The 72,089-nt window shown below is 42.2% G+C and overlaps 1 protein-coding gene and 1 gene segment (V, D, J or C); both read left to right on the plus strand.

Annotated features, from left to right (window-relative positions):
- Window positions 1-5,410: 5,410 nt before the first annotated feature.
- LOC102928988 (uncharacterized) lies at window positions 5,411-32,821 on the plus strand. 3 transcript variants are annotated; one of them, XM_076548516.1, is made up of 10 exons: window positions 5,411-5,923; window positions 6,471-6,509; window positions 7,151-7,333; window positions 19,372-19,780; window positions 19,872-20,356; window positions 20,728-21,032; window positions 21,137-21,290; window positions 30,491-30,609; window positions 32,058-32,251; window positions 32,371-32,821. In XM_076548516.1, exons 3-6 carry the CDS (start codon window positions 7,287-7,289, stop codon window positions 20,759-20,761), a joined length of 975 nt encoding a protein of 324 aa, XP_076404631.1. In that variant the 5' UTR covers window positions 5,411-5,923; window positions 6,471-6,509; window positions 7,151-7,286; the 3' UTR covers window positions 20,762-21,032; window positions 21,137-21,290; window positions 30,491-30,609; window positions 32,058-32,251; window positions 32,371-32,821. The 3 variants fall into 3 exon arrangements, with proteins under 3 accessions (XP_076404631.1, XP_076404632.1, XP_076404633.1); XM_076548517.1 differs by lacking the exons at window positions 5,411-5,923; window positions 21,137-21,290 and having other exon boundaries at window positions 6,398-6,509; XM_076548518.1 differs by lacking the exons at window positions 5,411-5,923; window positions 6,471-6,509; window positions 7,151-7,333 and adding an exon at window positions 9,859-9,987.
- LOC143268184 (putative non-functional immunoglobulin lambda variable 11-55) lies at window positions 32,206-57,108 on the plus strand. The segment is given in 3 exon segments: window positions 32,206-32,251; window positions 32,371-32,682; window positions 56,915-57,108. Coding segments are annotated over 3 exon segments (552 nt in total).
- The last annotated feature ends 14,981 nt before the right edge of the window (window positions 57,109-72,089 follow it).

A 72,089-nucleotide genomic window follows, 5' to 3' on the forward strand; every position in this document is an offset into this window, starting at 1 on the left:
ATCTGAGCTTTTTTATAGAACTCCACAGAGACACCATCGCCCCCTGAACAGCAGGAAGCAATTCTAAGAAAATGATGCTCTTTTTTTCCCAAAAGTTTCATGTTTCTGAGGGTTATGGATAATGGTTATAGGGTTGGGGGTGAAAGAAAACATTGGACTCGGTATTCCCCTTAAGAAATGAAAAAAAGGGGAATGGATAGGTATAGGATATTAAGGTAGATTATTGTATATACTAGTAAACTAATTTAGTAAAATATCAGCCTTAGGTAAATTGTACTGTTATGGATTCCTGTGTATTGATGTAATAAATTAATAAATGTAAGCTATTTTTATATTCTTATTCCAGATAATTTGTATATTGATACAAATACAGAACTGTATTTGTTGTAATATACATATATTTCTGTTGTGGATATCACTCTATATAAATAAAACACTGATGGCCAGTGACCAGGCAGGAAGTATAGTCGGGACAAAGAGAGAGGAGATTTGGGGAAACAGGAAGAAGGGGGAGAGACACTGCAGCCACTGCCAGGACAAGCAGCATGTAAAGACGCCGGTAAGCCACCAGCCACGTGGCAAGGTATAGATTTATAAAAATGGGTTAATTTAAGATATAAGAACAGTTAGCAAGAAGCCTGCCATGGCCATACAGTTTATAAGTATAAGCGTCTGAGTGATTATTTTATATGTGGATTGTGGGACTGTGGGGCTTGGTAGAAGCTGGAGAGACGTCTCCAGCAACAAATGGTGCCCAACGGCTCAAGTTTCCACCTTAAACCTGAGAAAATTTAATAACCAATTCTAAAAAGAGCCAAAACCAGGTTCCTGCTTCTTGTCTCATATGGGCAGCTAGATGCTGCAAAACGCAGGTTTGAACACTGGCGGGTTCCTGACCTGTGTGTTTGACCAGCAGTATGGTGGGCATGAGGCGTCTGCCAGCGGCACATTATGCTGTGTGGTTGATTTAGCCTTTACTACAATAAAAAAAAAAAAGAAGAGGTTTCTGGGCTACACCCTGCTTTGATAAGAAGCATAGACCCACTATTTCTGAAAATTGATGGTTCTCAGAGCTGGTGGAAAACGTACCACCGCCATGTTGGGAAGGTGAAGTGGGCGGAGCCAGCAGCCACAGTGCTGTTTCAGGCTTAAAAGGCTACAGTTTAAATCAATAAGTTCGCAATAAGACTGATTCAGATGAAATAGTTTATAATGCATGTAAAAATGTACGTAGGCTTAAAAGAAAAAAATATACCATTATATAAACAAATAGTATCTAAAAATAAAGTGTTTTAAAAAAAAACAGTGAAGGTAATAAGCCATGTAAAGATGGCTATCACACATAAAATCTGGATTATGTTGTCTTTGATATTCGTAACTAAAGAAAAACATTTGATTGTAAAAGCTGTTCACTTATGCCAAAATGTAAATTTTAAAGGTACCTTGACTTCAAAATTTGGATATAAGGATATGTTACTTTGGAAAAGAGGTTCTGCTTTTGTTTCCACAGAAAGCCAGAGGCTGTGGATTTGTTCCAGATTAAGATACATCAGGTTTCACCAGCTAAGACCCCCTGAAAGCTCTAGGATGACACCATGGCCCAGATGATCTAACATCCAGAGTGGTTTCAAGGCAACTGGTTCACACAATACAGCCTCACGGACTACCCCATAGGCCTAAAATTTTCTTTACGTCCCCATAAGATACAGCGCCCCTCCAGCAGGAAGTAGTAAGATGCTATGCCCAAATTCCCAGATATACCAAGCTGGCTTTAGAGATGGAATTGGCTTACTCCCCCTCTAAACCCAGACATATTGCTTTTAAAAAAATGGTTAAGAGATTCTTGTGTCCCAAATCAGAAGAGCCCTCTGGTGTGGGACAGAGAAAAACCAATATATATTTTTTAAACAGGTTGATTATAATTGTGATCTCTTTCTAAAAAAGAAAAGGGGATATGATATAGATATATAGGAGGATATAGAGATGATAAGATAAAAGGGTAGATTAATGAACCTACTTTTAAAGAACAACTTGTTTAAAATGTTTTATATTGGTATAGATTTTAGTTTATGTTTAAAATGTTTTACATTGATATAAATTTTAGTTTATTGATAAAAACTTAAAGTTAATTTTGTTATACTGTACATATATATTTCTATTCTTGTTTGAGGTATTATGTTTATGTAACTCATTTAAAATTGTAATAATTAAAAAATAGATTAATAATTAGTCATCTATGATAATCATATTTGTAGCCATGTTAATTAAGTCTTCTAGGTATACATAGATATATTTCAGATAGATAGGTAATCTTCAAACACTTCATAGCTCTAGAGAATATGGCATTTAAATAACTTAGAATTCTGTTGATGTGAGACACAATTGCTCCTGGCTGCACCAATTTGATCCCGAGAGAATGTTGGGCTTCTAAGACATTTCCATTTGGAAGTTTGTCTTCTTGGCCCAAAATGGCCTACTGGGCAAAGAACTGCCCTTGCCTCGACTGCTGAAAGTAAAATAGTCTATCAAATACTCTAAGCCTGTAGCCAATTTGAATGTACCAGAGATGCTGAGAAACTTTAGGTGACTGTCCAGGCTGCCAGCTGTCTCTGTCTACTCTCACAAGACTCCCAAAAGTTGCTTGCATCCTTCTACTATTTCTAAGGTATTATTCTACTCTTCTCAGGTCTTTGATGGGATTGAAGACTAACAGTTATAGTTACATCCTTCTTGTATCTTAGCTAGAACATATTAAGTATTAGATTTAGATTCTTTAGGATAGGACACCTTTTGGAATGATCTTTGTAACATACCATTTACCTATGCTCCAGATTTCACTGGATTTCAGTATGTGTCTCTTGTTTGATATTGTTTGTGTTGGTTGTAGTTCAATCTTGTCTAGGTCATTATCCCTTATTCCTCTTGGGTATGTGTTCCAGCTTTACCACAGTGAGGCTTCCCGTAATTGCCACACCTACCTATGGCCTGCTCCTTAGGTGGGGCCTAGACGGAAGCCCTTAAGACTCAAGATTCAGATGTGCTGGCTCTTTTGGTTCCTGGTGATCCTGGATGCTGGATGGTAGACCAAGCAGAGTTCTCCAGAAATCACCTCTCCTGGATCCTGTAACCTATCCCTTTACTTGCTGTAAATTACCTCGAAATAAACCTCCCTTAAACTACGTGGAGTTGCCTTAATAAATCCCCCATTAGTGACATGCCCAGTCCTTTGCAGGGGTAGTTCAGGTAACTATAGCAGTTGCAAGTTGAAACGATTGCAATGGCTGTGTTCCACCCAGTGATGACATTGTGCAGCCCCTCTCCTTATCATATAATCTCTCTGCCCATAGGCCACTGTGTTCCTGAGCTCAGAGGAGTCGGTAAAAATGTCTTGTTTAAGGCTCAAAATTCAACCATCACTTATTCTCAGCACCTGAGAAGTCATGGATCTCTGCATTTACCATTGTTCACTGCAAAGAGAGGGAGGCTTTTCTCATTGAGGCTGATGGTAGCATTTGTCTATGGGTATAATATATAATATAATATAATATAATATAATATAATATAATATAATATAATATAATATAATATAATATAATATAATATAATATAATATAATATAATATAATATAATATAATATAATATAATATAATATAATATAATATATAATATAGCTGTTTAGAAGATCCTTAGATGCTATGTCCATTTAACTAGACAACAGTATTAAGTTCCCCCTATGTCCTATGATGTCCCCAAGCATGTGCTTTTGACCAGATTTACAGTACCGTGTGTGGGTTCTTTTCTGTGGAAAGGACTCAAATGTAATCAGAGTGTAGTTGGTTGCTCATATAACAGTTTTTCATTGTAACAAAGAGGGTGTATCTAGCCCAGGAGGATCACAGCTAGGTGAGACTGCCGGAGGCTTTTCTCCTTCAGTAGCCAGTGTGGTATCTTCTGGCACTATGAAAGCTAGCCAGCATGGAGGAAGCATTCAGCTGTTTTCTCTGTATCTTCCAACCAAGATGGGTGGCATCTTCAGACATAGGTTCTGCTCATCTAGTTGTAGAAGGCAACCAAGGTTAGAACTTGTGGCTTTATAGGGCTGGGAGGACAAAAGCAAGGCAACTCTTCCTCCACAGCAAAAGTGGCTCATCTCTGTGATCACCTCTGTGATTCTGACACATTTTGAATTTCTATTTCTATTTGGTGCTTCAGTTGCTGTCACTAATGGGGTCACATAGTTCCCCAAGCATTGCAGGCTACAGCCCATACTCCCTGTTACTGCTCCCCCTAGAAACCAGCTTTTCTTTACCTCCTTCCTACACTAATCATAGTAGCATGGTCAAAAAGCCAATTCCCAGGTTCTCACATCACTGACAACATGGTTGTCTATCTGAGCAGTTGGTTTGGTATAAAAGCCAATAACCAATGATTTGTGGATCAGAATCTGAGGAGCATTCCCAGGTCAGTGACACATGCGCTTGGTCCTGGAAGGACTGAAGGCCTGAGAACTGGAGAGGCTGCAGGCCTGAGGAAAGGGGTGGCCTTGTTTCTGTTCCTCGCAGAGAAAGGAGGGCCATAGAGGCCAGACAGACACACATGAGCAGAAAGAGGGTGGGTCAGTGAGTGTGTGTCGGTGGGCCACTTCAGTGGGCCACTTCAGTGGGCCAGGTTGGCACTTCCCCCCTCTGGATGCCTTCCAGTGCTTTCGGGCAGTTAACCAGCAGTGACTCTCCATCCACTTGCCTGGGTGGACAAGTTGTGTTAAGAGTGTTCCAGCAGCCAAAGAGAACAGATGCACCAGGTAGATGGGTAGGTGCAAGGACCTGAGCTCCCTCTGTCACACACTCTGTTACCACCATCTGCTTATACACCATCCCAGTCATGTCCACAGGACCAGGGGAGCCCTTCGCACTTGAGCCCGGGCTAATCTTTCTGTGTCCAAGGCAGTCAGATGGCTCCAGTCCTGTAACCCAACTAATCCCCAGACGGGAGGTGTGCAGGCCTGGCCTGAGATGAAGGGGAGCTAGACCAGGCCTGGGAAGGGTAGGTAAGGAGTTGTCTGCCCTGTTCTCTGAGTCCTTCCCTGAGGCTGTGATTGTCAGGTAGATGGAGACCAAAGCCATGTTTATTCCAGTACCTGTGGAAGGAAGGCATGATGAAGAGGTGGGAAGGTGTCAGACAGAAGGACCCTAGCCTGCTAGGACCAGTCCTTGATCCAGCAGGACAATCCAAAAGGTGGAGCCAACTAAGGTCCCTGGAAGTTGAATTGGTCTGCAGACCCTGGGTGGAGACACACAGACAGGCTGAGCCGATCTGAGCCAAGCCAGACTATAGTTCCCCGCCCCTCCCCCATGCCTGCCACCCTTGGCTGGAATTCCTGCCCCATCTCTAACCTCCAGTCCCTAATGTAGACAAGAATATGGACACGGAGTCGTAGCAATCATTAGCCAGTGGCTGCTCAGTACACATGGACTTCAGCATCTGGAAGACAAGGAGGGGAGCCACATCAGATTCATCAAGTTCACCATGATCCTCAGGAAACAAATGCCGTACTTAGTGAAACCTGCAAGTCTCGGGGCAGACTGCTCCATGAGCTGGGGCAGCTGGGCCACCACCCTGAAGACCAATACAGCGATGTGAGAGTTTTCATAGTAGCTGATGGAGGCTCTGAGGGGTCCTGAAGCGGGCCTATCTGCAGGGAGTATGAACTGGAAGCCCTGACCCTTGCCTTCTCACTTGAACACCTGAAGGTCGATGGTGGTGCCAGCAGCCTGTGCAGCCTCACACAGCTTCATCACCTAGGTTCCATGCACCTTCTTCCGCCAAAGTGCCAGCCTTTGCTATATCGCTGCCTCCAGCCTTGTGGATGTCCCGAGTCCAGCACCACTACCAGCTGCCACCAATAACTGGAACCTGAAAAAGGTGGGCATAAGGGTGGCTGCCAGGAGATTCCACATCGCCTCCTACTGGCCACCCGTTTCCATGCAGGGTCCCCTCAGGTCCCAGCCAGGCAGCTCCAGCAAGGAGGGCAGGGGTTGGGAGCAATCTTCACATAGCTGATTGTTTGACTTGTACTGAGCGATTAGTGTGCACAGAGCAGTGTGTTAGACATGGGGATAGTGTGGTGCAAAGCAGCACCCAGAACCGTGCCTGGCATATACTGGGTTCTTGGCAAATGCCTGTTGGACAAGGGGTATTCATGATTGCATGTAATTATCTCTTCTGCCGAGGGTCCCTCAACAGCTTTTACTTTTATGCGCAGACTCACTCTTTCCCCCTGGAATGCATACATTTAGGCCAAAAGGGAAGCGGACGCCATCAATGCACATGCGCCTTTGTGGCCAACTGCTCTTTGTTCCTATGCTCTGCGTTTTGTATTGCACATGCGCGTTCCCCAGGCAGTTGTGGCGGTTTTCCTACTAGGCAGGGGGCGTGGCTTGATGACTCATTTTGATGATACTATTTCCAGGTAGTGTGACTGGCTGGAGAGTGGCATCTATTTCTGAAGGTAGGTGGACTCATACAATGACCAGAGACGAACTCAGCAAGTCAGCTTGCCCTGTGTGATGAGAATGGAAAATGCCTGACCGGCCACCAGGAGACAGGTGTCACTGCCATCTGTGCAGAGTGACCCGAGGGGCCAGTCCAGGAGGCCCATGAAGGGGGAATGGGATGAGGGGGGCATTTAAGATCTGTGCAGATGTTCTGAGAGATATTTGGTTTCATAATGCTTTGTTTGGATATTTTTAAACCTTACTGATCTTTTGCTTATATATTATGGATTTCATTTATGTGTTTTCATGGATTTTGTGTCTGTTTCTTTTCCTTTAATTTTTTTCTCTTTGTTTTTTTCATCTTGGTTTGATTTTTTTTTCCAATGGACCTCTTTGTTTGCCAGAGATAGAGAAAGAAGACCTTGGGTTGAATAGGTTAGGAAGGTGAATAGGTTAGGAAGGTGAGAGGATCAGGAGGAGATAGGAGAGTGGAAACCAGCATCAGATTATAGGGGATAAAATTATTTTCAATAAAAAGAACAGTATATGAGAATGAATAGTCTCCAGTCTTAGAAAAAATTGCCCATTACTGGGAAGGGGAGGGTTTAGAGCATCTATTCAGTCCTCAGCCTATCTCCTTTCTTCCCTGAACTAGACACAGCATCTCCGGATCTGCTGCTCTTCATTGCTTCACACCACCTATACTTCGTGGACTTTTGGCCAGTCACCAGGGTCCAGACCTCAGGACTAAACCCTGGGGTGGATGCTCTAGACATGGCTGTCCATGATAAATGGGGCATCTGTCACCAATGAGGATCATGGTGACGGGAAGCTGCTGGTGAGTGTAAAGAGCCAGTGCTGGCTGTGGGGACCGAGTTTATCTCCAGGAACAGACGTCACATGATATATGTGCATCTAGTCTGGTACCCACTTCACAGAGTGGGACATCCAGGTGTTTGCTTGCAGGATTCCAGAATATTTCCACAGGTTTTTGCATAGCTGTGGCCATGGTGTACCTGTAGGCCCTGCCTCTTTAGTTTCTCGTGGGGTTGTTGGCTTGAGTAGGTAAGCTGGTGATTCCAGGATGCAGCTCCTATTGCTCAAAACCCCCTAGAGTATAAAAAAAGAGGCAAATCCAGATGTTGTGCAGTAGTATCCTAGCATAACAGCTGTCTTCATGAGACCAGCTGTGCCTGTTTGTAGGTGTATCACCTCAGCCCACAGATGGCAGGTATTCCTTCCTAGAAGCAAGGTCAAGGTCGGGTCATTGGACCCTCACTTGATTCACTCCACCTGGCCATTTGCATATAATTCTGCCCTAAACACACATGGCCTGGACTCCAGGAAATGCCAGAGGGTGAGATTGAATAGGCCGAGGGAGGTGAATTGAGGGCACTTGTACTGATACACACTTAGGCACTCAAACATTTACACACTCTCTCACATACATTAACATGCTCACAGATAATCATGCACACACACACACAGACTCACTCTTGTACTTGGAGTTGGCTCGTGTTTTGTCAGCATAAGATAGAGCCTTTTGGGAAGGGGACCCTCAATTGAGAAAATGCCTTAAACACATTGGCCTGTGGCCAAGTCTGTGGTGCATTTTTTGATGGATGATTGATGTCAGAGTGCACAAAAGACATGTAAACATGGTCGTATACACACATAATCAATCGCACAATCATACCTTTAGACATTCTTCATAGTCCTTGCACTAATGATACATTCTGTGCTAGTTAGTTTTTATCAGCTTAATGCAAACCTAGACATTAAAATAAAAGAGATAATCTCAGTTGAGGAACTGTCTCTTTCAGTTTGGTATGTGGTCATATCTGTGGGGCATTTTCTTAATTACTACTAATGAATTACTACTACTGTGGGTGGTGCTATTCTTATGCACATGTGCATGGTCTATATAAGAAAGGTAGCTGAGCACACGAGAAGATGCAAGCCAGGGGAAGCAAGCCAATAAGCAGCTTTACTCCACGGTTTCTGCTTTCAGGTCCTGCTTTGTGTTCCTGCCTTGGCTTCCTTCACTGGTGGATTAACCTGCAAGCTGAAATAAACACTTCCTTCCCAAGTTGCCTTTGCCTTGATGCCTATCACAGCAACAAAATGTTAGTTGATCATGCTGCTACATGCTTGCACACTACAAAACACACACTCATATACATTCTGCCACTGATACTCATGTGAACTCACACACTCTTCCATACTTTTCTTCTCTCACCCACATCACACATTCACACTTACTTTTGTGCTCATAAACACATGTTCTTGCATGGTGTCACTAACTCCTTACATGCACAACTACCTCACTGACACTCGCTTACACTGAAGATGCTTATACAGTTGTCTGCTATACACTGTCACTTCTATGCACTCTTACACACACACACACACACACACACACACACACACACACACACACACACCACTGTAATGTACTTCCAAGCACATACCCAGAGAAACACAATCCTATACTCAAACCCATGTTTTTCAAATCATGCTAGTATAGCCATAAGCAAACTTATGATCATATAAGCACACACATCATGATACCTTAATGTACTATTGTACTCACCCACACTCATGCTTATACACACACAGTCTCACATAAGCTCACAGTGTCAATCAGTGTCTTAAAATCACTGACCCTAACCTATCCCTAGCCCAGTAATGATCTTAACCACAGCTCTAATTCTAAACCAAACCCTAACAGTATGACTAACTTTGACCCTATCCCTATCCTGCCTGCAAGATGCACTAATGTCATAGTGACACAAAGCTTGTGGGAGTCACCAACCAGTCTGATTGGATTTAAGGCCCAATCCTTGAGATGGAACTATCCCTGACATAGCTTGAGGGCCAAGAACCTGAGACTGCATAGCCCAGGGGCTTAGGAAAACAGAATAGCACTGTTCTGGCAATGGAAAATAGCAATAAAAACACTCCTAATGACTGTGCCCTTTATCTCACTTTCCCTTGTCTGGCCGCCTGTTCTCCATAGTTCTTCACCCCCAAGCACCACTTGTACAGACTGGGGACCAGCCCCCTACCCTGCCTGTGTCTCTTCCCCAAGCCCCTTTAGCGGTGGTGAGAAGGGCAGGGGGGAAGCAGACATGATCCCTCCTCAGGCATCTGGGAGGGCCTTGCCCCCATGGGCTTCACCCTTTCCTGCGGCTCTCTCCCTGACACATTTGTTAAAAATCAAACCTGAATAAAACTACAAGTTTAATATGAAAAAAAAAAAAAGAATCACACCCAGAGCCCTTTAGCGCTGGAATTCACATACTTTGCCCAGGGTGGTGTTGCTTCGGGAGTTATTGGCATTGCATTTGATGGCATTCTACCCTGAGCTTTCCCTTGTACCTATGGGCCACTAGACCTGACCTCAGCTTTCAAGTTTGCAGAATGGATGCTCCACTGAAAACAAACAGAGCAAGTTTAAATGATCTGATTGGTTCTCCTCCTATCTCCTAAGTTAGTGTGAATATTTTTCCTGTTTTCTTAGCCATGCTCTTTTTCCAGGACTATGGTTCTCAGAAGAGTCAGGATTTCACCAGGTAAAGTTATATGAATGGAAAGAATCCCCAGAGGAGAAAACTGAAATACCTTAGACACTTCATAAGTAAAGAGCTAGTTTTAGCTGTTTGAGGAATTCTGGCTAAACCCTACATTGAAAACAGTAGGCTTTGTTCATCTGTCCTGGGCCACCTGAGTGGCAGGATCTCAAGATTGCATTTCCCCACTGATTTCTAACCCTTAGATTAGTCGGGTAAAGGAGTTCCAGTAGCTATTTCTAATCTCAGGTGCCCCGAGCAGACCTATTGTTCATGTAGGTCTTTTCCGCTCATTGTTTACAGACTCTTTTTATGTCCAGTGACGTTGAGGTGGCAGACAATCTATTCTCTTTGTTCACTAGAGCTGGAAAAACAGCTGCCATCCTGGGGCTGGAGAGAGGAAACAGGAGGCCGTGGAGAAATGAGGCCATTTTCATTTATCATGTTCCCAAAGGACTGTTCCACCAGAAGGCCTGATGATTTGTTTAGGATTTTCATCAAAATGATTGCATGCCACCCTCACAACAGCCTCTGAGGACACCAAGGCCTGAAGAGATTCAGTGACTGGGCCAACATTACAGTGCAGTGACAGCACCCCTGTGCTAGGATTCCTTTCCCTACCCTGGATGGTGACAAGTTCCAAGGAGGTGGAGGATAAGAGCCTCAGGACAAAGACACTGATTCTGACAGATGATGGCCATGCTTTCCAGAAGTCAGAAATGCAGGGACAAAGAGCAAGATAAATAAATCACTTCTATGCTGTGCCATGATTCCTTCTAGAAAGATGGGGTAGAAGGAACATTTGGGTAGTTAAAGGACTGGAGTACTGCAAAAATGTGGGGATTAGAGAATTTGCTCTGACCTTCACGATTCTCTCCTTGAGCTCCTCCTTCAGCTAATACACTGCATCCAAAGAGGACAACTGAGTCACTGGGGACATGGATTCTCCACACTGGGCTCTAGAGGTTGAAGCCAGAGATGTGGGAAAAAGAAGTTCTGAAAGGGAATAAGGATTCCTCTACCTTAAACTAAGCATGAAAGGTAGACCCTTGGGTTATAAGCATCTACACCAGTGTTTCTCAACCTTCCTAATGCTGCGACCCTTTAATACAGTTCCTCATTTTGTGGTGATCTCCAACCATAAAATTATTTTGTTGCTACATCATAACTGTATTTTTGCTACTGTTATGAATAATAATGTAAATATCTGTTATGCAGAATATCTAATATGCAACCCCTATGAAAGGGTCGATTGACCCCTCCAAAGGGTTGTGACCCACATGTTAAGAACAGCTGATCTGACAGTGTGAGGGTCTTGAGCAAGTTGACAAGTTGACTCCAGGTTCATTTTCTTAATTTGTGTGCCTGCTTGAAGATGCAAGAGAAAGCAAAATAGCTTATTTCTGACCTGCCAACTCCTCTGGTGGGCAGCAACATGCCATAGAAATACCTTTTGTTCATGGTCTGAGAATTAAGAATTCTGTAAGGGCAGGGCATTTAGCTCTATGGTAGAGTGCTTACCTAGCAAACACAATTCCCCAGGTTTGGTTCCCAATACACACACACACACACACACACACACACACGGGGAGAGAGAGAGAGAGAGAGAGAGAGAGAGAGAGAGAGAGAGAGAGAGAGAGAGAGAGAGAGCTAACAGCACAAAAGTACAAAAACAACAGGGAACTAGGAATTCTTTAAGAACTGGAATTTCATCAAGGGTGCATTAATTTAATACTTCCATCATAGGTAACAGAGGTTCTCTTAGGATACCACAAGAAAAAATGGTTATGGGGAGCTTGCACATATCTTAGGAAGCCACCAGAGATCCCAAACTATCTCTAGGCAGCATTACGCTGTTTTCCACATATGTGGGTGTCAGGCAAGTACTCTACCAACTGAGATATACTCCCAGCCCCTCTTTTCCCATATGTAATTTTTGTGCTTCCCTCTTATTTTTTTGTTCTCACTACTGACTAGAAAACTCACAGTAGATAGAAATAATTCCACAGGATATTACTCTTGTTCTCTCAGTTTGCTGCTATCTGTCCAATTGGGTAGGGTCTTCTGTGTACCTTTATCTGTTATCAAATTGTGTGGTTCATTCATGACATAGCCAAATATATGTGTGTGTATATTTCCTGTATGTATCTATAAGAGAAAGCATATATGCAAATGTTGTCATGTTAACAATTTAGAGATAAAGGGCACGCTGGTGTTTATCACCAAAAAAAAAAAAAAACCACTCCTAATAATATTCTGCTATCTCATAGATCAGTGTCTCCTAGGCAGTCATCAGAAACTTCCTCCTGCAGTGCATGGGAACAATAAGGAGCCCCAGATCTAGACAATGTGCTGATAATGAGAGACATTCAAAACTCAGTCCTAAATGGGATGTCTCCACCAGAACTCTCCACTCAGGCCTCAGAGAACTCTTCAGAGGAGAGACAGAAAGAGTGCAAGAGCCAGAGGGATGGAGGACACTGGGAAACAACAATGTCTTCTATACACAAAAGAACCCATGCACATATGAACTCAGACTGTGTGATCAAGCAAAGGGCCTGCATGGGAGAGGGCCAGATGGGGTCCCAGGGCTGAGAGGAGAAGAGGACACAATCTCACATTCTTACCCCAGTTACCTCCACCTGATAACTGCTCACAAATGAAAAATTAATTATCTCTAATCTTATCTCCATGGGTATACAACCACTTGTGTGGACAGACCCTACGACCAGAAGTCAACACAAAATGAACTCAGTGGCCTTTTTGGAGGTTCTTTGCTGCATAATGCTTTTTTGGGGCATTTATTCATTTATTTGTTTATTTTTTTTAACTTATTGGTCCTTTGCATATATATTAAGTTCTCCAGTTTTGTGCTTTAATGGGATTTCTGTGTGCAAGTGTGTGTGTGTCTGCATCTATATGTGTTACTTGTCCTTTTCTATTCTTTGTTTATTTTGTTCTGTTTGATATGTTTGTTTTTACTCTATCAAAGACTCAAGTCTTTCTTTCTCTCTGTGACATTTGTGCTTAGAAGGTACCCTCTATCCTTAGGAGGGGACAACTGTCAAGAAACTCCTTCCACTCAGCTGAGCTGAGACTTGGCTCATGGAAGTGGCACTATTCTGAGGTGTACTTCTGTTGGAGGAGGTATGACATTATTGGAAAAAGTATTTCACTGTAGGGGTAAGGTTGTGATCTTCTATATGCCCATGCCACACCCAGTTGCTAAGTCCACTTCCTGTTGCCTTCTAATCAAGAAGTACCCAGCACCATGTCTGCCTGCATGCTGTCCATCTAACTGCCGTGTGATGATAATGGACTGAACTTCTGAACTGTAACTTGCCCCCCAAAAAGATATTTTCCTTTATAAGAGTTGCTGTGGTCATGGTGTCTCTTCACAGCAATGGAGACACTAATTAAGACATTCTATAACAGAATAAGAAGAATGTAAGACAAATAATTAAATGACTGAGTTCAGTCCTTCTGTTGAGTAATTGGGGAAAACAAAGATGATTTACAGAGAGGAAAAGCAGCCCCCTTCCACCCTTCATCTCTTGGAAGGGTGGTCCTGACTTTACCATTGGTAATAAAACAGGAAATCAATTTCCACAGTTTAGTAATAATGCAAAGGTATTTTGTCAGAGGGCAAGGATGGCAGGGCTCCATCTCCCATGGTACTATAAATAAAACATCTTTGTATATAGTACTCTGGAATGACAAGACTTTCTCAATAATATTGCAATCATCAATCACCATCTTATGAGACCTATGGATTCTGATGAGAAATCAGGCCAGGGTCTTAAGGGACATTTGCGGTGAAATTTCTTCCTCATATACCCTTGGGTGTCTTGGAACAGAGCATCTTAATACAGCATCTCAGTGCCAGTGAGGAACCACATCTTTTAAATCCACCAGTCTGAGTTTTAAGCAAAAGGAACTGAACATCCTGAATACAGAGATGATGAGGATTGTAAAAGCCAAGTGTTGATACAAAATTTTAGGTCACAATTCTCAAGTCCACTAAAGAACCCTACATAACTTCCTGACAAGTAAAAACCAGTGACCCTAACCCAGGGAACCACAAATCTTCCTGAGTCTATCATTTTCTTTGTTATTATTTATCATTACCATTAAACGCAAAAGGTCATTTTGTCATGGGTTGAATATGATATGTCCTAAACTGTCTCATGTGTTTGGTCCCTTGATCCCCTTAGATAGTCCTGCTTGAGTAATTAGAGAATGCTTGGATGTGTGGCCTGGCTGGAGGCAGTGGGTCCTTAAGAGACTTGGGAGACTGTCAAAGCAGTGAAAACAGTTGCTTCACATGCTGCTGGCAATGAGAACCCACCACCAAGCTGTGCCTGTTAACTCAGAAAGCCTCAGACAAAACAATCTCTGCCTCTCTGAAGTTGTTTTATGGCATAGATTTGAGAGGAGCCATGAAAAGACCTGGAGAATGATGATGCATTGCGGCTAGCTGTGATTTGTCTACAACTCATATGACCTCATAGGGAGCCACTGTGAGGAATGATGGTCCTCCAGCCATATAAGGCACCAGTGGGGCCCGAATCTGTCCTTACGCTGCAATGAGGCTGTCAGTAGGCTACAGAGCAGATGCACTCGTAGTTTTCATTAGAGCTTTATTTTTAGCATCCATCTTTGGAATTGAACATCTGTGATCCCCACTGACCTGAACATAATGAGTTTGCTTCCTGGGGGGCGGGTTTGGGGGCCTGGATTTTGATTTACTGTTTGTAGTTTTGGATTTACTTTGTGCATTTGCTTCAGTTTTTTTTATTACCAGCCATTTTCTATTGTCTACTCATATATCTTTGCCACTTTGTACATAGGTTTATTTCTATACCTTAAAACTTTTGTCAGTATATATTAGCTGCAAAAAATCAGGAGTTTGACTATGTCATGCACTTGGATCCTACCCACCAGCTTTGTTACTTCCCACAGCATTTCCCTGTGTTTATCAATTCCCTTATCATAGTAGGAATCTTCCCCTGCCACCATGCCACTCATGAGAAAACATCCTTTCCATGATCTTGAGGGAGAGTACATTTCCTCATGGCATCATAGTGTCAAGGAAAGGGTACCATCCCTTGATGCCCATAAATACGAGTAAAGATAAATGGATTGAGTATCATGACTGCAGAAACTAGGAGGTCTGCAGCAGTCAGAGTCATTAGAGAATTTGAGGGTCTAGGTGAAAGGGATGTTGAAGAAGCCTGTGTGATCACTCTCTACCTAGTGAATAACCACATCTCTCAGTCAGGTCAGTACAAAGCTCACTGAGTCCATTCTTGGTGCTACTGCTGCTCTCCTTATAGTCAAAATACCCTCCTTCAACTTTGAATGACAGTGGTCTCACATTGTCTTATATATCCAAAATCCTGATCTCTATCAGGAGGTGCTTTCTGTGGAGGTTGTGAAACATCAGGGTGTAGAACCCAGAATGAGAAATTGGGTCATCAGAGGTAACAGAACCTGCAAAAGCCATGCAAGCATGCTTGAGATCCATCTTCCCAAGTCTCCATCCATGCCTTTCCTGTCTGTTGACAGCCAGAGCAAACATAAACCCTATGTACCTTATGTTGCTTCTTCTCAGGGATTTGGTCATGGCCATGAGAAAAGAAATGCAGTACTGGCAGATACAAAGGGGGGAAATTCTCTGGTTGTGAACAGCATGGTTGGTCTCTTGTAATGACCTCATTGGAGCCATTGTGAGGACTTTCAGACCCTGCCCATTTTAGGCACTGGCTGGGTCTGAGTCTTGTGCTCACACTGCAGAGGAGGTGTTGCTTTGTTGGTTGCAGGAAAGTTGGACTCAGAAATTGGGTCACGTAGACTTTGTTACTATCGATCACATGGAAACAGACATAATTGATCTGATTTGATCTCAAGAGCTACAGTTTCTTCCCTGGTTTGCTGGTTTTTATCTATAACTCTTGAATGATTTTTGGATTAATTTGTGATTTTAATTTAATTTTTGTTTTCTACCACCCAAAATTCTACTCTTTTTTTAAATTTTTTAAAAAAAATTTATAATTAATTTATTTTTACATATCAGCCACAGATTCCCCTGTCCTCTCTCCTCCCTCCCCACAACCCCATCTCCTCCAGGGCAAGGACTCCCCTGGGGATTCAGCTCAGCCTGGTAGATTCAGTCAAGGCAGGTCCAGTCCCCTCCTCCCTTCACCCAGGCTGAGCAAAGTGTCCCAGCATAGGCCCCAGGCTCCAAAAAGCCAGCTCATGATAAATGAAGACCCCATGGGAATAGGAAGAAGCAAAGTGTTAGACAGGTCCTCAGAAATCCACAAAGATACCTCCACAATAGACTACTGGCAATGGTTGAGAGAAAGCCCGAACTGATCTACTCTGGTGATCAGATGGCTGGAACATCCTAACTGTCGTGATAGAACTCTCATCCAATGACTGATGGAAGAGGATGCAGAGATCCAGGTCCAGGCCCCAGGTGGAGCTCTGGGAGTCCAATCAGCAAGAGAGAGGAGGGATTGTATGAGCAAGAGATGTTGAGACCATGATTGGAAAAAGCACAGGGACAAATAGCCAAACTAGTGGAAACACATGAACTATGAACCAATAGCTGAGGAGCCCCCAAAATTCTACTGTTAAATGAGCATGATTCTTTGACATTTTTAAAATATGTGTTCTGATTTTAAATGCTTTACTCGTATGAAATAATTGTAGAAAATAAGGAGTTTCACAATGGTGTGAACTTTGAATGCACACCTATATGATTGTATCATAGTGAAAAAGCCATTGAAGCAGCCTGTAGGTTCACACTCCAACTAGTCCAGACCCACATCCCTAATCCAGGTCAGCTCAGCATTCCTGAGTCTATCCTCCTTTATAGTATTGGGTTTACCCCAAGTAAAGACAAAATGTCCTCCTGGAGGTTAGATATGAAAGGCCTCACACTTCCTCATGTATTTAAATGCTTGGTCTCTAGGATGGAGTGCTGATTGGTCTGAGAAATCACAAAACCCTAAAGCACTGGGGAGGAGCAAGAGGAATTAGGTGACTGGATGCAGCAAGGGCCTACCAAAGCCATGTAACCAGCTGCTTCAGACTCATCTTCCCCAAGTCACCTTCCCCAGCTCCTCCAACTGCCATGCCTTCCCTGTCCTCTAAGAACATGGAGAAGGGATGCCTTTTGTCCCTTAAGTTGCATCTTGTTGAGGATTTGTTCACTGCCATGATAAAAAGCAATGCAGTCCCTGGGATCAGATAGAGAAACTACTTTGGGTTATTCCCTGCTGTTGCTGGTCCATCCCTGGCAATGACATCATTTGACCTCTGTGAGAAATGATAGAAATCTGTTCATACAAGACATTGCAGGATGCTGGGCTTAATCCTGAAGCTGCAGAGAAACTCATGTTGATGGAGAACAGTTGGATTCCAGCATTGGTCCTGATACACTTGGGCTTTCCTAGTCTCATGGACCTTGACATTGGGAGTTCTCCTCTGTCGCTGTGGGTTTCATGTTCTGTTTCTTTTTGATTCACACAAACACTGCTTGTGTATTAGACCTTGATTTCTGCTTGTGTTCATTTGCTTTTTATTAACTGGTCCTTTTTCAATAATTTTTCTTGGTCATGTTGTGCTCTGATTTCTTTTGTTTTTTTATTTGAAACTTCAACTGTGCAGAGTAAGAAATATCCCTGTGACACATGTATATGTGCATATAGTGAACTTGAATCATTTTCACCTCCTGTGTCATATTGCAACACCCCTGGCATGTGCTTATATTCTTCCCCTCTTGATTAAGATTCCACCTACCCATCCATGGCTCTAGTTAGTCTCAGTATATCTCTGAGACTTTCACATTACAACAAACTCTATGTCCATGTGTACTTTTCAAAATAACAAAATTTCATTCTTCCTGGCTGAGCATGGCCTCTTCCCTTGACCTTGCCTGTTTATTGTTGATCAGTTTTTGTATGGACTTATCCTAGAACTCCATGATGAACCCAATGTGAACATGAGGTATCTCTATCATGTGTTATTGAACAATGGTGAACAAGGAATCTCATTTCAGATGATGTTCATCAAGTATATTATATTATACACTACGTGTGTGTGTGTGTGTGTGTGTGTGTGTGTGTGTGTGTGTGTGTGTGTTTATGATTTTTAACATAGAGGAATAATGGCTTTTTAGAATATTTAGAATGATGTTTCCTTGTTCTTTGGTGAAGCACCTTGAGTAACATTGATCCCCACTGTTCTTTACAGCCAGCAGGAAGATCCATTATGCAATCTGTTGGTGCTGGGTTGTCCTTACTGGAAGAGATTAATTACATTACTCTTTCAATCTTGTACTCATATCGATCTCTACATGTTTCATAAGCTCTTGAATTTATCATCACACTCAGAATGTAGCAGTGGAAAGGCAGCAGGTGGTGCACTGTGATAACCTCTTCTATCAATGTTGGTGTCTTTTGTGAATTGAGCAATATCTCTCTGTAACTGAAGTTTTCCTGTGTCCCAGCTGGCCCATGGTCAGGACAAATCTCTCTCACCCACCAGTCCTGCAGCCACTTGGACCACACACAGAGGCGTATATTAACTAAAACTGCTCAGCCATTAGCTCAGGCTAACTATTGACTAGCTCTTACCATTAAATTAACCCATAATTCTTATTTATGTTTAGCCACGTGGCTTGGTACCTTTTCTCAGTTCTGCCTTCACATCTTGCTTCCTCTGTGTCTGGTTGGTGACTCCTGACTCAGCCTTCCTGTTCCCAGATTTCTCCTTGTCTGTTTAACCCGCCTATACTTCCTGCCTGGCTACTGGCCAATCAGTGTTTTATTTATCAACCAATAAAAGCAACACATTCACAGCATACAGAAAGACATCTCCAGCATCTCTCTTTGCGGATTGTCAACACTCTGGAATACACGGTTGTCTTGCATCCCCTACGGTTCCCATGGATCTTACTCATCTCTTCCCTGTCTCACATTTCAATAATTTGTGTCTTCCTTTGTGATTCATATCAAGGGTTTGTCAGATTTGTACATCCTTTCAAAGGACCAGATCTTTGTTTCTCTGATCTTTGTTTCAATCTCTAAGTGTCCAGTTATTTCCAGCTCCGATCTTTCTTATGCTTTCTCATAACTGCTTCTGGGTTTGGGTGGTTTTCTTTATTTTAACTTTGACCCCAACATGCACCATTAGGATTTTTGAGAGACCTTTGCTTTTTGTGATGTACAAATTGATAGCTATAACCTTGTCTTCTAGAGCTGATTCTGTTTTTTTTTTTTTTTTTAACTTCTAGTGTCTTGTGGGGGTGCCATTCTCCACCCGAAAAGCTAGAGGACATGGCAGAGGAATTATCGTGGAGGGATCTCAGCGATGACAATTTACAACCAGAATCCATAAAACTAGGATCAAGATGGTCCATCTCCACCCTGGTAAAAACTATGTGTTCCCTTAGCCACATGGCAGAGGACAACTTTGAAATTCCTGGAACAAAGAGACTTTTTGAGACCCTCGCCGAAAATGACATACTGTATGAGAGAAAAATTACTTATGTCATTGGACAAATGGAAAATCATCCAAAGATTTTCTCCACCAAGAGATCTGCACATCGTCTCATCCTCCCTCCCTTTCCCTTAAAGAGGAGATGGAGTGAGCTGGCTCTGCCGACGTTTGTGACAACAGAAGAAGGCAACCAAGGGCAGGAGGTAAATGAAAAAAGTAGCAAGGGCTTCCCTATGTCCAGCTCACCTGATTTACACATCAGATATTAACTCACCTGTGAATTCTGCCCCACAGGGTGATGGTGTGAAGGCATTAGACACATCTAAGGAGACATCTGCCTCACTGGGTGTAACATCAGAGAGGACACATGTGGAGGCTGAGACTGGCCGTACCATCACTTTCAGTCACACAACGCTGGATGTCTTGTACTTCCTAGAGGACACCACGTGCCAGAAGTACCATGGACCACCAGATGATGCTGGCATTATGGAGGAAACCACCAATATGGATTTGAATGACAGTATCAGCCAGACGACAAGTGATCTCATGTTCACTGTTTCCCCTCCACAGCATGGGAGCAGCCAATATGAAACAGTCAAAGACTTAATAAGTAGGGAATCACCATCTACATCTGCCAATGAACAGCCCCAGGAGGTACCCATAGCCTCCAACAGGCACAGGAGAAGGGGCTGGAAGGGCCTGAGGAGGCAGGCTCAGAACCTATTTCGAAGGTTATGTTTCTGTCTTCCCACCCCAAGGAGAGGAGGCACGGCATCCAGGTAAGGGATAACAAAGAATGGAAATGGGAGTCCCAGGGAAATGGAGCAGGTGAGGCCACTAAATTCATATTTGTATTTGATCTTTCCTTTTCAAAGGCACTTTACCACTGACAGGCTGCACCCATTTATAGAACATGAACCTCTATGTGTCTGTGACCCAGAAGCAGCTTTCCCACTGAATCCTGCTCATGAGAAGTCTGGAGAAGCTGAGCCGGGAGCAGACAGCAGAGGGAGGGAGGAGGGCTTTGGGAAAGGGAGCAGAGTTTAGGTGGGGAAGAGTCCTGTAGGGAGCTGTGGTACCACAGGGCAGCTCTTTGCTAGGCCCTTCTATGCCAAAGTCACTAACACTGCTTTGCTTGTGTCTTTCCAAGGGCTGAAGATGAGGCCCAGGCCCGTGGTTCCTAAACCACAGGTCTGTGTTCGGCCTGGTGGGGCATAACAGCCATAGGAGGGAACCAGGCCAGAACGAGAAAGGAGGAGGTTTGCCCCAAACCTCTTGTTAGCTGCCAGACACTGCCAGCAACCAGGGCACAAGCTCTGTAACCCTCCTCTGCTGCAGAGTATGAGGCTTAACTTAACTGGTCCCAAGCACTAGTGGCTGGACAGAGAAGCCAGCCACAGAATCATCTGGTGATGAAGAGGCATCCATCCTGCTCCACAGTCCACATGGAGAAAAGTAAGTGCCCCACATGACTCTGGGTTCTCATCACCTGCTCCTCTCATTTCCAGCAAGAATCAGTGGAGCAGATTCAAAGAAGTGCTTGCACTCTTTACTCCTAGGTGGTAAAGAGGCACAGAATGAGGAGGGGAGAAGAGGAGGCAAGTGGGAGATGTCAAGAGAGAAAAGCAGTAAGAGCGGGAGGAGGAAATGGCATGAAGCAGGACGAGGAGGAGGCGACTTGTCCAGAGGAAATTCCAGTCTGGCAGCAGGAAAGTAAGGGATGAATGTGTAGCGTGACGAAAGAGGCCAAGCCAAGCAGGAGAAGGAGCAAAATTCCCCTCAAGAGGAGAGTTGGGGCTCATGGGGCACAAGACATGGTCTTCTCCTCTTGTGTACCCTCTGCTCTTGTCCTGGGGTGTTCAGGCAGGGTGTGGCTGTAGAGAAGAGAAGCCACATGGTTCCCAGGAGCCTCTTCCTCTTTCTGCTGGACCCTGTCTTGGATTGATCTGGTGACATCTGTGTCTTTGTCTTCACTGCCTTCTTCCTTCAGGGCCAAGGTGCTTGCTGTCCACCCATCCAAAGACTACTCAAACTTATAAATTTCATGTCCCATGGGGGACTCCTTGAATTTGTGAATAGGTGAGCAGTGCTTGACAGGGCTGTGGAACATCACTGCCCAGACAAGGCCAGAAAACTTGGGAATTCTTTAAGCCCAGTACCACCTTCAGGGTTAGGATTAGAAGGAAACCTAATTGTCAAGACACTGTAGATGACAGCTGGTGGTGTGGTCTAGAGCCTTGCTGAGTGAGCTGTCTGCAGTCTTCTCCTGCCCACCTTTCACATAGGGAACATCTTCTTGAGTCACCAAAGGGCACCCCAGCTGACAGAGGGTTGCAGGAGTCTAATCTTCCAGGATCATTCGGGTATAGTAAATTTGTGCCCACTGTGTTTCTCCTTGTGGTGGAAGATGAGTTTCTACATCCTGGTCTTGATGTACATCAACCATCCCTACTGTGTTCCTTTCTTGGCAGAGGCTGATGGCTATGGTCAATGGGAGTATGGTCCTTTGTGACACCTTATTAGTTTGTCTGGAATCCACTTCATTGGCCACATCTTGTACCTGTAGCCATGACCAAGTCCTTTATACAGCATGCTCACCCTAGCCCTAGTGACAGTCATAGTATAATGGGTCAACATTATATATAATTTTACAATACCATTCAGTTCTACATATCAGCCATGGTTCCCCTATTCTCCCCCCTCCCACTCCCTCCCCTTACCCCCAGCCTACCCCCCATTCCCACCTCCTCCAGGACAAGTCCTCCCCCGAGGACTGCGATCAACCTGGTAGACTCAGTCCAGGCAGGTCCAGTCCCTTCCTCCCAGACTGAGCCAAGTGTCCCTGCATAAGCTCCAGGTTTCAAACAGCCAACTCATGCAATGAGCACAGGACTTGGTCCCACTGCCTAGTTGCCTCCCAAACTGATCAAGTCAATCAACTGTCACACCTATTCAGAGGGCCTGATCCAGCTGGGGGCCCCTCAGCCTTTGGTTCATAGTTCATGTGTTTCCATTCATTTGGCTATTTTTTTCAATAATTGAGTAAAACCGAAATTTATTATAAGCCACAGTCGTCCTAGGGACCTCCATGTTATATATATAGCCTCTATGGTTCTATGGGTTGTGGTCTGATTGTTCTTTATTTTATATCTAGAATCCACCTATGAGTGAGTACATACCATGACTGTGTTTCTGGGTTTGGGTTGCCTCACTCAGTATGATTTTTTCTAGTTCCATCCATTTGCCTGCAAATTTCATGCTTTCATTGTTTTTCTCTGCTGAGTAATACTCCATTGTGTATATGTACCACATTTTTTTCATCCATTCTTCTGTTGATGGGAATCTCGGTTGTTTTCAGGTTCTGGCTATTACAAATAGTGCTGCTATGAACATAGCTGAGCATGTATCTTTATGGTATGAATCAGCATTCCTTGGGTATATGCCCAAGAGTGGGATGGCTGGGTCTTGAGGTAGTTCGATTCCTAATTTTCTGAGAAACTGCCATACTGATTTCCACAGTGGTTGTACAAGTTTACATTCCCACCAACAGTGGAGGAGTGTTCCCTTTGCTCCACATCCTCTCCAACATTGGTTGTCATTGGTGTTTTTGATCCTAGCCATTCTGACAGGTGTAAGGTGGTATCTCAGAGTCATTTCGATTTGCATTTCTCTGATGATTAAGGATGTTGAGCATTTCTTTAAATGTCTTTCAGCCATTTGTATTTCTTGTTTTGTGAATTCTCTGTTTAGCTCTCTAGCCCAATTTTTAATTGGACTGTTCAATACTTTGATGTCTAGTTTCTTGAGTTCTTTATATACTGTGGAGATCAATCCTCTGTCAGATGTGGGGTTGGTGAAGATCTTTTCCCATTCTGTTGGCTGTCTTTTTGTCTTATTGACTGTATCTTTTGCCCTGCAAAAGCTTCTCAGTTTTGAGAGGTCCCATTTATTAATTGTTGTGCTCAGGGTCTGTGCTGTTGGTGTTTTATTTAGGAAATGGTCTTCGGTGCCAATGCGTTCAAGAGTGCTTCCTATTTTCTTTTCTATTAAGTTTAGTGTAACTGGATTTATGTTTAGGTCTTTGATCCACTTGGACTTGAGTTTTGTGCATGGTGACAGATATGGATCTATTTGTAATCTTTTACATATTGAGATCCAGTTATGCCAGCACCATTTGTTGAAGATACTTTCTTTTTTCCATTGAATAGTTTTGGCTCCTTTGTCAAAAACCAGGTGTTCATGTGTGCATGGATTAATGTCAGGGCCTTCAATTTGATTCCATTGGTCCATATGTCGGTTTTTATACCAGTACCAAGCTGTTTCTATTACTATAGCTCTATAGTAGAGTTTGAGGTCAGGGATGGTGATGCCTCCAAGGGTTGCTTTATCGTATAGGATTCTTTTAGCTATCCTGGGTCTTTTGTTTTTCCATATGACGTTGAGTATTTTTCTTTGTGGAGTCTGTGAAGAATTGTGTTGGGATTTTGATGGGTATTGCATTGAATCTGTAGATTGCTTTTGGTAAGATTGCCATTTTTACTATGTTAATCCTACCTATCCATGAGCATGGGAGATCCTTCCATTTTCTGATATCTTCTTCAATTTCTTTCTTTAGAGATTTAAAGTTCTTATCAAAAAGGTCTTTCACTTGTTTAGTTAGTGTTATCCCAAGGTATTTTATATTAATTGTGGCTATTGTAAAGGGTGATGTTTCTCTGACTTCTTTCTCAGCCCTTTTATCATTTGTGTATAGGAGGACTACTGATTTTTTTGAGTTGATCTTGTATCCTGCCACTTTACTGAAGGAGTTTATCAGCTGTAGGAGTTCCCTGGCAGAGTTTTTGGGGTCACTTATGTATACTATCATATCATCTGCAAATAGTGAAAGTTTGACTTCTTCCTTGCCAATTTGTATCCCTTTGATCTCCTTTTGTTGTCTTATTGCTCTAGCTAGAACTTCTAGTACTATATTGAATAAATATGGGGAGAGTGGACAGCCTTGTCTTGTTCCTGAATTTAGTGGTATCGCTTTGAGTTTCTCTCCATTTAATTTGATGTTTGCTGTTGGCTTGCTATAAATTGCTTTTATTATGTTCAGAAATGTTCCTTGTATTCCTGATCTTTCTAAGACCTTTATCATGAAGGGGTGTTGGATTTTGTCAAAGGCTTTTTCAGCATCTAAGGAGATGATCATGTGGTTTTTTTTCTTTCAGTTTGTTTATATGGTGTATTACATTGATTGATTTTCATATGTTGAACCATCCTTTCATCCCTGGGATGAATCCTACTTGGTCGTGATGGATGATTGTTTTGATGTATTCTTGGATTCGGTTTGCCAATATTTTGTTGAGTATTTTTGCATCAATGTTCATGAGGGAGATTGGTCTGTAGTTCTCTTTCTTTGTTGCATCTTTGTGTGGTTTGGGTATCAGGGTAATTGTAGCCTCATACAAAGAGTTTGGTAACATTCCTTCTGTTTCTATTGTGTGGAACACTTTGAAGAGTATTGGTATTAGTTCTTCTTTGAAAGTCTGGTAGAATTCTGCACTGAAACCATCTGGTCCTGGGCTTTTTTTGGTTGGGAGACTTTTGATGACTGTTTCTATTTCTTTAGGGGTTATTGGTCTATTTAAATGGTTTATCTGGTCTTGATTTAATATTGGTATGTTGTATTTATCCAGAAAATTGTCCATTTCTTCCTGGTTTTCCATTTTTGTGGAGTACAGGTTTTTGAAGTATGATCTGATGATTCTCTGGATTTCCTTGTTGTCTGTTGTTATGTCTCCCTTTTCATTTCTGATTTTGTGAATTTGGGTGCTCTCTTTTTGCCTTTTGGTTAATTTGGCTAGGGGTTTGTCTATCTTGTTAATTTTTTCAAAGAACCAACTCTTTGTTTCATTGATTTTTTTTTATTGTTCTCTTGTTTTCTATTTCGTTGATTTCAGCCCTCAATTTGATTATTTCCTGGCGTCTATTTCTCCTGGGTGAGTTTGTTTCTTTTTGTTCTAGAGCTTTCAGTTGTGCTGTTAATTCATTGGTATGGGATTGCTCCATCTTCTTTATGTGTGCTTTTAGAGTTATGAATTTTCCTCTTAGCACTGCTTTCATAATGTCCCATAATTTTGGGTATGTTGCACTTTCATTTTCATTGAATTCTAGGAAATCTTTAATTTCTTTCTTTATTTCTTCCTTGACCCATTGATGTTTCAGGTGGGCATTATTCAGTTTCCATGAATTTGTGGGTTTTCTATAATTTTTGTTGTTGTTGAGGTCTAACTTTAAGGCATGGTGGTCTGATAAGATACAGGAGGTTATTCCAATTTTTTTGTATCTATTGAGATTTGTTTTGTGTCCAAGCATGTGGTCAATTTTTGAGAAGGTTCCATGGGGTGCTGAGAAGAAGGTATATTCTTTTGTGTTAGGATGGAATGTTCTGTAGATATTTATTAGGTCCATTTGAGTCATAACATCTGTTAGGTCCTTTATTTCTTTGTTAAGTTTCAGTCTGGTAGATCTGTCTTTTGGTGAGAGTGGTGTGTTAAAATCTCCCACTACTAATGTGTGGGGTTTGATGTGCATTTTAAACTTTAGTAGTGTTTCTTTTATGAATGTGGGTGCTTTTGTATTTGGAGCATAAATGTTTAGAATTGAGACTTCATCTTGGTGGATTTTTCCCGTGATAAATATGTAATGTCCATCCTGATCTCTTTGGATTGATTTAGTTTGAAGTCTATTTTATTAGATATTAGGATAGCTACACCAGCTTGTTTCTTAGGTCCATTTGCTTGGAAAGCCTTTTCCCAGCCCTTTACTCGGAGGTAGTGTCTGTCTTTGAAGTTAAGGTGTGTTTCTTGTATGCAGCAGATGGATGGGTCCTGTTTTCTTATCCATTCTATTAGCCTGTGTCTTTTTATAGGTGAGCTGAGACCATTGATATTAATGGATATTAATGACCAGTGATTGTTAATTCCTGTTATTTTTTGTGGTTGTGTTGTGTTGTCCTTCTTTGGTGTATGTTGGTGTGGGATTATCTATTGCTTGATTTTTCATGGATGTGTTTAGCTTCTTTGGGTTGGATTTTCCCTTCTAGTGCTTTCTGTAGGGCTGGGTTTGTGGACAGGTATTGATTAAATCTGGTTTTATGCTGGAATATTTTGTTTATTCCGCCTATGGTGATTGAGAGTTTTGCTGGTTATAATAGTCTGGGTTGGCATCTGTGGTCTCTTAGTGTCTGCATGAGATTTGTCCATGATCTTCTAGCTTTCATAGTCTCTATTGAGTAGTCTGGTGTTATTCGGATAGGTTTGCCTTTTTATGTTACTTGATCTTTTTCCTTTGCGGCTCTTAATATTTTTTCTTTGTTCTGTGTGTTTAGTGTTTTGATTATTATGTGGCGAGGGGACTTTTTTTTTTTTTTTTGTATCCAGCCTATTCGGTGTTCTGTAAGCCTCTTGTATCTTCATAGGTATTTCTTTCTTTAGGTTAGGAAAGTTTTCTTCTATGATTTTGTTGAATATATTTTCTGTGCCTTTGAGTTGGTATTCTTCTCCTTCTTCTATCCCTATTATTCTTAGGTTTGGTCTTTTCACGGTGTCCCTAATTTCCTGGACGTTTTGTGTTATGACTTTTTTGTCTTTAGTGTTTTCTTTGACTGACGAATCTACGTTCTCTATCGTGTCTTCAGTGTCAGAGATTCTGTGTTCCATCTCTTGCAATCAGTTGGTTATGCTTGTTTCTGTAGTTCCTGTTCGTTTAGTCAGGATTTCTATTTCCAGCATTCCCTCAGCATGTGTTTTCTTTATTGTCTTAAATTCATTTTTCAGATCTTGGAATGTTTCTTTCATCTGTTTAATTGTTTTTTCTTGGCTTGATTTGATTTCTTCCCATTTTTCGTTCATTTTTTCTTCCATTTCTTTAAGGGAGTTTTTTATTTCCTCTTTAATGGAGTTTTTCATTTCCTCTTTAAGGGAAGTTTTTTATTTCCTCTTTAAGGGAGTTTTGCATTTCCTCTTTAAGGAAAGTTTTTATTTCCTCTTTGAGGGAATGTTTTATTTCTTCTTTAAGGACCTCTATCATCTTCTTAAAGTCATTTTTAGGGTTGATTTCTTCTGTTTCTTCTGTCTTGGTATGTTCAGGTCTTGCAGGTGTAGAATCACTAGGTTCTGATGTTGCCATATAGGTCTTTATGTTGTTGCTTGTATTTTTGCACTGGCGTCTACTCATATCTTCCTTTGTGCGGTGCTGGTGGTGTCTGTGTCTGAGAGTGCCTCTCTTGTTCTAATTTTTAGTCTTGGTTTAGTAGGGGTTCTTGGTTAAATTGGTACTATTGGGCTATTTCTTCAGGGGCAGCTGATTTCAGTCAGTGAAGCATATACTTATGATTCTGGTGATCTGGTTTGGTGGCTGGGTAGCACCTTCTTCTGTGTTCCCAGGTCACGTTTTGTTCATTTGTCAACTCCTCAGATGATCTTCAAACTGTAGGCACTTGAATCCTCTCCCAGATGGGTTTTAGCTGAGCTGGGTAGTCTCACCAACACCTCCAAGTTGTTGGGTTTCACAGGATCAGCAGCTGGGCCCTGGGTTGTCCTCAGACGGAGTGTTCAGATTTGTTCTGGTTCCGACCCACGGAGATAGCTTCTTCCCCAGGTGTTGGGGTTAGAGGCGTCCTGTTCCAAGCTGTGTCTGCTTGTCTCCGTCCCTGGGCCTGTCTACCTCTGCGGTCCGCCGCCGGGCCTGTATGTCCCTGTCAGCTGCCGCTGGGTCTGTCTGCCTCTGTGGGCTGCCGCCGGGCCTGTATGCCGGGCCACCGCTGCGGACCTACCTGTGTCTGTTTGTCTCTGCCACCGGGCCTGTCTACCTCTGTGGGCCACCGCCGCGTCTGTATGTCTCTGCCGGCTGCTGCCGCCGGCCCGTCTACCTCTTTGGGCCACCGCTGCGGACCTACCTGTGTCTGCTTGTCTCCGCCGCCGGGCCTGTCTGGGGTCAACATTTTCTTCTAATAGTTCTGCCTTTATATGTTATTTGGTCTTTTTCCATGACAGCTTTTAATGTTATTCTTTGTATTGTTTTGATTATTATGTACCAAGTGGAATTTCTTCTATGGTGTAGTCTATTTGGGGTTCTGGACCTCCTTGAACCTTAATAGGCAGCTTATTCTTTAGGCTAGGGAAGTTTTCTTCTATAATTTTGTTGAAGATAGTTAACTGTGCCTTTGACCTTGGTTTCTTCTCCTTCCTCTATTCCCATTATTCATAGATTTGGTCTTTTCATAATGTCCCAGATAGCCTGGGTGGTTTGTGCTTGGAATTTTATTAGATTTCATATTTTCTTTGATGGGGGAATCCATTTCTTCTATCTGGTCTTCAGTGCACTTCTTAAACAGTTTTCTTTATTCAAATCCACTGTTTGTGTTACAGTAGATTTCATTAATGGATTGATTCATGTCCTCCTAAGGTCCTTGACCATGTTTATAATAACTATTTTGAAGTTCTTGTTTTGTGCTTCAGCATTATTGCCTTTCTCAGGAACCATGGTAGTCGAACCATGGTTACTGAGCTCTAGTGTGGACACAGTGTCAGGACTATTTTGATTGTGTCCTTCTGCTGGCATTTAGGTATCTGTGTTTAGGAGTATTTCACTTCTAGATGTTGATATCTGGTCTTGCTTCTGTTAGGTAGGCTTTTCATTGCTTAGTTTCTTTTGTCCTCCCCAGATATTGGCAAAGTGTATTGTGGCTGTGGGTTGCCTTGAAGGGAGTGCTCTGAGTCTCTTCCAGGTGTGGCCACTGGTGGCCCAAGGTAGAAAGTGAGTCTAGGTATTGGGAGCTTGCAGGAAAGAATGGGATGGGCTAGACTGGCAAGGGGCTGAGAGGGTGCATAGGGAGGATGGAAATATGAATCATGCAGCTGGATCTGTAGAATCCACAGGAAATGGAGGAAGAGGGTGAAGTCAGGTCCCTCCTCAGCAGGGTTTCTGCTCCAGGGCTGGGCATGAGACTGGATGTTTGAAAACGGAGGACAGAACAGAGAAGATTGCCTTCTTGCTTCCCTGGCCAGCATGGCCAGTGAGGTTGCAGTGGCAGACAGTGAAGGTGGCTGAGAAAATGAGAGGAGATGCGGAGTAGGCTGCAAGAGAGGATTTATTTACTCTCCCAGGATTTGGGAACAGGAAAAAGGAGAGGTCAGAGCAGGCACCCTGCTACAAAGTTGAGAATGAGACAGGGGAAGTAGAAATGGAGGATGGGAAGTAGATTGAAGTTCACGTACCTGATTCCTTGCTCAGCATGCCAAGTGTGTTTGCAGGTAGAGAGTGTCTCTGGTGTTGCTGATGAGGACAATGTGATGGGATATATGGTTGGGGGAGTGTATAAGAAACAAGAGTAGCCGGGCGTTGGTGGCACACGCCTTTAATCCCAGCACTCGGGAGGCAGAGGCAGGCGGATCTCTGTGAGTTCGAGGCCAGTCTGGGCTACCAAGTGAGCTCCAGGAAAGGCGCAAAGCTACACAGAGAAACCCTGTCTTGAAAAACCAAAAAAAAAAAAAAAAAAAAAAGAAACAAGAGTAATGGTTTTTAGAATTTCTACATCGACTGAAGAAATACAGAGACACTTGAAGTGAATGCAGGAAACTCAATAATGGCTGTCTGATCATGCATGGGAAGGACTGGACATTACTGGGGCATATATGGAACATTGGAAGTTCAGAGGTGTAAACTAAGAGTCACTGTTGTAAAGGCCAAAATGTGGAGATTGTAGTGAAGTTAATTTATTTGATAGTAACTGTAATATATTTCCTTAATAATGGATGCTGTGAGGAACCCAAAATATATATCTTCATGTTAAATTATATACCAATGAAGTAATCGGATATTTGCCGTTCTTCTGTGGGAGAGTTGACACTTTATTATTTCCCTAGATTTTTGTAAGAGTGTCAAAGATTTCTTCTGGATGTGACAACCTTTACATCAGATCAAAGAATATCCATGTCAGATTTAAAAATCTGAGTCTGGGATTATGGGTTCAGACAGTGATCTGGTGAGTAGTGGGATCCAGCTGGATTCTGAAGTCTCTGCATTGTGGTAAATAATGATCCTTTGGCTAACAGGGGGCATTGTGTGTCTGTGACATACCACTTCCACTTGCTGAGAGAAGCTGGCCTTAGGGCTCACCCTGTGCTCACTGAGGACACTGTCCTGTCAGAGTTCAGGGAGAAAGGGGCTCCACTCTGTCTTAGCTAGTGATACCTCCCAAGACTCTTCCTCTCCTGAAAGCCTAACTGTCTCTGCCCCAGACTGTCATGTGAGCTGAGCCCCACAGTAGGGCTCACAGATTCTTCTCAGTCTCAGTGGAGACATGACTGAGGGAACAGCCACTTCTCTGCAGAGGTGGGAAAGGAGGCCTGGGGCAACCTAGACTCCCTGTGGAGACCAGGGGTCTGTGCCCACTTATTCTCTCTTGAACTGCTTCTTTCTCACTGCAGGGGTAGAGACTGGCCTAAGAGCTGTGGTGTCACTTGCTATATCTGCTCTTGTGCACAGATCACTCAACACTTTCCCACAGCAGCACCTCACCTGTCATCTGTTAGTACCTATTTACTGCAAGTAACCTTTCCCAGTCCACCATCCTGCCCTTTGCAACTCTGCTAACTTTGCTGACTTACCTGAACCTTGAGCATCAAAATCAGTGCTATTGTCTCTAGCACACAATGATGCAAATAAAAATAAAATAAAATAAAATAAAATAAAATAAAATAAAATAAAATAAAAGTCAGACATCCATCCCTCATATCTCCTTGGCTGCCCCTCTAGTCAATAGGAAGTGGTCCTGCAAGAAATACTAAATTCTCAACTTTCTTATCAAATACTATAAAACAAACCTTGTCTTTCCATTCTCTTCTGTCAATACTGAACTTCTGCTTTCTCAGTCCTTTGATGTCCCTTATGAAGTGCCCACTCCTCTTCAAGATTTAGAAGGTTTGCCCAGCCAGACATAAGCAACCTCATTTATTTAAATAATGCCTACAACAAAAAAAGGAATGTTCATCCATACAGGGACTTTCTCTTCCCTCTTTAGCCCCTTGGTGGTTCACAAGCTCTCCTGGGTTGACTGCTGTGTGCTCTCCCTGCCTGTCCACATTCATCAGACAAATATATCAGTAATGGCTCCACTAGAACACATCCTTTCATGTGTCTGAAATATAAGGTGAAAAAAACACAGCAGAACTGATATATTGAACAATTGTGAAAGGTGATGGTTGCTTTGGGACTTAAGGGAGTGTGCTAACACTCTCTTTTTGGAATTTCTTCAGGCCAGGTGCCCACATGTGCTAACCTTAATAGACATGGGGCCAATGACGGAGTCCTCCATTTGTTTTGAGAATCTACTGTCCTACTGTGGATCTGAAAGAGGTCTTTGCACATAGTCCGGCATGTGTTACCACCTGCTTCACAAAGTAATTTACTTCCCCTGACTTACTGTTTCAGGAACTCACACTGTGAATCAATCACTAGGAGGAGTTAATGAGAACTCATTTGCATGACTAACCCCTTTTCTGAGAGGCCCTGGAGATGAGATACTGAGACAGACCAGATAGAAGGCCCTGGTGTAAGGAGAAGCTGTGCTGTGCCTACCATGGCTTGGACTCCTCTCACCTTCATGATTCTATCTTACTGTACAGGTAGGGACAGGTCTAAGAATACTGGGGAGGACTCCTAGACTCAATGAGTCCATTTTGCTTTAGATCCCTGAGAATTTGCACCTTAGCTCTGCTGTTCACTGTGGTGTCCTCTTTTGCAGGTTCCTTTTCTCAGTCTATGCTGACACAACCACCCTCTATCTCTGAGGCTCTTGGATCAACAGCCAGACTCACCTGCACCCTGAGGAGTGGCATCAGTGTTGCTGGTAAATACATTTACTGGTACAAGCAGATGCAGGGGAACTCACCTCGGTTTTTCCTGTGCTACTACTCAGACTCAGACAAGAAGCTGGGGCCTGGAGTCACCAATAGAGTCTCTGGATCCAAAGATACCTCCCAAAATGCTGCAAATTTGCACATCTCTGAGCTACAAGCAGAGGATGAGGCTGACTATTACTATGCCATCTGGGAAAGTAATGTGTCTAACAGTGATACAGGCAGATGGGGAAGTAAGGCATAAATTCTAGCTTGTGATAAAAAAAATCAGAACTATTTCTTCATTACCTTGCAATATTTGTACACTATTAAAGAAAAAGATAATGAAAAAGTTCATTCAGAATTTTTGTTCCATGTTTTCACCAAATAATAGAGAAAAAAGAATCAAACTATCAAAGAAAACCCCCAGACCTACAGTTTAGTTGACAACAAATGCTGGTGAAGATGAAGGGGAAGGAGAATCTTCACCTAGTGTTGGTGAGCTTGCAAAGTATAGCAGACGCCCTGGAAATCAGTGTGGAAAATTCCCCAAAGGTCTTAGATGAGAAATACTATATGACTGAGATGTATGACTCCTTAGCATATGCTGAAAACACATGATTTCCCACTACAGATGTACTTCTGCAGCCAATGTTCCTCAACATTCTATTCACAATAGCTAATAAAGGGAAGTAGCCCAGTGATTATTCAACTGGTTAATGGATAATGGAAATGTGGTACAAGTATACAATTCCATTCAACTGTGAAGAAAAATGAAATCTGCAAATGAATCGGTGAAACTGGGAAAGATTATACTTGGTTAGATCACCCAGGTGCAGAAAGACAAATGTTGGCTGTTTCCTCTTTTTTGTAGATTCTAGAACCGAATCTTCTTGGTTTGAATGTAAAACCTTGAATAATCATGAAAGCCAGGAAAGTAGAAAGAGAGCACTGTGGGAGGAGTTGTAGCTTCTGAGAGAGAAATAGCAGGGCACAGGTGCTATGAAGGGAAAAATAAAGGTGGGGCTTGACCAGGGAAGAGGAAGGAAGTACTCCATAGAGAGAGGGAAGGGGAGGGAGAGATACACAGTGAGAGGGAAGAATAGGGAGAGTAGCATGTAGTGGGTAGCCATTCCAGCTTTGATCTGGAAGTTCCAACCCCCATTGAGGTTTTGGTAACTGTCACGCCTACAAGGCGGGGCCAAGAGAGGACCCTGAAGACCTGAGATCCCAGATGGGCCAGTTCTCTTGGTTCCTGGACCCTGGACGCTGGAGGTAGACTGAGCAGAGTTCTCCAGAGAACACCGCCAGACTGCGCTACACCTTTTCCAGACCCTGTTGCCTATCCCTTCAATTGTAAGTTAGAGAAAGGGACATAACACTAACGGTGTTTGAGATCAAGAGCAAAACCTACTATATATATGCTCACTTAAAAATACATAGAAACACATATTGTTTTAGTGAAGTGACTTCACATAGTGGAAATACGAATCCCTTGGACCTGTAGATTGGGTGAAACCACCCAACTGCATCAATGAAAAACATCCATTGAGTTGTTGGTGACTGGTCCAAGAGAACTCCAAAATGATAGAAACTACTGCTATTGTGTCAGATTCCAGCTCTAGCGGGGTTATAAGCCACAGGATGGAGGTGTAAAATAGGTAAAAAATGAAGAGTCTGACTACCGATTTTATTTCAAACAGATTACATCAAACAACTCAACCTGTTTTTATTTATGCAAATTATAATGCATTCAAGCATGAGCAATTGCAACACATTTTTCTTTAATCATTTTCCAATAATTATCGACACTACTGATTTTAGTTTACTTTCCTCTTTCCCACTCCATTGACAATCATTGACCTTTATCCCATATCATTAAATTTTATATTGCGAGTCAAATGATTATATCTAGCCACATTTTATTCATACTGTGCCCTAGCTAGCAGCAAAAATTCGGTTACAAAAAAAGAGATTCAAGCCTATGATTTGTCCTTAAAAATGTGATTCTTTTATATTTTTGTAATCAACTGAGTGTATGATGCCATACCTAGGATTTAATTTTTAGGTCTAAATAAATTTCTAAATAATCTATGTATCCCTTTTTTGTGGAGGACAGTTATAATCCTATTCTTTATAAACTTTCAAAATGGCAGTGATTACCTAACTCTTTAACTGCTGGGACCAGTTTCTCTTCTTCCTGGCAGTTTATATGTGTACTTTTTACTCCCAAAGGAACTGGGAGTTTTAAGTGAAAAATATCTAACCATTCATGTCCTGGTACCAGGGAGATGCCTGAACTTTGATTTTCTTTACACTTTCCTTGTATGTTCCTTATAGGTTTTAATGTCATCTTTTAAGAAACTGTCTCCTGCCGGGCATTGGTGGTGCACGCCTTTAATCCCAGCACTTGGGAGGCAGAGCCAGGCGTATTTCTGTGAGTTTGAGGCCAGCCTGGGCTACCAAGTGAGCTCCAGGAAAGGCACAAAGCTACACAGGGGAACCCTGTCTCGAAAAACCAAAAACCAAACCAAACAAAAAAAAAACAAAACAAAAAAAATAAACAAACAAACAAAAAAAACAAAAAGAGAAACTGTCCGTTAAGTTCTTAAGTTCTTTGGAATATAGTTATCTCACTTTTAAGATAGTTAAATCAGCAAGAGTCATTAACCTTAGTGAGTTCCTCCTGCTTACTCAGAATGACTGCACAGGCAGTCAAGGGTGACCAGAGAAACTGGTTCCTATGAACAACTGCAGAGATGATTGATTTCTTTGTAGAAACATTTTAAAAACTTATCAGTTTTGTTCCCAATAAACTCAGACACAATCATAACTAAAAAAGCAAAACTAAGAATTATCATAAGAATAAGTATAGCAGAGATGATTGATTTCTTTGTAGAAACATTTTAAAAACTTATCAGTTTTGTTCCCAATAAACTCAGACACAATCATAACTAAAAAAGCAAAACTAAGAATTATCATAAGAATAAGTATAGTGAAAGTTAGAGACCCCTGAAGCCCATGAGCTCCCTAGGATCAGCCCTGGGGTGCTGGGGATGCTGTGAATGTGTTGCTCTGATTGATTGATAAATAAAACACTGATTGGCCAGTAGCCAGGCAGGAAGTATAGTATAGCAGGATAAACAGAGAAGAGAATTCTGGGAAGTGGAAGGCCGAGTCAGGAGACACTGCCAGCCACTGCCACCATGAGAAGTAAGATGTAAAGTACCGGTAAGCCACAAACCATGTGGCAACTTATAGATTAACATAAATGGGTTAATTTAAGGTATAAGAACTAGATAGCAAGAAGTCTGAGCCATTAGGCCAAACAGTTTAAATAACGTAACCATCTTTATGTTTATTTGGATCTGAGTGGCTGCAAGCCTGGGCAGGACTGGAGGTAACTCCAGTAACACAGGGGTCTGCACCATTGCTTCCAGAGGTCCTTGCCAGGTGGATGGGATTTTCCAATGGGCCTTGCCATAAGGATCACCATTCACAAAACATTTATGTATCATTCCCAGAGGTGACAGCTTAGCTTCTCCTGACACTGCTTTTGTTAGCCTGTTATTGTGGTGATATTTTATTTGTATGTTAATAAATAAAGTTTGCCTGGAGATCAGAGGACATAGCCAGCCATAAACAAAACTCAAGCGGTGGTAGCATGCACCCTGTCACTGTCCAGTCACATGGCAAGCAGAGTCTCTGTGTGTTCAAGGACACACTAGGAAACAGCCAAGTGTGGTGACACATGCCTTTAATCCCAGTACCAACCATAGAGACCAGGAGGTCTGTACAGACAGACAGTGACAAGGAAGTGAGGTGGCTGGGCTAAGAGCCAATGAGAGGGCAGAACAGCAAGGCAATAAAGGTGCAGGTTAGACAGGAAGAAGTTCTCTCTTGGAAAGCTATGGTGGTGTGGTGAGCTAAGGTTAGCTGGTGGCTATCACTATTTCTCTGATCTCTACGGCTTTCACCCCTGTATTTGGCTCTGTGTTTCTTATTTTTAAATTTATTTATTTAATGCCAAATGCTATTTATTGAAGGAGGGAAGAGGTCTTAAATACAGGCTTACAGCACAATGGGAGAACCCCGGAGGGCAAAATGTGTTTCTTATTTAATTAGACCGTTTAGAAATTCATCCACTTCCCTTCTGGACCAGAGAGGTGAGTATCCAGGCCCAACCCGGACCCCATCCCTGGGTACCAGCCACTCCCAGGAAGACATGCTCAACTTGGCCCCAGGTTCTGGCCACCAGACAGGTCCCCTTCTAGCCCCACTGGGAAGGATCCCCTTGTCCAAGCCCCCTGGCAGCCCCTATAATCTCCACGCCCAGCCCCCATGCCCATCTGCCTGAGACCCCAGCCACTTCCTGAGACTTAGAGACTGGACCCCAGCTCCCATCCTGCTCCCAACTTCCCTTCTGGATCAGAGGTGAGTATCCGGGCCGAGCCTGGACCCCATCCCTGGGCACCAGCCACTCCAGGAAGACCTGGCCAACTTGGCCCCTGGTTCTAGCCACCAGGCAGGTCCCCTTCTAGCTCCACGGGGAAGGATTCCCTTCTCCAAGCTGCCCCCCCCCTGGCAGCCCTGCAATCTCCACACCCTGCCCCCACGGCCATCCGCCCGAGACCCCAGCCACTTCCTGGGACTTAGAGACTGGCCCCCAGCTCCCATCCTGCCCTGGAGTTCCCTTCTGGACAAGAGAGGGCTCCCATCTTGCCCTGGACTTCCCGTCTGGACAAGAGCTTACATCCTGACCTGGACTTCCCTTCTGGACAAGAGCGCACATTCTACCCCGGACTTCCTGTCTGGACAAAAGCTCCCATCCTGCCCCAGACTTCCCATCCAGATAACAGCTTCCATCATGCCCCAGAATTCCCATCTGGACAAGAGAGAGAGACTTCCTGAATCTGTCAGCTCTGTCTCAACCAAGTGTGCTGATAAGACCAAGAATGAACCATAAGGAGATGGGCAGACATCAAGGCAGAAGTACATACAACAAAATGAAGAGCAATACAGCATCACCAGAACCTAGGCCGCCTCCAACATCTAGACCTGAACATCAAAAATTGGAAGAAGCAGAAGAAAACAGCCTTATGAATAACATCATGAAGAAGTTAGAGGCTTGTGTAGAGGAAAAGACAAAAAAAATGGGAAGAATGCTGTAAACAACTAGAGGAAAGGGCAAACAAATTAGAAGCAAACAATAAAGTCCTGGAAGAAAACAATAAAGTACTGGAAGAAAACAATAAAGTACTGAAAGAAAATCATGAAAAAGCAATGAAACAAATAAAGGAAATAGTCCAAGACTTGAAAAGGGAAATAGAAAAAATAAAGAAGACACAAACAGAGGGAATGCTGGAAATAGAAAATCTGAGTAAAAGATCGGGAACTTCAGATGCAAGTATAACCAACAGAATGCAAGAGATGGAAGAGAGGATCTCTGGCATTGAAGATACAGTAGAAGAAAGAGTTTCATCAGTCGAAGAAAACACTAAAGCCAACAAAGTCATGAACCAAAATGTCCAAGAAATTTGGGACACCTGAAAAGACCAAACCTATGAATTATAGGGATAGAAGAAGGTGAAGAATACCAACTCAAAGGCACAGAAAATATATTCAACAAAATCATAGAAGAAAACTTTCCCAACTTAAAGAAGGAAATGCCTATGAAGATACACGAAGCCTATAGAACACCAAACAGACTAGAACCCCCCAAAAAGTCCCCTCGATACATAATAAACAACTAAATGTACAGAATAAAGAAAGAATATTAAGAGCAGCAAAGGAAAAAGGCCAAGTGACCTATAAAAGCAAACCCATCAGAATAACACCTGATTTCTCAATGGAGACTTTGAAAGCCAGAAGTACCTGGACAGATGTAATGCAGACACTAAGAGACCATGGATGTCAGCCCAGACTAATATACCCAGCAAAACTTTCAATCATCATAGACAGAGTGAACAAGACATTCCAAGACAAAGCCAGATGTAAACAATACCTACCCACAAACCCAGCCCTACAGAAAGCACTAGAAGGAAAATTCCAACCGAAGGAAGTCAGATACACACTTGAAAACACAGGCAATAGATAAAACCACAGCAGTAAACCCCAAAGAAGAGAAGCACACACACACACTACCACCAAAAATAACAGGAATGAACAATCACTGGTCATTAATATCCCTTAATATCAACGGACCTAATTCACCTATAAAAAGACATAGGCTTACAGAATGGATACGAAAGCAGGACCCATCTTTCTGCTGCATACAAGAAACACATTTCAAATTCAAAGACAGACACTACCTAAGAATAAAAGGCTGGGAAAAGACTTTCCAATCAAATGGTCTTAAGAAACAAGCGGGTGTAGCCATCCTGATATCCAACAAAATAGACCTCAAAGTAAAATCAATCAAAAGAGATCAAGAAGGGCATTACATACTCATCACAGGAAAGATCCACCAAGATAAAGTTTCAATTCTAAACATTTATGCCCCAAACACAAGGGCACCTACATATGTAAAAGAAACATTACTAAAGCTTAAACCACATATAAAACCCCACACATTAATAGTGGGAGATCTCAACACCCCACTTTCACCACTGGACAGATCTCCCAAATCGAAACTTAACAGAGAAAGGACTTAACTGATGTCATGACCCAATTGGAAATAATAAATATCTACAGAACATTCCATCCTAACAAAAAAGAATATACCTTCTTCTCAACACCCCATGGAACACAATTTTTCACAGACTTGAAAAGAATAATACTCAACTTCATATGGAAAAACAAAAAACCCAGGATAGCCAAAAGAATCCTGTACAATAAAACAACCTCTGGAGGCATCACAATCCCTGATTTCAAGCTCTACTATAGAGCTACAGTAATAAAAACAGCTTTGTATTGGCATAAAAACCAGCATGTGGACCAATGAAATTGAATTGAAGACCATGACATTAACCCACACAACCTATGAACATATAATTTTTGACAAAGAAGCCAAAAGTGTACAATGGAAAAAAGAAAGCATCTTCAACAAATGGTGCTGGCATAACTGGATATCAATGTGTAGAAGGCTGCAAATAGATCCATATCTGTCACCATGCACAAAACTTAAGTCCAAGTGGATCAAGGACCTCAACATAAATCCAGCTACTCTGAACCTGCTAGAAGAGAAAGTAGGAAGTAGTCTTGAACGCATTGGCATAGGAGATCACTTCCTAAATATAACACCAGTAGCACAGACACTGAGAGAAACAATCAATCAATGGGACCTTTTGAAACTGAGAAGCTTTTGTAGAGCAAAGGATACGGTCAACAAGGCAAAGCAACAGCCTACAGAATGGGAAAAGATGTTCACCAACCCCACATCTGACAGAGGACTGATATCCAGAATATATAAGGAACTCAAGAAATTAGACATCAAAACGACCAACAGTCCAAATTAAGAAATGGGCTTTAGAACTAAACAGAGAATTCTCAACAGAGGAAACTCAAATGGCTGAAAGACATTTAAGGAATTGCTCAACATCCCAAATCATCAGGGAAATGCAAATCAAAACGACTCTGAGATACCACCTTACACCTGTCAGAATGGCTAAGAACAAAAACACTGAAGACACTTTATGCTAAAGAGGATGTGGAACTAGGGGAACTCTCATCCACTGCTGGTGGGAATGCAAGCTTGTACAACCACTTTGGAAATCAATATGGCGCTTTCTTAGAAAATTGGGAATCAATCTCCTCCAAGATCCAGCTATACCACTCTTGGGCATATACCCAAGAAATGCTCAATCATACCATAAGAGCACTTGCTCAGCTATGTTCATATCAGCATTGTTTGTAATAGCCAAAACCTGGAAACAACCTAGATGCCCTTCAACTGAAGAATGGATAAATAAATTGTGGCACATATACACAATGGAATACTACTCAGCAGAGAAAAACAATGACATCATGAGGTTTGCAGGCAAATGGATGGATCTAGAAAAAATCATCCTGAGTGAGGTAACCCAGACTCAGAAAGACAAATATGGTATGTACTCACTCATAGGAGGATACTAGATGTGGAACAAGGATGACTGGATTGCTACTCACATCACCAGTGAGGCTACCTGTAAAACCGGATCCCAAGAAAGACATGGGGATCACCCAATGACGGAGAAATGGATGAGATCTACATGAACAGCCTCGACATGAGTGGGAGCAATGAAGGGCGAGGGTTGAGGGAAAGAGAGTGGGAGATCCCAGCTGGATCAAGAACAGAGAGGGAGAACAAGGAATAGGAGACCATGGTAAATGAAGACCACATGAGAAAAGGAAGAAACAAAGTGCTAAAGAGGCCCACAGAAATCCACAAAGATAACCCCACAAAAGACTGCTGGCAATGGTCGCGAGACAGCCGGGACTGACCTACTCTGGTGATGGAATGGCCAAACACCCTAATAGTTGTGTCAGAAACCCCATCCAAGGACTGAGGAATCTGGATGCAGACATCCACGGCTAGGCCCCAGGTGGAGCGCTGGAAGTCTAATTATTGAGAAAGAGGAGGGTTTATATGAGCAAGAATTGTTGAAACCAAGGTTGGATAAAGCACAGGGACAAATAGCCAAACGAATGGAAACACATGAACTATGAACCAAAGGCCAAGGGGCCCCCAACTGGATCAGGCCCTCTGAATAGGTGAGACAGTTGATTGGCTTGATCTGTTTGGGAGGCATCTTGGCAGTGGTACCAGGTCCTGGGCTCATTGCATGAGTTAGCTGTTTGAAACCTGGGACTTATGCAGGAATGCTTGGCTCAATCTGGGAGGAGGGGACTGGACCTGCCTGGACTGAGTCTATCAGGTCGATCTCAGTCCTCGGGGGAGGCCTTGATCTTGAAGAGGTGGGAATGGGGGATGGGCTGGGGGGAAGGGGAGGGGGGCAGGAAGGGAGAGAACAAGGGAATCTGTGGCTGTTACGTAGAACTGAATAGTATTGTAAAATAAAATAAAAAATAAAAAAAGGAAAAAAAAAAAAGAAATTCATCCACTTCTTATTGCTGAAGACATTACATCCTATGTTCACCAAAGTGTCTTTGATTTGGAAGCTGCTTTCCTGAGGGATAACCCTCACAAATTTTGGAGGTTAACTATTCAAGGGGAACATGGTGTCAATTGCTCTACCCAGATAAAAAGGTTGAAACTACACAAAAGAAATAGCAAGACATCCCTAACAATGCCATATAGGCATATACATCTTGGGTAGAGCCAACAGCTACCTAATTGGACCTAAAAGAAACTCAACTGCAGGGAACTTATGCATTGCACTATAAACCAAGCCAATAATCCATGGCTGGACACTTCATGGGCCCTAGTGGAAAAAATTGTACTATCTACCTACTACTAAAGTTTTGTTGGTTGGTTGGTTTGTGTGTTGCCTTTTCTCATGGCTTCACAGTAGAGTAAATCTGGCTTCACAGGGGGAGTTTGAAAGTGCTTATTTTATTTCTTTTTTTTCTGATAAATTAATAAGTATTGGTTGTAGTTCTTCCAAAGTCTTTCATAATTCTGGTGTGGATCATTCTACATCCAAGAATTTGATGTTGTAAACATTTTTGGTGCTGTTTCAATCTTCTTTTTTTTGAAAGACCTTGGATCTGCCTAGATGATAAAATTTTTAGAATTATGTGCATATTTATTCACTGATTTACATTTACTATAGCATTTTTTTTGTAAATAGTTAATATATGATTCTTTGTGGCTTTCCCAAACATCCTCCACCCTTCTCTTCTATTTACCTTCCTCCCATTCTCTAAGAAGCCCCATGTTTCCCACTTCTTCTATCAGATGACTTGTCTTCTACCATTTCCCTCTGACCTCCTCTCTGTATTTATCTCTCTCCCTCCCAAAGGTGATGCCTTTCCCCTTTCTCCTATCCAGTCACTTCTGCTCTGTCATTACCCTATTTATTGCTCCCCAACCAGCAACCAGCACCTCGGTTCTTGTCATTAGTCTCATTTTATTTTTCAGAATATGTACTAACATGTGGAGATTTGGAGCTAGGAGCCTCCAGTAAGAGAGAACATGGTTCTGGCTTACCTCACTCAATGTGATCTTTTCTAGTCCCATCCATTTACCTGCAAAGTACATGATGTCATTTTTCTTTATATATGAATAGTATTCAATGGAGTATTTTTTTTTATCACAGTCTCATTATCCATTTGTCACTTGTAGGGCATTTGGTTGTTTGCATTTCTTAGCTATTGTGAATAGAACAGTAATGAAGATGGCTGAGCTAGTGTCTGTGGAGTGGGATGTTGAGTCCTTCAGAGCTGCTCTATGAGAACCGCTTCTTTCCAGGCTCCTCCAGCCACCTTCATACAGAAACTCTGTATTAACCTTTGGTCCTTCGGAATGGTTGGCTCTGGGTTTTTACCCATAACACCTAGTCTGTTCTAAGAAAGGGATTGCATAACATTGTGGATGCAGGTAATGTCACCGACTTGCTTCTTGAAGTGGTTAATCTTGTGTTAAATTTAGTTTACTGCTAAGAAGATATGGAACACTGTTTAAGACGGTATGGTGATCTGGCATTGCCCCTCAGTTGGTAGTTTAAACCTGATTGGAGGCAGATGTAAACTGTTTAATATTTCTCACATTCAGGTTGATTTAACTGAGGTATGCATACAGCAAAAGAAGCAACGTGCTGGGGGCCTTTCACTACCTCTGGTTGGTACTTCTGCTCACATACCTCACAATTCCATTTGTTTAAATGCTTCCAATTTTTTTTTAAAGATTTATTTTACTTATTTAAGATTTATTTTTATTTTATGTGCACTAGTGTCTTGCCTGCCTGTGTGTCTGTGTTAGGGTGTCAGATCCCCAAGAACTGGAGTTATAGACAGTTAGGGAGCTGTGGGTGCTGGGAACTGAACCTGAGTCCTCTGGAAGAGAAGCCAGTGCTCTTAATCATTGAGCCATCTCTCCAGCCCATGTGTTCCCAATTCTTAGATGTAATCAATCCTTGCTGCCATCTCAGGTTGATACTACCAGGCTTGGCTCTGGGAAGGCTGATGTCCAACCAAACCCTCTGTCTTTCACTGTCATCGAGGGTCCTTCTTGCGCCGTCGATGCAGAAGGAAGATAGAGAGGGTTTAGAGGAGGACCACCTGCTTGTCGTGGTAGGAAATGGCAAACAATGAACAAAGGCCAGCTGCAGGACATTCATACTCTTTCTGCTTGCTCTGCCACTGTGCTGCGCCCTTTGCTGTGCTGACCAGCAAATTCACAATAAAGAAAAGGCCACCTTGGTCAACCGCTAAGGACAGCACATCTTTGAAATCAGGGCTTCACCTGGTAAACGTCTCTGCATCCTTTGTAGGAGGCTCCTGTGCAGGGAAGGGGGCACTGCCCCTGCTTCTCTCCCGAGTTCCTAGGTAAGGCAGTCCTGAGTGACCTGTACTGAGACAGTAGGGGGCGCTGCATACCTGTCCCTTTGGAAATCAGCCCTTCACTCCTCGGGGAAAAGCTAACGCTCAGGGTCCAGAACAAATCTGTAATCTTCAGTTTTTCTGCCCCGCTCCCCCAAAAGAAGACTCAGAAAAAGAGGTGAGAGGCCTTCTGGAGGAGGACATGATTTGCATGGGAGGTCCCTCTGTCCTATTTATGGGTACGTGGGTACAGAGACATGGATGGTCTTTGCAGTAGCTGTAGCTCCTAAGGAACCAGCACTGTGCAAATTCTCACCTTGACTGGCTGGGGTCTTCCTCCTCCTCTCTACTATTATATTCTCTTCTCAGGTGACTTCTCATAAAAAGCAGAAGGGATTAAGGATTCACGAGAAACATAACTGTCTTCCTATTTGAGAGAAAACCTATATTGCTGAGTCTCCTACTCTGTTCCAGAGACCTGGGCACAGTCTGGGCTGGGTCAGGAAGCCTCCATATCTGGTTCTATTGGAAAAGAAGTCACCTTTGTCTGTACTGGAAGTGGTGGTGATGTTGGAGCATATGATGCATCCTGCCATAAAAGGTCTCAGGTGATGTCCCCATATGTGTGACAATTGGCTATTCCTGGCCCTTTTGCAACACATATTGCATAACTGTGACAGACCTGCCGCCTGAGAATGAGGCCAGTTATTTCTGCTCAGCATGGGACACCAGCACAAATGCTCACACAGTGCTCCAGATGCCTGGGGAACTGAGACTAAAACATTCCCATGACCCTTGCCAGTCTACTCACCCTATGACAGTCTACCATTTAAAGTGGGTGATTGTGAGGACCAGAGTCCTACTCCTCAGATCAGATTTTCAGAGGACAGATCAGCCTTAAGTGGTCGTGGCATTTGGTGATCTTCATGTGGCTGGATCTTAACTGCTTTATTGAGATACATTTGCAAGCCACCATCTATCTCCATTTAAAGACTGCAGTAAAATTATATTTTTCATATTTGTAGTGGTGCAGTGTCCAGATAACATAAACCTGAAATATAATATCCTGAAAAGAAACCATTATTAGTTAGATTACAGTAGAGTATTGCAATTTTGGCTTATAATTACATTTTGGGGGATTTTTTGTATCACTTTTGTTATTTAAAACAACTGTATACTAGTTTGCTGTTTGGGATATATATCAGACAGTATAATTTTGTACTATCAGGTAATTGTTAATTTAACTTGAATTCTATGGATACACTACTGGTGGGCCAACCTTTAACCAGTTTGGGAACAAAATTGGTTTAAAGGTTTTAAATTAATAAGCATTTTTTACTATAGATATCAGCCTATACTTTTCAACTATTTCTGTAGACATACGTTTCTACCCTTTGGGAACAGCTTATCAGGATCCAAAATTCTAGAAAATACTGTGACTCTTTTGTGGAAATTTCTCCTTTTCAAAGTGGCTGGATAAATTTACAGTTATGTGAGCAAGATATGCTGACCCACATTTTCTACATTTTCACACTGATGTTCAAATTTCAAGTGTTTCTATAGGCATATATTTCCAAATGTCTTGTTTAAATAACCAGGATACAAAAATCATCATTCTTTGGAGGAACTGCCTCAGACCTTTGCTAAGTGGCTGCACCAGTTAACAATTCCATGAGAAGATGAGGTTTATTATCTCTACATTATTACTGACCACACTGCTATCTACCATTTTGTCTTTTACCACTCTACTGTTAATGAAATGCTATCTCATTGTATATTCAATTGTATTCAATGGACTAATGATATTGGCATACTCTGAAGCACTATTTTATTTGAAATCCATTATGAAAAAAATGAAAGTATGAGTTCATTCCATGAATCATTTTCCAGGACTGACTTGCTATTGCTAAAGCCACTGAGTATAACTTCTGTTGTACAAAGCAGATCAGAACAACTGTTTCAGATAATAAATTGTTGGAATAAGACCATCCCTCCACACATCATCAGAAGACGAAGAAATTCCATGTAGTTTGAGTGTGAAATGAGCTGAGGCCTCATTCATCTTTACATAGCTCTCATTTCTCCTTTTGAGCTGGCAACTCATCAGGGGAATAAAACCAAGGTGGGTATGTGTCTCCTGAGGCTTCAGCACCTGTTGCTTCCCTGTGAGCATATGCTTGGGTGGACATTTGACTCCTGCCCAGTATCTCACATGCACCATGGCATCTTTATTAATAACATAGATCATGGACATATTCTCAGCCAACCAGCCAGCCACATGGAAAGAAGGAATTAGGAAATTTAATAGACAAATGTCTTCAACTACAATGAGATGGATCCAGAAACATCTAGAGACACTGCATATTGGCAAATAAGATGTTCTAATGTCACATTCAAAAAAGGGGGTGTGCTTATTGAGTAGACCAATACAGTAAATGTATTTCAATAATTGTTACTAAGAATGTAGCTAACTTGATATTTTCTAGTGACATGGAAAACTATAAATCCTACTGCACCTTACAAAGAAAAAAGAATAGTGAACATACAGTATTAAATACTGAGAGAATTTTGAAATATTACTGTAAATAGCTGTTGAAACAAAAACAAAGAAGTTTCATTAGCAATTCAGAAGTACTAAAATGTTTGAAATAGGCTTATGATGGATACTAGGTGTGATGTGATGTAGCATTTAGATCAAACACTGCCAATGAGAAGTAGAAATCACCATGCAATGTTTACTTCTGCATGTACAAAATGTAAATTTCTATGTTATATGCCAAAACACTTATTTAGGAAAAATTAAAGGTATGAACTTGGAGGAGCATGAAGAGGATTTAGCACTTATTTTTGATAACAAACTATTCGACAATACCACTTGATACATCTACAAAACACGCCCATCCTTAAGACTCAGGAAACATTGCACAAGAGAGGGTAAAAGATTGTAAGAGCCAGAATAAAAGGGAGTTTGCTGTGAGATTGTGTCTCCTACTAATATCAGAAGCTACACCCACAGAGTCTCACCAACATGATCACCTAGACATGGTTTGAACTAGGATGGCACCAGTGAACATGTCAAGCAGAACTGGGAAAAGTCCACAAGTTCACCCTGCACAGAAAACTACAGGCCACCAAGGAGAGCTGGGAGTGGGAGAGGTGGTCCTCCTCAGGGAAGAGCACACTGACTGGTTATCATGGTCAGCCATGATAACATGCAAACAAGTAACATTATATGCATTAAACAGTGTATACTTGGGAATGTATACATGTATAGTAGGGCTTGGAGGGAGTAATGGACAGAGAGAAATGTTACTGAATATAACCTCAAATAGAAAAAAAAGTCAAACCTCAGAAAAGAAACAGTGCAGGGCTTGGATGCTGAGCAGAGCATGTAGTCAACCCTTTGCTCAAGGTGCTTCTTGCATGGAGCAAGTTATGAGTAGAGCTTACTAACTCCCTGAGTCTTAGCAAACAGAACCAGAGGTAGTGAGCCTGAGGCTTCCATGACAAACACACAGTAGATCTAGAGAAGATGAATGGATGAAAAAAATGTTGACACTTCTGTAAGCTGCCTTCCCTTGTCTTTGAAGAATGTCAAAATCTCTGTGTGGAGAATACAGTCCTATTATTTAATAATAGGGCAGCCAGGATATGTGGGATGATCAGTTTTTACTTTTCACAGCATGGTGAGAAACATTACAATTCTTATCCATCATCAAAATAGTACAATTTATTTTTTCAATCAATTCAGTATACACCAGCACTATAATGAAGATGAGAAGACAACACAATTTTACAGAATATTTAAAGATATATTGCAGGGAACTCACTCAGTTGTCTTAGTTGGGTTTTTGTTTGTTTGTTTGTTCATTGTTGTTGGGTTTTGTTTTGTTTTTGTCAATTTGACATAATCTAGAGTTGTCTGGGAAGATGAACCTCAATTGAAAAAAATGACCCTGTCAGATTGGCTCATGGGTAAACTTGTAGAACATTTTATTTGAGGACTGATACTGAAGATTCCACTGTGGGGGGAGCCACCTGTGTGCAGTTGGAGCTGGAGTGTAATGGAAAGTATTCTGAGAAATCTAGTAAGCAGCACTCCTCCATGGCCTCTTTATAAGTTACTACCTCCAGATTCATGTCCTGATTTCGCTCAGTGAGGGACTCTGCCCTGAGAGTTGTATGAAGAAATAAACCCTTTCCTTACCAAGTTGCTTTTGGTCATGGTGTCGTCTCACAGCCATAGAAATCTAAGTAGGATACCAGTGATGAAGCTAATTAAAACAGGTTACAAGGCACTTGAGTGATTGGCAAGCACAGACAGCACAGTTATGGGAGGAAATGAAAATCCTCAGTAGCCTCTTTCACAAACGAATGGATGTCAGGATGTTAGATAGGAACACGGCATACCCCATTTTAAATGCTGCTTGAGAACAGATCTTGTGCTTAGAGCTGTGGCTTTCACACTGTCAATTCTAATGACCAAGCCAAAATCTGAATTGGCAACTTGCAAATAAATCCTAGACATAAGGACTGGTTGATACAGAGTTCACATCATGGACATATATGACAACTAAAAAAGTGATTGAGTGGTTTGAAGAGAAATATAAAAGTAGAGAAAGATGATTTCAAATGAAATAATAGGTGTAAAGCTCCAAGGTAGTTTTAAAAAACACACTACTATTTTCTCTTAATATCTTAATTCCAGATATATAACATAGAGAGAAAAATTAAAGATTTGAGAAAGATAGAAAATACTAGTTCAGCATTGTCACACTAGACTACTTCCTGTACATAACAGTAGCACAGACACTGACATTGACAATTAATAAATGGGAATTCCTGAAACTGAAAGGCTTATATAAGGCAAAGGATACTGTTAATAAGACAAAATGGCAGCCTACAGAACTTGAAGAGATCTTCAACAACCCCACATCTGACAGAGGGCTGATCTCCAAAATATATAAAGAACTCAAGAAAGTAGTCACCAAAATATCAAATAATCCAATTAAAAATAGGGTACAGTTCTAAATAGAGAATTATCAACAGAAGAATCTCAAATGGCAGAAAGTCTTTTAAGGAATTGCTCACCATCCTTAGTTGTAGCTAGAGTTTTCCTGCCTTGCCCACAGTCAGGACAAATCTTTGTCACCCGCCAGTCCCACAGCTGCTCAGACCCAACCAAGTAAACACAGAAACTTATATTGCTTACAAACTGTATGGCCATGGCAGGCTTCTTGCTAACTGTTCTTATATCTTAAATTAATCCATTTCCATAAATCTATACCTTGCCACGTGGCTCGTTGCTTACTGGCATCTTCACATGCTGCTTGTTCTGGCGGTGGCTGGCAGTGTCTCTGACTCAGCCTTCTACTACCAGAATTCTTCTCCTCCTTGTCCCGCCTATGCTTCCTCCTGCCTGACTACTGGCCAATCAGTGTTTTATTTACTAACCAATCAGAGCAACGCATTTGCCATACAGAACATCCCACAGCACTTCCCCTTTTCTTTTCTTTTTTCAAAAAGGAAGGTTTTAACCTTAACAAAGTAAAATTACAAATAATTTGGGAATTGGGGCATAGCTTCTCTTACTACTTCCTGCTGGAGGGGAGCACTGTATCTTATGAGGACACAAAGAAAATTTTAGGATTATGGAATAGTCCATGAGGCTGTATTGCCTGAGACAGTTGCCTTCAAACCATTCTGGATGTTGGATTATCTGGGCCATGGTGTCATCGGAGACCTTTTAGGGGTTCTTGGTTGGTCAAACCTGATGTATCTTAATCTGGAACAAATCCATAGCCTCTGGCTTTCTGTGGGAACAAAAGCAGAGTTGCCTTTCCAAAGCAACACATCCTTACATCCAAATTTTGAAGTGAAGGAATATTTAAAATATTCATATTGGTTTAACTCAACATCTTTTACGATCAAATGTTTTTCTGCAGTTAAAAATCCCAAAGACAACACAATCCAGATTCTCTGTGTAATATTCATCTTTACATGGTTTATTTTTTATATTAATTTTACTGTCTCTTTAAAGACTTTATTTTTTAAAACTATGTATTTGTTTATATAACTGTATATATCACCTTTTTTGTCTCTTTCAAGCCTATGTATATTTTATACTCATTATAAACTATTACATCTGAATCTGTCTTATTGTGAAGCTATTGCTTTAAACTGCAGCATTTGTAAGACTGAAATGGTGCTACCACCTCAGCTTCCCAACATGGCAGTGGTACGTTTACCGCCAGCTCTGTGAGCTATTTTGGGTCTATGCTTTTATCCAAGCAGCGTGTAGCCCAGAAACCTCTTTTTTTGTTTTGTACTAGCAAAGGCTAAATTCACCATGCAGCTTAATGTGCCACTTGCAGAGGCCTCATTCCCACCATACTGCAGGTCGAGTGCGCATACCAGGAACCCACCAGTAGCTCAAACCAGCAAGCTGCCACTCATTTGAGAGAGACAATTAGGAAGCTGTTTTTAGCTCTGTTTTAGAATCTTTTCTCAGGTTTTAGGTGGAAACTCTTGCCAACTCATTGGGTGCCATTTGTAGGTAGAGTTTTCCTGCCTTGCCCACAGTCAGGACAAGTCTTTGTCACCTGCCAGTCCCACAGCCACTCAGACCCAACCAAGTAAACACAGAAACTTATATTGCTTACAAACTGTATGGCTGTGGCAGGCTTCTTGCTAACTGTTCTTATAGCTTAAATTAACCCATTTCTATAAATCTATACCTTGCCACGTGGCTCATGGCTTTCCGGCGTCTTCACATGCTGCTTGTCCTGGCGGTGGCTGGCAGTGTCTCTGACTCAGCCTTCCACTTCCCAGAATTCTTCTCCTCCTTGTCCCACCTATATTTCCTCCTGCCTGATTATGGGCCAATCAGTGTTTTATTTACTAACCAATCAGAGCAACACATTTGCCATACAGAACATCCCACAGCACTTAGTCATCAGGGAAATACAAATCAAAACAACTCTGAGATACCATCTTACACCTGTCAGAATGACTAAGATCAAAACCACTGGTGACAGCTTATGTTGGAGAGGATGCGTAGTAAGGAGAACACATCTCCTCTGCTAGTGGAAGTGCAAACTTGTACAGCCACTGTGAAAACCAGTATGGTGATTCCTCAGATAATTGGGAATCAATCTTCCTCAAGACCCAGCTATACCAATCTTGGGCATATACACAGAGGATGCTCAATCATACCACAAGGATGTCATGGGGATAGGGAGAAACCTAGTGCTAGGGAATTTGCCAAGAATACACAAGGATGACCCCATCTTAGACTACTAGCAATAGTAGAGAGCACCTAAACTGACTTACCCTGGTAATAAGACTGGTGAATATCCTGTCATCATAGAGCCTTCATCCAATAACTGATGGGAGCAGATGCAGAGATCCATAGCCAAGCACCATGCCAAGCTCCAGGAGTCCAGTTGGAGAAAGAGAAGAGGGATTCTATGAGCAAGGGGCATCAATATCATGATGGGAAAACCTACAGAGACAATAGAACCAAGCTAGTGGGAACTCATGACCTTTAGACCAAAAGCTGTGGAACATGCATGGGACTGAACTAGGCCCTCTGCATAAGTAAGACATGTGTATAGCTTGCTCTGCTTAAGGGGCCCATGGCACTAGGATCAGGATCTATCTTTGGTGTATGAGCTGGCATTTTGGAGCCCATTACCTATGGTGGGATGCCTTGTATAGTCTTGTTGCGGGGGAGGTACTTGGACATGCCTCAACAGAATGGACCAGGCTTTGCTGACTCCCCATGTGAAGCCTTACCTTTCTGGAGGAGGGGATGGATGGAGGGTGGGTTTGGGGGGAAGCCTGATGTGGGTCTGGAGGAGGGAAGAGAGGGGGGATCTGTGGGTTGTACATAAAATGAATTAAAAATTTTGTTTATATAGACAAAAATATTTTAAAAAGGAAAACCAGAAAAAAGAAAAGACAATCTCCAAGGTTTGCATGATTCAGCTACAGTGTCCTGTCTTCTAAGTGTTCTTTGTCTCTTCTGCCACTCATCTCATCTGATTCTCAAACTCCCCAGACTGTGAGCCATCAAGCCTTCTTATCGACCTATTCTCTTTAGAGTCCAGTCTCTCCTTTACTTTTGACCATGACTAAATCAACAGGGATGGGCACCTCCAGTAAAGGGAATAATCTTGAGACTTTCTTTTCCATATTTTGAATTATTCTTAGGTTATTAGAGATAAAATGGTATGCTGTGGATATTGCTCTATATATAAATAAAACACTGATGGCCAGTGACCAGGCAGGAAGTAGGTTGCCAGGCAGGAAGTAGGTGGGACAAGGAAAGAGGAGAATTCTGGGAAGCGGAAGGCTGAGGAGAGACACTGCAGCCACCCCCAGGACAAGCAGCATGTGAAGACGCTGGTAAGCCACCAGCCACGTGGCAAGGTATAGATTTATAAAAATGGGTTAATTTAAGATAAAAGAACAGTTAGCAAGAAGCCTGCCACGGCCATACAGTTAATAAGTGATATAAGCGTCTGAGTGATTATTTTATACGTGGATTGTGGGACTGCGGGGCTTGGGGAACCTGGAGAGAAGCCCTCCAGCAACAATGGTATGAATGTTCAAAAAACAAAAAAAGCATAATTCTCAAGACCTAGGAATTTATGATACAAATAACTTTCCAGTGTTCTCCAGACATGCTAAAGTCTGTTTTTCCTGGTGGTTCACATCTAGCTTATATCACAGACCCCCCATGTCCTTTCCTTTAGACAGTACTGATACTTCCCAAGAAAAATGTCAGTGAAAACATCCTCATCTTGAAAATCCCCATCAAGCTAGATCCTACACATCCTTCTCTAGGATCTCTCTTGCCTGGTGGGTCTGTCTTACCCTCCCTTCCAGACCTATAACAGGTCTCACATGTGGTGTCCCAGACTAGAATAGCAATGCCTGCCAGAACCCCAACAAATGTCTATGTTTCAACAGGACCTGCCATGCCTTCCTCTGACACACAGGACCTTCCCAACTACATCTAACCTCTCCAACCAGCCATATGCTGCACATCATTTTCCAGGCTCTGTCTCAGTGAGTCTGACACTGCCCTCCATGCACCTTTTTCAACCTGACAAACATAGCATGAGTCTTACACATAGTGTCCCAGCCTAGTCTGAAAATGCCTGGTGGAACCTCAACCAATTTTCTAGGTTCTTGCCAGGGACACACCTGCCAGCCACCAAAAGCAAAGGTCCCTTCAACATCACATGCAGTCTCTCCACCCAGCCAGAACTACCCTCACACACCAGTCTTTGACCAGGACATATATCCTGCCTACTAGTCCTGTTCCTTCTACCTACCTGCTGCCATTCTACTAGAGTTATTTCTAATCTCTAGGCCAAAACTACCCACCCATTCTCTCTTCTGCTCTAATATGTTCTGTCCATAACTATATCAGAACTATCATCAAAAGTCCACATGCCCCGATCTCATCACAACAACACAAACAATATGAAATATCCAGCTAGCAGTTCCTGTACAAAAGCTACCAGCCCTGTAGAAATATTTGCCAATGACAATTACCTAGATAACCCCAGGACATAAAATTAAAGAACAGTCAGAAGGTCATCAAAAATTCATAGAGTTGGAAAAGGAGACAGAGAAATAGCTCGACAAAATGAAGGAAGAGGAACTTAAGGAGAATAAATGACAAAGTAATGCCAAAGAAAACAAATCCAAAAGGCTGATGGAAATGATCAAAACAACTCAGGAGTTGAAAACAAAATCAGTAAACAGATAGAAATGGGGAGGAGGTCCCAAGCAGAGATGAAGATGGAATTTGAAAACTGATGCTCAAAATCAAATTAGAGAAACCAAAAGAAAGTCTTAGGGTAGAATAAGCCAAGCAGAAGATAGACTGTCAGGATTTTAAGATAAAGCAGGGAATTTAAATCAAATAAGCAAGGACTATGAAAAAACAAAAATCCACAACATACAAAGAAAAGAAACATGCACAGAATGTGGGAAACTACAGAAAAATGAAATCTTTGAATAGTCATAGATGAGGGAGAAGTGAAGAATTATAAGTCAATGGCATAGACCCAGATCTTCAACAGGCTCATAGAAGAAACCTCCATACACTAGGGAAAGACACAACTATATGGGTATAATAAGTACACAGAACACCAAACAGAGAAAGCCAGAGGAGAGAATCCCAGAGCATATGACAACTAAAACACTAAGTTTGTAGAAAAAAAGATTTGTTGAAAGCTATAAGAGATAAAACACAAGGCATATATCTAGGAAAGCCCATCAGAATAATAGCTGGTTTCTTAGTGGAAACTTGGAAAGACCTGGGAATATGAAGCAGCATGTTCCATGTTCTAAAAGACAATGAGGGCCAACCTAGACTAAAATGGTAACAACTATCTGCTATAGTTAGAGAAGAAGAAAAAATGATATCCACTATATGAACAACCCAAAATGTTCAGAATCAACAGAGAAATCCTAAAGAAAATACAGGAAGCGGTATTTGGGGCTGAGGAGAGAAATGAGCACAGCTATGAGACTTTGGAAAGAAACAGAAAGTCATAATCACTATAGCACAAAGTACCACTGAGGACACAAACTCATCCAAAGCAACAACACAGTGACCTCTGGCATGGGCAAAGAATTGAATTACTGGGTAAAATAGACCAAGTTGTGGAGAAGGAGAAAGTAACAGCTGTATTCATTCAGGATGGGAGAAGACCAGGAGTCTGTTGAACAGATGCTGGCTTGGGTACTTTACAGAGTCCCTGAGTGTCCCTTCTCCCCTATTGGTTCTGTCTTGATACCTGCCCCTATACCTTCTAGCTCATTCCTCTTGAAGAGCTTTCTAGGGAAACGAAATGGCAGTCTCAGGAAAAAATGATTTTACTTTCCTTGCCTAACCAGGTCCCTTTAACCTTGCTTCAATTCCTTCCCTGGAAGTGAAAGATCCTAACCCTTCAGGCTTACACCCCCAGCCCAAGCCCCAGGAAAATGAGGAACTAAAAATCTAGTTCCAAGGGCAAGCTGACTCTATCATTACTCAATCACCCCTGCCACAACATAACAATGTAAAGAGATTTCTATTAAGAGATGCGCTCAACTGTGACTGGGATAATTGCAAGTGTTCCAGAAAAGACCACTGACTGTAACCTTTGTGTAACTCTCACTCCCACCCAGATACCCCCCTTGAGGTTTTGCGAAGAATGTGCATATGGGCATGACTGTACCCACCCTGTGATCAGACCATGATCTTGTGAAATTAGCCTCTAGACATAAATCAATCGAAACAAAATTGTATGGGAATTGTAATCTTGTGGCTTTTGTGGATTTTTCCTTTAAAAGTACCTATGTGGCTGCAGTAGGATGCGACTCTTGCTCTCAGGACAAGAGTAGCCCGACTGTACAGCCGCATCAATAAACCTCTTGCTGTTTGCATCAACTGGACCAGAGTCTGGGTTCTTGGGGCACCCACCCGAGAAGGTAGTACCCTGGGTCTGGGGTCTATCATTTAGAGGTCCCACCAAGATTTTGGGGTGCCCCCAGACCCCCACTCTGCCAGTTGGAGGTAAAAACGAGCTCGATCTGTGTTTTATGTTATTGTGTTCTTGTCCTTTGTCCGGTTGACTTGGCATCTGTATTCTGTGCCTGTGCAGGTGCACAGGACCTGTATCTGGGACCTGTGAGGGGAGAAGACATGCTCAGACATCCACGGGTCCCTGCTCTGGAGGTCTCCTCTGGAGTGATCTGGAGGAAGAAGACAGACTTAATGTCTCTCCTTCCCAGGGGGGAACAAGGCTGTTCACGGCCACTCCCATCTGAATCTGTACTTTTGGGTTGTTGCCGAATTGACCACCATGTGGACTGTGTCTGTCATTGTCCTCTTTGTGTTTTATCTGTCTTTGTCTGTCTCTACCTCTTTTTCCCTCTCCATGGGGCAACAACTAACTACCCCCCTAAGTTTGACTTTAGATAACTGGAGAGATGTCCTCGTCTGGGCCCACAACGCCCTCTCTGGACGTCAAGAAAAAGAAACGGATCACCTTCTGTTCCTCAGAATGGCTGGCCTTTGAGGTCGGCTGGCCAGGGGATGGGACCTTTAATATTAATGTCATTCTGCAGATAAAAGCTTGAGTCTTTGACCAAGGACCACATGGACACCCAGATCAAGTGCCTTACATTTCAGTCTGGGAGAGTTTGGCCAAAGACCCACCTGCCTGGGTGAAGCCGTTCCTCACTGCTTCGCCCACCCCAGCAACGCTGGGGTCCCGAACTTTACTTCCTCCTTCTCAAACTCGCCTTATACCCTTACCCCCAGATCTGCACACTCCCCTTGTCCTTTCAGCCCCAGCTGTCCCCTGACCATCTCCCAGTTCTTCCTTCTTTTACCATCTTAAGGAAATCCAGTGTGAAGAATCTAAAGAAAAGAAACCCCCGGTCCTTCCAGAGAACCAGGGGGATCTACTAATGATGGAATCACCCCCCCCCCATGCTGATCCACCGACACGAGGAAGGGAATCCTCCAAAACAGCTGCAGAGGTGAACTCTCCCAGCAGAGACCACTCTCCCCCCAGGATCTCTCCCCTCCTCCCAGTAGCTGCCTCTGCCTCCACTGTGATAAGGCTGTGGAGGCAGGAGACACTGGGACTTCACAGGTTTTTCCCTTCTGCTTGGTGGACGGCCAAACCCAATACTGGTCGTTCTCTGCTTCGGATCTCTACAACAGGAAAACGCATAATCTGCCCTTCTCTTAAGACCCCCAAGCATTAACTGGGCTAATAGAGTCCATTCTCCTGACCCACAGGCCCACGTGGGAGGATTGTAACCAACTTTTACAGGCCCTCCTTACAACTGAAGATAGACAACTTGTCATCTTAGAGGCTCTCTCCAGGTGCACCTGAAGGTCCTACAACTCATCCAGAACCAAGTCTGGAAACTGCTGGCAGCTGTGTACCAGTTCAAACCACCTAGTGTGCCTCATCCCTTCCAGATCGGAGACTCTGTCTATGTCCACAGATATCAGACCAAGACCTTGCTGGAAGGGACCTTACACCGTGTTGTTGACCACCCCAACAGCCGTCAAGGTCGACAGAATCGCTGCCTGGTTCCATGCCTTCCACGTCAAGCCGGCACCTGCTAAGGCCAAGCTGAGGCCAACGAGGACCCTACAGCCCCCAGATGGAAGCTTCAGCAAACTCAAAATCCTCTAAAGCTCAAAATCGTACATGTCTGACACTGGTTTTCATAAGGGGATGACTGGGACACTGTCTATGAATAACCCCCATATACCAGGAACAACTACCTGGACCCTAACTGTTGCAGGCACTGATGTTGTTCAGGATACTAAATCTTTCACCGGCCCATACGGAGTTGGATGTCCAAATGAGATGGAAGCAGACCTCAAAAAGATCCTCGAAACTCTAGGTGAAAGGATTCATGGTGTGTCCTTGTTTGATGACTGGTATGTTTGCCCTGGGAACAAAAATACCCACTGCTTGGGATGTAAATCCCCACAGCAATTCTACTGTGATAAACGGGGTTGCGAGACATCGTCTTTTGGTAGAGTGGCAGGAAGATGGGGCACAAAGCAAGCTAATGACCCCCTTTCAATAGGATGGAAAGATTGTGGGCATGTTTGCTATCCAGGCCAAGATAGATACAATCTCTGACTGAAATTTAATTGCAAAGACCCCTCCAAGGTACCAGGAACCTGGGAGTTATGACATTACAACCTTATGGGATATGACTGGGGGAGGCTCATCACTCTTTCCCATCGATTTGTGCCCTCAATCCCTCCACAAGTCTTGGGGCCAAACAATGTATTGGTGGAACAAGAGACACCCCCTAGACCTATGGGGCTGACCCCTAGATCTACCCTGAGCCAGGGCACTACTCTGACTCAGATAGCTACCAACACTATAAAACCCAATGCCTGGTACCCATAGGGCACCAGGAAAAGGATGCTCAACCTGATAGAAGGAGCTTTTGGGATCATCAACCAAACCAAGCCTAGCTTAGCAGACCCCTGCTGGCTGTGCCTAGGGGTGGCACCCCTTTATTACCAGGGAATTGACACTGTTGTAAATTACACCATCAGCAAGGCTTCCACTTGTCGCTGTAATGCAACCCCTAAATTAACCCCAACTGAAGTTAACGGGGCAGGCCTTTGCATTGGGCAACCTACAGGATCACAAGCTAGCCTCTGCAATAAGACCATCCCAACCTCTGATATACAGGGACCATACATCATCCCACCTAAAGACTCATGGTGGGCCTGCACCACTGGGCTGACCCCTTGTGTATCCACTGACATCCTTAAAAGGTTAGAAACAGAGGGAGGCTTCTGTGCAATGGTCCAGATCATCCCCAGAATATACTTCCACCAAGCAGGCACCCTTGAAAATTTCTATCCAGCCACCCCACTCACTTCAGATGCAAACCTGTGTCTCTAACTCTGGCAACCCTGCTAGGGCTCGGAGTTGCTGTGGGGGTTGGGACAGGGACAGCAGCCTTGATTTGGGAGAATCAGCATTATTTAACACTCCAGGCTGCAGTCGATGAGGACCTCCGAGCATTGGAGCTGTCGGTTTCAAAGTTAGCACAGTCTCTTACCTCCCTGTCAGAAGTAGTACTCCAGAATAGAAGAGGATTGGATCTACTATTCCTAAAAGAAGGTGGCTTCTGTGTCGCCTTAGGAAAAGAATGCTGTTTTTATGTAGATAACTCAGGGGTGGTCAGGGACTCCATGGAAAAGCTCCGAGCTAGATTGGATAAAAGACAGAGAGATCGGGAAGCCCAACAAGGCTGGTTTGAAGGATGGTTTAGTAGGTCCCCATGGATGACAACCCTGGTATCTGCAATTATGGGACCCCTGCTTATTTTACTCCTGCTTTTAACCTTTGGCCTGTACATTTTAAATATGTTACTTCAATTTATATGGGAGAGATTATCTGTTGTACAGGCCCTTGTTTTAACCCAACAATACTGTAGTGGGTAGCCATTCCAGCTTTGATCTGGAAATTCCAACCCCCATTGAGGCTTCGACAACTGTCACGCCTACAAGGTGGGGCCAAGGGAGGTGCCAAGAGACCTGAGATCAGGATGGACGAGTGTTCTCACTCTGTTCCTGGACCCTAGATGGTGGAGGTTGACCAAGCAGAGCTCCAGAGAACACCGCTGGACTTCGATACACCTTCCCCAGATCCCACAACCTACCTTTCCCTTTTTTGTAAGTTACCCACTAAATAAATCTTCCTTTTAACTATGTGGAGTGGCCGTGATAATTTTACCAATATCTGGTGCTCATGTGGGGCAAATTCCAAAGGCCTGGGTGGATCCCACTCTCTCCCTGGCTGGCGGGTACCTAAACCCACCTGCAAAGTTCCATATAACCAGGGAATACCTACACAGTTCCATTCCCAAAAAAGGGAGCAGCCAGTCCAGTCTCAGTTCCCTAGCTTAGCCCCAGCCCCGGCTCCCTGCCATTTGGATTCCTGCCTGCAGCTGTGGTCAGCCAAGGTCGCCAGCAGGCCCTGCTTTGGAGCTGTACCAATGCCACCTTCTGGCTGAAAAGTCCTACTACACCCCCAGAACCACGGAAAGGTAAAGGAGTGTTTTATTTCAAGTAAAAGTACTTGATAATTTTATATTTTAAAATTGACTAACAAATTTTTAGTAATTCTTGTAATATGGCTGACAATATTACCTCACAAGAATTTAAAAACCTTTTACCTGTATGATGAATGACATTCTCCTGGAAATATATGACCTTCCTCAGGCATATTTGGCCTGTACCATTTTGGCATTCATCATAATAATTCACACAGTGTTCAAACACTGGTTTAGTAATAAGAACAAAGTTGAGTCATTATTGGGACTGATACAGGCTTTAAAAGATAGCAATGAAGGCTTACAGAAAAAGAATCTCTTTCTGGAATCTGCTTTCAAAGATAGCAATGAAGGCTTACAGAAAAAGATTCTCTTTCTGGAATCTGCTTTCAAAGACAGCAATGAAGGCTTACAGAAAATGATTCTCTTTCTGGAATCTGCTTTCAAAGATACCAATGAAGGCTTAAAGAAAAAGAATCTCCTTCTGGAATCTGCTTTAAAAGATAGCAATGAAGGCTTACAGAAAAAGAATCTCTTTCTGGAATCTGCCTTCAAAGTCAGCAATGAAGGCTTACAAAAAAAGATTCTCTTTCTGGAATCTGCCTTCAAAGATAGCAATGAAGGCTTACAGAAAAAGATTCTCTTTCTGGAATCTGCTTTAAAAAATAGCAATGAAGGCTTACAGGAAAAGATTCTTTCTCTGGAATCTGCTAATCAGGATTTACAAAACAGACTTATACCCAAAATTGATTTTATTGATAATAAATATGAATATTTAATTGATAGACCACTAACTCTCCAGAGTGAAGTTATGGCTACTCAGACACTATATAAGGAAGAAAGATCATCATTAATTGATAAGATAATGTCCATGGACTCATGTGTTTCTGAGGAACATAAAAACTTCTATGATTCCATGAAAAATCTGGAGTCCCTTGCAAGAGAGGAGGTTCACTCCCTAGAACAGACCCTAGGTGCTTGTTTGCAAGCCCTAGAAGAAACTCTCAGTAAACATGACAAGAGACCTAATAAGCATAAGGTCAAGACCATAGAGGTTGTAACATCTCCAAATGGCTCTCATACAATGGCTTATCCTGTTATCATCTATGAGAAGCCAGCAGATGGCACACACTCCGAGCCATATAATACATACACATTACAACCAATTTCAACAAGGGACTTTAAAAATATAAAGGAAGCAGTAGTTACATATGAGATACACTCCACATATGTAAGACAGATAAATTCGTGGTCTACCTCACATAGAATCATCCCAGATAATTGGCATCAGTTAATTTAAGCTGTTCTAGAATATAGCCAGCAGCTACAGTGGAAAAGCTGGTTGAGAGAAGAGGCAAAAAAATTTAGAACAACAAGGTAAACTCAGAGGTTTTGTGATCTCCCAAGATCAAATACTTGGTGAGGGATGTTTCACTGACAGAAATGTACAAGCCACTTATGATGAGCATACAATATCCCTACACCATACAGCAGCTCTAAATCCTTGGGAAAAAAATTCCAGAACCTGGAAGACCAACTGAGGTATACACAAAGATATTTCAGGGACCACACAAACCCTTCACTGATTTTTTACAAAGGCTTAACACAGCTATAACAAAAGCCGTGTCAGATAAAGAATTAAGAAAAGTATTAACTGAGTTCTTGGCGCTTGACAATTCTAATGCAAAATGCAGAAGAATACTTACACCATTAAAGATCAGATCAACTCCTTTGGAAGAATGGATTCATTATACTAATGGTGTTGAGTCTCTTAACTAGAGTAATGAGGCTTGGATAGGAAAGACAAATCCCAGAGGTGAAAGAAGGCCCCATGCTACCAAACGTTTTAAATGTGGTACACCATGTCATATAAGTAAAAACTGTACATAGGGTACTCCTAGAATTAGTACTCCTTTTAGGAATAGCTTAAACAGGAGACCCCAACCACCTCCTGGATTATGTAGAAGGTGTGGCAAAGGCCGACACTGGACCAGTGAGTGCAGATCATAATTAGATATACAAGGCAACCCTTTACTGGCAGGAAACGCCTCAGAGGGCCTCTTGAAAGCCCCCAAATCAAACGTAGTATGAACATTCCCAGCCACTGTGGAAGAAATTCCTCTCAACTGAATAAAGCAATGCCTAATGTAAAAACCGATACTGCAATGGATGATAAAATAGTTCTGATAGATGGATCACAGTTTACAAAGAACACTATAGAACAAATATTTTGGAAGACTTCCATAAAAGAACAAAGATCAAAGCTTAGATTTAGAATTAATGGCCTAGTTCTGGAGGGCCTGGTAGACACAGGTGCAGATGTGACTATAATTACACCAAAATCATGGCATCCGAATTGGCCTCTTCAAGAGGTAGAAGTCCAACTGTTAGGGATTGGCACCCTGTCTCAGATAAAACAGAGTTTGAGATGGGTTGAATGCATAGGGCCTGAAGGACAGAGAGGAAGGCTGAAGCCATATGTAGCAAATGTAGCAGTGAATCTTTGGGGCCGAGATCTGTTACAACAGTGGAATACCCAGATTAAAATTCCTACACTCTCAGAAAAGGAATACAGACCAATGCATGTTTCTAGGAATAATACATAACATGCTATAAAAAACAGTCACCACCGGGCGGTGGTGGCGCACGCCTTTAATTCCAGCACTCGGGAGGCAGAGCCAGGCGGATCTCTGTGAGTTCGAGGCCAGCCTGGGCTACCAAGTGAGTTCCAGGAAAGGCGCAAAGCTACACAGAGAAACCCTGTCTTGAAAACACCAAAAAAAAAACAACAACAACAACAACAAAAAAAAACAAAAACAAAACAAAAACAAAAACAAAAAAAAAAAACAAAAAAAAAACAAAAGAAAAAACACCAAAAAAACAGTCACCAACCATTCAGGCTGTATACAAACAGAGCACCACTGCTGCTGAACTCTGAGAAGTACCAACTGCCTTACCTTTAAAATGGCTAACTGATAAACCTGTCTGGGTTGGACAATGGCCTTTGACAAAAGAGAAGCTACAAGCTTTAGAACAGTTGGTTCAAGAGCAGTTACATGCTCAACACATTGAAGAATCTACCAGCCCTTGCAATTCTCCTATATTTGTTATTTTAAAAAAGTCCGGTAATTGGAGAATGCTGACAGATCTGAGAGCTATTGATAAAGTAATTCAGGCAATGGGCTCCCTAAAGACTGGGATGCCCTCGCCCTCTCTGCTACCCAAAGAATGGCTTTTAATAGTTATTGACTTAAAAGACTGTTTCTTTACCATACCCTTACAAGAAAATGATAGAGAAAAATTTGCCTTCACGGTACCTAATTATAACAATTCCCAGCCAGTCAAGAGATATCAATGGAAGGTCCTCCCACAGGGAATGTTAAACAGCCCTACTTTGTGCCAATACTTTGTGCAGAAACAATTGGAGATAATTCGTGTAAAGTTTCCACAATCCATAATTTATCACTACATGGATGATATCCTATTAGCTGATCCAAAATTAGATACATTAGAAAGCATGTTTGAAGAAGTAAAAAAAAGTTTTGCCTCGCTGGGGACTGCAAATTGCTCCTGAAAAAATACAAAGAGGAGATTCTATTAATTACTTAGGATATAGGATAGAGCTACAAAAAATTAGACCCCAAAAGGTACAACTAAGGAGACATTGATTGAAGATGCTTAATGATTTTCAAAATTTATTAGGAAGCATTTCCAATTTACTTGGTATCATGGGAATACCCAAGGATGGTCTACAAAATTTGGCTAATACTCTAGAAGGGGACAAATAATTAAATACTCGAAGAGAATTATCAGCCAAAGCTGAGAAGGAATTGGCTCTAGAAGAAAAGACAATTGGAGAAGCACATGTGGATAGTGTGGATCCAGAACCTAAATGCATTCTTGTCATATTCCCCTCCAGACATTCCCCCACAGGTATTTTGATGCAGAGGGAAGAGATTATATTGGAATGGATATTTCTACCACACCAAGTAAGAAGTTAAAGACATATATAGAAAAGATTTCTGTACCCCCCACAGCCAGGTGTATGAAACCCTGGAAACACCTGTCCCAACCTCAGTTTCCCACCATCCCATCCAGTTCATTCCTCGGAGGAATCTCTTTCTGTCCAAGACCTTATCAGAGCCACCCCTGGAAGCGCAGGATTGGACCTCTGCACCTCCACCAGAGCAGTATTAACACCTCAGATGGGCCCCCAGTCTCTCAGTACTGGAGTCATGGAGACCACTACTTGCAGAGTCTTTAGGCCTGAATTTGGGCAGGAGCAGTTCTCTTATGCAAGGTATTAGAGTAATTCCAGGAGTGATAGATGAAGACTCTGAAGGAGAATTTAGAACCATGGTTGAGGCTGGTAAGGGGGTGACAGTTATTTCCCAGGGTGGATTTGGTTCTACAGGGCCTCTAGCCTGCTGGGTTTCCACCTTAGAACAAAGACCCATGCTAAATTTAAAAATTAATGATCATAATTTTCAGGGTCTTTTAGATACTGGTGCTGACACTTCAGTTATCTCTGTAAAACATTGGTCCAAAGGTTGGCCCCTTAAAAATTCCACCTCTAACCTACAAGGTATTGGCACAGCTCAGATGCCATTACAGAGCAGGCTAATCTTAAATTGGAAGGATGAGGAAGGTCATGCAGGAACTTTTCAATCCTTTGTGCTACCTGACACTCCAGTGAACTTGTGGGGAAGGGATGTGTTAGACGGTATGGGAGCAGTGCTTACTACACAGCCTGTATAACAGATACTGAAGAATCAGGGCTACTGCTTGGGTAGAGGCTTAGGGAAAATGTTGCAAGGAGATCTACTACCTGTGGCAGACAAAAGCTGTGTTACTAGATGTTCTGGGAGATACTAGAGGATTAGGGTCTTTTCCATAGGGGTCATTGCATAGCAGCCTTCGATAATACAACCAATAAATATCACTTGGAAAAGTGATGACCCTATATGGGTGGAACCGTGGCCCCTTACTAAAGAAAAATTGGAGGCTGCAAATGCATTAGTTAAGGAACAGTTAGATGCTGGACATATCATTCCTTCTACTTCACCTTGGAACTCACCTATATTTGTTATTAAAAAGAAGTCAGGAAAATGGAGGCTATTACAGGATCTTAGAGCTGTAAATAAAACCATGCTTCTCATGGGAGCAACACAGCCTGGCTTGCCTGCCCCTGTGGCAATTCCTAAACATTGACATTTAATTGTGGTTGACTTGAGGGATTGTTTCTTCACCATTCCTTTGCATCCCGAGGACAGTCCTCACTTTGCTTTTAGTGTTCCATCAGAAAATCTCAAAGAACCTTATTAGAGATATCAGTGGGTGGTCTTGCCCCAAGGAATGGCCAATAGCTCTACTATATGTCAAATTTATGTGTCTTTGGCCATAGCTCCGGTTCGAAAAGCTTTTTCAGATGTTTATATAATTCACTATATGGATGATATTTTATTGGCTGCTAAAGATAGAAAACTTGTTTTTGATGCCTTTTCTAAATTATAAGAGGTTCTTAGCCTGGCTAATTTACAAATAGCCCCAGAAAAGGTACAGGTATCCTTTCCCTATCATTATATAGGTCATGAATTGTTATGCACAGGCATACGTCCACAAAAGAGTATTCTGCTTATGGATCAGCTACGCACGCTTAATGATTTCCAAACCTTTCTGGGAGATATTCAATGGCTTCGGCCCACTTTAAAGATTCCAACAGATCAACTTCGTCCTTTGTATGATGTCTTAAAGGGCGACCCTGATCCTTTATCTTCCTGTGAATTAACAGCTGAAGGGCGTATAGCCCTACAATGTGTGCCAGAGGCCCTGCAGCAGGCTCATATGCGATATATAGATCTTTCTTCTCCCTTAATATATTTGATATTTTGTTTTTCTTATTCCCCTACTGGAGTGTTTTGGCAAACAGGTCCTATTCTGTGGGTACATTCCCCAGCTTCTCCAGTGAAAACCGTTACTCCTTATCCTCAGGCTGTTGCTCAGATTATATTTAAGGGAATAAAGATCAGTGTTCAAACTTTTGGTAAGGAGCCAGATATTGTGGTGACCCTATACACCCAGTCTCAAATAGCATGGTTGCAAGCTAATGATAATGATTGGGCCATATTGACATGCTCCATGCAGGGTCAGTTTGATACTCACTAGCCCATAAGGATGTGTGTAAAATTTTTAAATTGCATCCTGTTATATTTCCCAAGGTAATACAGATGACTCCTACTCCTCAGGCCTGTGTGGTATTTACTGATGGCACTTCACGTGGTTTTGCTGTGGTAGTTTCTGGTAACATAGTGAAGAGAATGAAAGTCCAAGGCACTTCCACCCAGATGGCGGAGTTACAGGCGCTGTTGCTTGCTTTACAGATGTTTTCTGATGAGTGTGTAAACATTTATACTGATAGCCAATATGTGGCAATGCAATTATGCCTTTGGAGACAACAGCCTACATACCATCCATTTCTCCCATTCATGAATATTTATTGCAAGTGCAAGGACTCATATGGTCCTGCTCACATAACCTTTATGTGGGCCATATTAGAGCTCATACTCAATTGCCTGGACCTCTAAGTAAAGGTAATCAGAGGTTTGACGCCATTACTCGTATGGCTGTCACATTAGTTTGTTCTGCCTTTGAAAAGGCTACTCAATTGCATCAACGTTATCATCTTAATGCTGGATCTCTTTGTCATCTTATGGGCATAACCTAGGAACAAGCCATCCAGATAGTTAAATTATGTCCTATTTGTGCTGAATTTTTACCTGTTCCTCATTTGGGAGTTAATCCCCGAGCACTTTTACCTAATCATGTGTGGCAGATGGATGTCACACACATGCCTTCCTTTGGAAAATTACAATATGTCCATGTGTCTATTGATACAGATTCCTCTCTAATTTTTGCCTCTGCCCATTCAGGGGAAAAGGTTAAAGATGTAAAAAATTATTGTCTTCATTCTTTTGCTTATATGGGAGTGCCAAAATGTATAAAGACTGATAATGGTCCCGCCTACAGCAGTACAGGATTTTCAAAATTCTGCCAAAATTTTTCTATCATTATTAAGACTGGTATTCCTTATAGTCCTCAAGGACAGGCTATAGCAGAACGCTGCCATCGTACCTTAAAAACATATATTGCTAAAGTAAAAAGTGGGGAGCTAGGGGCTCATCTCTCCTCTCCACCTTCTATTCTTTCCCTTGTTTTATGTATTTTAAATTTTTTTAAATTGGTGGATTCTGCTGGAATATCTGCAGCACATAAGCACTGGAGGGCTCCTATTGCAAATCATCCTCTGGTGTGATGGAAGGATCTTTCTACAGCTCAACCACGTGAGCTGTAGTGTTAATTGCTGCCAAATATCTCAAAGTGACACTGAGCTTGCAATCTGTGCATTTGACACAGAAAAGACAACAGAAGTCCTAACCCACCATATCCAGTAGGCTAAAGGCAAGTGAGCCATTCCCTTCCTTAAGGAGCCTTACTGCAAATTGGAGTCCTCGTAAGATGGTATCCCAAAAGCAAATGGAATTTGAGTTTTATCAGTTTCAAAGACAATTGAAATGTATAAAACTACTGAATTAAATTTATCATGCCCAATAGAATGAATAAGTAGTTAACGGTGGTAGCTACTTTTGCTGCCAGGGTCTCCATTGTGCTAGCTGTAGTAACCAATCATGAAATAGCAATCCCAGAAACAATAGCAGCAGTGGCCACCACTGTTATAATGGCAACAGCAGCAGCAGCGATGTCAAGTTCTCTTCTGGAGCGTGTGAGCATTATCTGTGTCTAACTGCCATGGTCCACTGGCATGGACACAACTCCAGGAATACAAACCACCAAGGCCCAATTTTCTTGATCCCAGAATGACTTAAGCTGGCAGCTCTGCAAAAGAACTAAGAACAATAAAGAAAAAACAGACAGCACACAAGGAGCAGAACTAATGGTCTCATAATGGCTATATTCAGGCTCATAAATTCTAAAGGTATCTTCAAAAGGGGTTTGTAGATGTAACCAACCGTCTTATTAAATAAGAAACACAGAAACAATGTAAAAGAGAAAGCCGAGAGGTCAGAGCTCAGAGCTAAAATCTCACCCTTCCTCCTGCTGTCCCAGCTTCCCGAAAAGAGAGATTTCCTGTGTGTGTAAGTCGTTTTTCTAGTCATTCTGCCTTCTCATTGGTTGTAAACCCGAACACGTGATTGCCTCATCATTGTCTGAATGTACAGCCCCCTAGGTCTTAAAGGCATTTGTCTCTAATGCTGGCTGTATCCCTGAACACACAGAGATCTATGGGATTAAAGTCGTGTGCCACTACCGCCACACTCTGTCTATGGCTCTAATAGCTCTGACCCCCGGGCAACTTTATTTATTAACATACAATCAAAATCACATTTCAGTACAATTAGAATACCACTACATTTCCCCTTTTCTATTTTAATAAAAAGAAAAAAAAGCAAAAGGTTATAACTAAGAAAAGAAAAAATATATACAAAAGTATAATAACTATATACAATATATACAAGTAATAAATACCTAAACAGGTATTTGACAAATCAGAGAAAATAATTCCATTATTGCTGTGGGACGGTCTATATGTTAAATTGCTCTGATTGGTCAATAAATAAAACACTGGTTGGCCAGTGGCCAGGCAGGAAGTAGGTGGGACAAGGAGAGAGGAGAATTGTGGGAAGCGGGAGGCTGAGGTGGAGAGACACTGCAGCCGCCGCCATGACCAGCAGCATGTGAAGACGCCGGTAAGCCACCAGCCACGTGGCAAGGGCAGAGATTTATGGAAATGGATTAATTTAAGCTATAAGAACAGTTAGCAAGAAGCCTGCCACGGCCATACCGTTTGTAAGCAATATAAGTCTCTGTGTTTACTTGGTTGGGTCTGAGCGGCTGTGGGACTGGCGGGTGACAAAGATTTGTCCTGACTGTGGGCAAGGCAGGAAAACTCTAGCTACAAATGGCGCCCAACGTGTTGGCAAGAGTTTCTACCTAAAACCTGAGAAAAGATTCTAAAACGGAGCTAAAAACAGCTTCCTAATTGTCTCTCTCAAATGAGCAGCAGCCTGCCGGTTTGAGCTACTGGCGGGTTCCTGGCGTGTGCGCTTGACTTGCAGTATGGCGGGAATGAGGCCTCTGCAAGTGGCACATTAAGCTGCGTAGTGGATTTAGCCTTTGCTAGTACAAAACAAAAAAAGAGGTTTCTGGGCTACACGCTGCTTTGATAAAAGCATAGACCCAGGAGGGCTCCCAGAGCTGGAGGTAAACATACCACCGCCATGTTGGGAAGCTGAAGTGGGAGGAGCCAGCAGCCACAGCGCTGTTTCAGGCTTAGAAGGCTGCAGTTTAAAGCAATAGGCTCAAGGTAATATAAAACATAAGCCACATAAAGATGGCTACCACACAGAGAATCTGGATTATGTTCTCTTTGATATTCGTAACTGAAGAGAAACATTTGATTGCAAAAGCTGTTGAGTTATGCCAAAATGTGTATTTTAAAGGTACCTTAACTTCAAAATTTGGATGTAAGGATATGTTGCTTTGGAAAGGAGGCTCTGCTTTTGTTTCCACAGAAAGCCAGAGGCTATGGATTTGTTCCAGATTAAGATACATCAGGTTTGACCAGCCAAGACCACCTGAAAGGTCTCCGATGACACCATGGCCCAGATGATCCAACATCCAGAATTGTTTCAAGGCAACTGGCTCAGACGATACAGTCTCACGGACTACTCCATGATCCTAAAATTTTCTTTGTGTCCCCATAAGATACAGCGCCCCCCTCCAGCAGGAAGTAGTAAGAGAAGCTACGCCCAAATTCCCAAATATACCAAGCTGACTTTGGAGATGTGTAAAAGTTAAAACCTTCCTTTTAAAAAAAAGAAAGGGGAAGTGCTGTGGGACGGTCTATATGTTAAATTGCTCTGATTGGTCAATAAATAAAACACTGGTTGGCCAGTGGCCAGGCAGGAAGTAGGTGGGACAAGGAGAGAGGAGAATTGTGGGAAGCGGGAGGCTGAGGTGGAGAGACACTGCAGCCGCCGCCATGACCAGCAGCATGTGAAGACGCCGGTAAGCCACCAGCCACGTGGCAAGGGCAGAGATTTATGGAAATGGATTAATTTAAGCTATAAGAACAGTTAGCAAGAAGCCTGCCACGGCCATACCGTTTGTAAGCAATATAAGTCTCTGTGTTTACTTGGTTGGGTCTGAGCGGCTGTGGGACTGGCGGGTGACAAAGATTTGTCCTGACTGTGGGCAAGGCAGGAAAACTCTAGCTACACATTATCTATCCTATTTTGGTAAATCCAAGATGTATCTAATGCTCTTTCTATCCTAATTAATTTTCAACTATAACTAACTAATCTTCAGCCATAACTAACTAATCTTCAACTCCCTCAGAGACCCAAGAAGGGAATAATATTAGCTAACAAAAATAAAAACAGGAAGTGCAGCCAAGCAACTTCCAAAAAATTTGTGAGTTGACAGAAACAGCCAGCTGCCTGGGCAGTCACCTGAGATTTCTCCGCAGTGTTGGGGCATCATCTTCAGCCTATAGGCTTAGCGTATCTGACAGACTCATTTGTGAAGTAGGATGTACACAAGGTCAACAGTTCAACCTCACATTGGGTGAGAGCAATCCACGTACCAGAAACACCTGAATTCCACTAGTGTCCTGTCATGATTCAGGATTTTAAATTCTGGAAATTGTTGACAGTTTTTTAATTCAGCTGTTCATTCTTCTTGGCTGTGTATATATGGCTTCATCTCAGCATCCCCTTCTTCTCCACATCCCTCTATTAAATGCCAGTCTGCTTTTGAGAGGCATGAGCTTTCAGCTGCTGTTCCATTGTACAACAGAAGCCATCGGCCCTCTGTCTGTTAAGCTGCCTTCGAAGAAAAGGGCACTGTACCTCTTCCAGATTGCGAAAGCCACTTCAGGGATGGGGCCATATTGTCCTGGCCTCAGAAGATGCCTTTTAATAAAGCCATAACCACACTTGTTTTGGCAAGAATCAGTAGTCCCTTGTTTTGTGTTCTGTCTGTCCATTTTGTCCTGTTGATTTGAGGATACTTTGTTTTCCAGTGGCTAACTTTTGCCACAATGAAAGTTGACTCCATATGCAGTTTCTTCAATATCCATATTTTCTCTGAAGTAGATTGGTACTGCCAGGAGCTGACATGTCTCAAAAAAGAAAAATTTTCTAAGTTATTAAAACATTTTAAATGCCATATTCTGTAGATCTCTGAAGGGTTTGAAGATGACCTGTCTAAAACATCTCTGCTCAATTTTTTAAAACATATCTAATATGACTACAAGTTCTATTGTAATGTCTAACTACTAACTTTCATTTCTTTATATCCTAATAGTTGGTAATAATAACATTCAAGGATCAGAAAATTGCATTACATTGTTAAATGAATGGTATAAATACAATTAGAAATATACATATAGCATTTTCTAACAATATCAGTTTCAAATTTGTATACAATATAAAACAATCCAATCCAATGTAAAGTATTTAAAACTAGTAATTGTCTTTTTCTTTTCTTTCTTCTTCTTTTTTAAAACAAGAACCTTAAATCTAATCTCCTTTGCTTAGCCTTTTTCCTAACCCTTGACAATAACTTGTAACCAACCCCCCTAAATACTGAAAATTATCCCAGACCCAAAACCCATTAAAAAGACCAAAAAAACCACCCGCCCCACACCACCTCTTTGAGAATGTGGGCGTCGTATTCATAAAATTGCTTCCTGCTGGGTATGGGCGAAGTTTTCTTTATCCTGAAATTGGTTAATTGTCAAATACTAGGAAAGATAACTATATCCTTCATTATCCAGTCTGTGTATAAGGCCAAAGTTCAGGGTTTATCTCAAGTCCTTATTCAAGTAGTCTTTGAGACTGGATCATCTCAGCTAGTCATCTCAAAATTGCTCTGAGCACCTTGTAGTTCAAAGCTGATCTGTGGATGATGTTTGTCAGTTTAATGATATTATTATTGTCCACGTGGAATTGTTGTTGTTGTGGGGCCCCATCTTCTTTCTGGAGACTTCAGTTGATGTTAGGCCTGGCCGTGATTTCCTGCAGAAAACTGATAAGAGACTCGAACACAAAAACATATATATGCAACTAGCCTTTTTACTAGAATTAGTTAGTACTCTATATGACCATTCATATCTTAACAAAGTTTAAAATGTATATATATATTTATATTAACCTTGTAAATTTTGATATAAAATTTATACTTTAAGAAAAGTTTAAAGAATCAGAATAGAATCAAAAGTGTTGAGATTAGTAATAGAATAGTCCCTTAATTAATTTTGCCTTTGTCCTGTACCATAGCAGAAGATGGCTCTTTTATTCTGGCATGATACAGGGAGTTTGCATTTTCCTTTTAACAACATGCTTGAGTTTAAAGAAGGAGAGAGTCATTCTCCAACTCCAAAGTCAGCTTTAAATTTTAATTGAACTGGGACTATTAGAAGACCAATAGTGTTAAATCTTTAGAGAAAAGCAGAAACAAACATTTAGGAAGACATAAAATTTTTTAGATAATATATACCCAT

This window comes from Peromyscus maniculatus, chromosome 12 (assembly GCF_049852395.1).
Source record: "Peromyscus maniculatus bairdii isolate BWxNUB_F1_BW_parent chromosome 12, HU_Pman_BW_mat_3.1, whole genome shotgun sequence".
Classification (NCBI taxonomy): Eukaryota; Metazoa; Chordata; class Mammalia; order Rodentia; family Cricetidae; genus Peromyscus; species Peromyscus maniculatus.

Excerpts from the sequence above, each read along its gene's own strand:
- LOC102928988 (XM_076548516.1), top strand. The coding sequence starts at position 7,287 with ATGGGGCATCTGTCACCAATGAGGATCATGGTGACGGGAAGCTGCTG. Across the intron at positions 19,781-19,871 it reads AAGGCAACCAAGGGCAGGAG|GGTGATGGTGTGAAGGCATT; the intron begins GTAAATGAAAAA and ends TCTGCCCCACAG. Across the intron at positions 20,357-20,727 it reads AGAGGAGGCACGGCATCCAG|GGCTGAAGATGAGGCCCAGG; the intron begins GTAAGGGATAAC and ends TGTCTTTCCAAG.